Source organism: Lathyrus oleraceus, chromosome 3 (genome assembly GCF_024323335.1).
Source record: "Lathyrus oleraceus cultivar Zhongwan6 chromosome 3, CAAS_Psat_ZW6_1.0, whole genome shotgun sequence".
Lineage (NCBI taxonomy): Eukaryota > Viridiplantae > Streptophyta > Magnoliopsida > Fabales > Fabaceae > Lathyrus > Lathyrus oleraceus.
The window spans coordinates 221,328,669-221,400,757 of NC_066581.1; positions in this window are offsets into that span (position 1 = coordinate 221,328,669).

Here is a 72,089-nt window from a genome sequence, read left to right on the forward strand (position 1 = left end):
AATCCCACTTCATGTACAAAGTGTGCTGAATGCATCGTGTATAGATCTTAGATGTTTTGGAAAGGTTAGATTAAGGAGAATAACTTTCATGTTTAATACTTTTTCATTTGAAGCTTGAATAATGATGAATTATGAGGCGAAATTTTGGGAAATCAAACATATTTGAAAATTTTCTAAGTCGCAAGTCAAATGTTCACTTCTTCCACCTTGAATAACTTTTTCTATGGACTTCAAAAGAGAACTTTCCTTCATCAAAGTTATATCTATTTAAAACCTATTCATTTTGGGCACAAATTTGACCTCATTTGGATTTGTCATGAAGGAGTTATGCATTTTAGAAGTTAAGGAAAATCACTTGTTCAATTGTATTGGCCCAAAATGACCTATAATGTTTCCTTTTGACACATGCATTTTCAAGTTGAATTTGCAATTCCTCCAAACATAAAAGTTTAAGTAGACATATTGAATTTTATCATGCAATTTTAATGGCTTTCATCTTAGGAAAATTGAACAAGTAATGGTCTCGGTAATTTGACCTCCAAACTAGGGTTTAGACAAAACGACATATAATCGTTCACAATAAAAAAATGACTTTCCAAGCAAAACTAGCTCTTGACTTTAACATTAAAATTGCTTGGAATGTCATGTAGACTAACTTTTATCTTAGTATCATTTTCATATGACAAAAATTGTAGGAGATAGGGTCTAGGGAACCCCAGTTTTGACTAGTTGACTTTCTCTGGTCAACCACCATGAACCAACTTGCTAGCTTGACATTATCTTGATTTTTTGGGACTCATGGAGGATCATATATGCATAAGATGATGTAATGTGAAGCATTCCTTTAAATACTTGATCAATTATTGAAGAAACTTGTTGAAGAAGTCACACAAGATACCTAGACGAATTAGGGTTTCCAAGGCAAACAAACTGCAAACTCTTGATGATTTCTTGATCAAAATAACATGTGAAGATCATGAGGATTCATATATGATACTTAGAGCCAATATAAACAAATTATTGATTGAGCTCCTTGCATTGAGGGTCTCAAACCCTGGATATGAGCTTGATAGAGGATGGGTGGGCATGCACACTACCTACAAAAGGGTTAAACTATACAATGACATATTTTTTGTATTTTGGTTAGTAAATAATAAAAAACAAAGTTTGATACAGTCAAATGTGCTTAGTGACCTCTCCCAATGCAAACCAAATGAATGATGGGTAATGAGGATACCAAGTTGTGATCCCTATGCTAATGCGTATGATGAGATAACATGAGGAATCTTAGGGTAAAAATGGGGGTCTTACAATCTCCCTCATTAATTGAGGTGAAATATCAGATTGTCACCATGAAACATAGCAATTAACCTTTTCTCTTCGATTAAGTTCAGCTGGTCATATCTGGTCAGACACCATTCAACTTCTGTCAACTTCGCTTCCATCAACACACGTTGTGATGGGATCTCAACCTCTACCAGGAGCACAACTTCCATGCCATAAACAAGTTAGAAAGGGGTTGCCCTTGTTGAAGTGCGAATGGATGTACGATACTCGTGCAAAAAAAATGGGTTTCTCTTATGCCAATCAGTGTAGGTCACCACCATTTTCTGAATGATCTTCTTGATGTTCTTGTTTGCAGCTTCAACAGCCCCATTCATCTTTGGTTTGTACGAAGAAGAATTATGATGTGCAATCTTGAAGTCTTTGCGAAGAGCTTCCACCATATTATTATTCAAGTTTGATCCGTTATCAATAATGATCTTTCTTGGGACACCATAACGACATATAATCTGATTCTTGATAAACCTTACAGCAACTTGCTTGGTTACATTTGCATACGATGTCGCTTCCACCCACTTTGTGAAGTAGTCAATAGCCATCAGAATGAAACAATGTTCGTTTGAAGCTTTGGGCTCAAACAAGCCAATCATATCAATTACCCATATGGAGGAGGGCCATGGGGAGGAAATGACACTTCTGGAATTTCTTTACAAACTTGCAACAGTCAGATTCCATTGTCAGCCAACAGTGACCTCCTCTCAACATCTTCTTTGCCATAGCATGTCCATTGGAATGAGTACCAAAGGATCTTTCATGGACTTCAGTCATCAATAAGCCTGCTTCGTCTCTATCCATGCATCTAAGCAAAACATATCAAATTTTCTCTTATAAAGCACATCACCATTCAGGTATAAATTGCCAGCTAACCTCCTCTAAGTCTTCTTATCTTTCAAAGATGCCCTAGAAGGGTAAATCTAACTTTGGAGGAAACATTGGATATCAAAATACTACAACTTTTCATCTTTGATCTCTTTAACAACAAACACATGAGTTGGCCTATCAAGACGCATCACCGTTAAAATGGGAACTTCATTCCAAAATTTCGACACAATCATTGAAGCCAACATTGCAAGAGCATTTGCCATCCGATTTTCATCTCGAGGGATATGATGAAACTCAACCTTTGTCAAGAAAGTTGAAATCCTCCTTGTATAATCTCTATATGGTATCAAACAGGGTTGATTTGTTCCCCATTCACCTTTGATATGATTCACAACCAAAGCTGAATCTCCATAGATGTCCAAATACTTGATTTTGAGATCAATGGCCTCTTCGAGCCCCATAATGCAAGCTTCATACTCAGCCATATTGTTTGTACACTTGAAAGTAAAAAATTGTAAACAAAAAATACGTGCCTTGAGGAGTAAAAATTACTGCCTGAAAGCCATTACCATACTAATTAACAACTCCATCAAATACCATGCCCCAACGGGAACCAGGTTTTGGCCCTTCTTCAAGCATTAGTTCATCACAATCTTTCATTTTTAAGTACAAGATCTCTTCTTCAAGAAAATCATATTGCATTGACTAGTATTCTTCACTCGGTTGGTGAGCCAAATGGTCAGCCAAGACAATACCTTTAATCGTCTTTTGAGATTGGTAATCAATATCATACTTGGATAGGAACATCTGCCAATGGGAAATCCTCCCAATTAAGGAAGGCTTCTCAAAAATATAATTGATTTGATCCATTTTGGATATCAACCAAGTGGTATGATTCAACATATACTGGCACACACGCTTAGCAGCCCAAGCTATTGCGCAACAAGTCTTTTCTAGCATAGAATATCGAGTCTCACAGACAATGAATTTCTAACTTAGGTAGTAAATATCATATTCTTTCTTTCCAGTTTCATCTTGCTGACCTAGAACACAATCCATACTTTCATCAAGCACAGTCAAATACATGATCGAAAGTCTTCCCTCAACAGTTGGAGACATAATTGGAGGTTTAATCAGATATTATTTGATATTGTCAAACATTTTTTGGCAATCCTCGGTCCAATCACAAGACTTATCTTTCTGAAGAAGCTTGAATATAGGCGTACATGTGGCAGTCATATGCGAAATGAATCTCGAGATGTAATTCAAGCGGCCGAGAAAACCTTTGACTTGCTTCTCAGTTTTGGGCGCAGGCATCTCTTGTATTGCTTTGACCTTGGCAGGATCAACTTCAATACCCTTCTCGCTGACAATAAAGCCCAACAACTTACCAGAACGAACTCCAAAAGTACATTTATTAGGATTCAAGCGGAGTTTATACTTCCTCAAACGCTAGAATAACTCCAACAAATTCTTGACATGTCATTCTTCATCACCGGATTTAGCAATCATTGCATCAACATAGACTTCGATCTCCTTATGAATCATTTCATGAAAAAGATTGGTCATTACTCTCAGGTATGTTGCATCAGCATTCTTTAAACTGAAAGGCATCACTCTATAACAGAATGTTCCCGAAGGTGTAATGAATATGGTCTTCTCCATATCTTCGGGTGCCATCTTAATCTGATATATCCGGAAAATTCGTCCATAAATGAAAAAACTTTGAATTTAGTTGTATTATCTACCAACATATCAATGTGTGGAAGAGGGAAACCATCTTTCGGACTAGCATTGTTCAAATCTATATAATCGACACACATAAGGACTTTTCCATCCTTCTTCGTAATAGGCACAATATTGGCCACCCACTACGGATATTCAGCAGAAACAAGGAAACCGACATCAATCTGCTTTTGCACTTCTTCTTTGATTTTCAATGCCATATCAGGATGAGTCCTCCTCACCTTCTGCTTGACTGGCGGGCATTCTTGCTTCAACGACAATCTATGCTCCACAATCTCAGAATTCAAACCAGCCATGTCTTGATAGGACCAAGCAAACACATATGAATACTCGCGAAGAAGATTAATTAACCCCTCTTTAACCTCTGGACACAATTGGGACCCAATCTTGACTTCCTTCACATCATCTTCGGAACCCAAGTTGACTAGCTCAATTTGTTCTTCAAATGGCTGAATGGTTTTTTCCTCGTGCTCAAGTAGACGAGACAATTCATCAGATACTTCTTCATCAATCTCTTCCTCATCCTCAAACACAGGGAATTCAAACTTTGGAGAAGGAGTATGATCATTGTATTCAATGGGTTGAGAAACCAACCTCCATAATGATTTGATATTTGGATTTTAGAGAAGTGAATTGTGACCAAATATTATGCAGATGAACAATTTATTATTTATTCAGTCATGTTTTATGTGATTACCATTTTCAGAAAGGGAAAAAGTAAAAATAAAACATCATAGATGTGGATGAATAGAATTGCATTTTATTGTTGGTAATTTGAAAAAAGTCCAACAATTTTCACTTCTCCCTTAGGCATAGGAGAAGGATTTTCTTAAAAATAATGAAATCAAATTACTCAGAGAAATGGATAATAACAGGAACATCAACAACAACCCAATTGTTGCAAGCCTTTCCATGCGTCACAAAATTGGCTCATTCTTCATGGATGAACCCTTTGCTACGGAAACTCGGTTGCATATTTTCAACTTTGACAATTGGAAGCCCTCGCTTGATCAAACTTCAACATGTCAAAATATTTCCTAATTGTTAAGCCATATGTTCAATTGTTCCACCTTGGCTAACTTTTTATGTGAGCCCCAAATGAGAAACGTGTCTTCATCAAAGTTGTAGCCCTTTCAGAAACCTTCAAAATGGTCACTAGGTTGAAATCATTTGGATTTAGGAGGAATGAGATATGAAATTTTGAAGTTGAGGAAAATCATGTGTTCAATGGTATTGGTCCAAAATGACCTATAATGTATCCTCATATCACATGCTCATAAAAGTTGATTTAGCTCTTCCTAAAAATATCAAAGTTGAAGTAGACACCTTGAATTTGATTATGCAACTTGGAAATATTTCATCTCATAAAAAATTAGCAAGTTATGAGCTTGGGAGGTTGACTTTTAAATTAGGGTGTAGACAAAATGACCTATAATGTTTCAACATAAAAAATGACTTTCCAAGCCAAACTAGCTCTAGACGTCAACATGAAAGTTGTTTGGAATGTAATTTAGAGTAACCTTTCTCTTGGAATAATTTTTATAGGATGAAAATGATAGGATATAAGGTCTAGGGGGACCCAATCTTGATCAGATGAATTCATCTGGTCAACAACCACCTCACAACTTGCTAACTTGCAATTCTATTGACCTTTTAGACTCATGGGAGATAATATATGCATAATATGATGAAATTTGAAGTGTCTGTTGAAGTATTTGATCAATTGGTGAATAAGCTTATTGAAGAAGTTACTCAAGATACCTAGATGAACTAGGGTTTCCAAGGCAAACCAACTCCAAACTCTTGAAGAATGCTTGATCAAGATAACATGTAGATATCATTGGGACACATATATGATGCCTATAACCAATGTGGATCATTCCTTGGTTGAGCTCTTATTAATGAGGGTCTTAAACCCTATATGTGAACTTGATAGATCAAAGGTGATCATGTGCCCTATCTACAAAAGAGTTAGACATGCTTTTGGTATTTTTGTTAGTAAATGATAAAATACAAAGTATGATACAATCACAAGGTGCTTAGTAATCTCTCCCAAAACAAACCCAATGAAAGAGGGATAAGGAGGATGCCAAGGTATGATCCCAATGCTAATGCATATTATGAGATGACATGAGGGATCTTAGGGTCAAAATTGGGGTCTTATAGCTGCCCCTAGTTAACGACATTCTAACTGAGGAGGTGAAGGTTAAAATCTTCGTACCGAATAAGTAGAATGGGCTTAAATAACAACATATAGAAACAATTTTTGGTCCCTAAGATACCTCATGATGCATATGATAGGAATGTTAAAATAAATCTTAGTTGGGGAAATGTTGCCACAAAGGAAAAGAATCCGGAGAGACTGAAAGTCCACATGAGTATAATGCATTTCCATAAGGAAAACTCACTGGGAAGACAAAGACTATGGGGGAAAAGGGTTGTGCGTAGGCCAGGCTACGACTTAAAACAACTGGGGGGCCGGAGGAATTCCATGAAAGAAAGTCAATGGAAAGACTCGGCCGGGGAAACAAGGGGAACGTCTAAAAGGGAACGGTTAGATTAGAATAAAACTAAAATGCTTGAAGCATGCAGGAAAAGCGATTTAACTAAGGAAATACACACTCAACTCAATTGGGGAAGAAATAAACTTCAACACAGGAGGAGGAGAAATCTATCATCCATTACCTGTTACTGGGTATAAGGATAATAAAAATCTGACATAGAGGACATCTGTCACCGGTTAGGGTAAACATATCAAGGAATACTCACTGAGGGCCGCCAGGAGACATATTCATTACCCGTTATTGAGTAAGAATGGACTTGTTGGGGAAAAGCTGAAAATAGGATTTACAACTACCGGTTACTGGGAAGAAGACCATAGAGGAGAGAATATTCGTCACTAGTTAAAGTGAACAAATCAAGGATAGACTCAAAGGAAAGAAAATCTGTCACCGATTTGGATGAACATATCAAGGATAGACTTGCCTGGGGATGTTAAGGAGGATACCCGTCATTGGTTAAGATGAACATATTAAGGATAAACCACCTGAACAAAAATTAGGAATAATATCTATCGAATGCTGGATAGAATACCATCAAAGAGAAATACCAGACACCAGTTAAGATGAACATATCAAGGATAGACTCTGAGGGGAAGAATAGGGATTATATCTATTAGTTACTAGATAGAATACCATCAAAGAGAAATATCCGTCACCAGTTAAACTGAACATATCAAGGATAAACTCTGCAAAGGAGGAAAATGCAGGATTTACAACTACCGGATATTGGGCAGAAGACCACAAAGGAAAAGGAAACCTGTCATCGGTTAGGATGAACATATCAAGGATTAACTCTCTGGGAAACAAAATAGGGATTACAATTACCTTTATACTAGGTAGAATACCAAAGGTGAGAATATCTGTAGCGGTAAATTCATGATCGTCAAGCTATGGATAAGCAAGACATCAAATAACAAAAGTCGCCACCGCGCTTTTATTGTTTCCAAGGGAAAAGGGAAAAGTACGAACAAAACCCAAAAATAAGAACTTTTCAAATTAAAACTAATAAAATACCAGAGATTACAGGTAAGGGGGTTGGTTATACAGAGGGAAGGTATTTAGCACCCAAAGTGTCCTAGGTACTCCTAGGGAGCCCTTTCTTGTGTGCATATGTATTTTGTACAAAGTGATTTTTACAAACAAATAAAATGGGAGGATGAGAAAAGAATTCATTAATTATATTTTTGTGTTTGACAAGACCTTCGGACTTGTGCCTACATACCAACATAAAAATGAGGGATCAAAACCTCGTAGTTCGTGATATAAATTTTAAAGTGGATGCATTGCTTTTAATCAGAAAATGGTTTGAATGAGTTGGTTCTTTTTGGATTTTGAATATTTTAAGTCAAGTATAGGTAAGTTTATTTGCAAGTTTGATTTATGAAAAGACGCTTGAAAATTCCATGGCATAAGGCCAAGGTTTCTAATTTGCAAAGGCTTTATGTTTAAAAAAAAGACAAGTAGAAGCTAAGAAGTTTTTGAAAAGGAGGGAGAGATTTTGAAATTAAAGAGATGGGGAGGAGATGAAGAGACTAATCCTAAGCATAAATTAAAAAGTTAAGAGTTGGAAAAATCTGATGAATGGGCTGCAACCCAATAGACAAGAATGTCATATAGAAAACCGAAATTCCCTTGGAAATTAGAATCAAGCAACAAACAATGCACCCAATATTAAATTGAAGAGAAAGGCATCAAATAAAGATAGCCACATCCAAGCTTTAGCCACTCCATGATCTTCTTCAAATTTGCCCATGTAACAGATGAATTCCACAAGTCACAGGTTCAAAATAACAGCTTCACAATGATCATATTGTAGATGAACTCAAAGGGATCTTCAATGATGTATCAGATGATGTTTCAAGCTAATAGCACTTGGTTACATGAAATTTGGCATTGGCCAAGTTCTTTGCATAGGGAGTGTGTAGCGGTATATTCGTCATCATCAAGCTATGGATAAGCTAGACATCAAATAACAAGAGTCACCACCGCGCTTTTATTTTTTCCAAGGGAAAAGGGAAAAAGTACGAAAAAAACCCAAAAGTAAGAAGTTTTCAAATCAAAACTAATAAAATGTCAGAGATTACAGGTAAGGGGGTTGGTTACACAGAGGGAAGGTGTTAGCACCCAAAGTATCGTAGGTACTCCTAGGGAGCCCTTTTTGTGTGCATATGTATTTGGTACAAAATGATGTTTACAAACAAATAGAATGGGGGATGAGAAAATAATTAATTAATTATATTTTTGTGTTTGACAAGACCTTCGGACTTGTGCCTACGTACCAACATAAAAATGAGGGATAAAAACCTCGTAGTTCGTGATACAAATTTCAAAGTGGATGGATTGCTTTTAAGAAAAATTAAGTTTGTAAGGCACAGAGGCCCCAAAATGGTTTAATGAGTTAGTTCTTTTTGACTTTTTGAAGGTTTAAGTCGAGTATAATTAAGTCTATTTTTAAGTTTTATTAAGAAAAGGAGGTTTGAAATTTCGATGGCATAAGGCCAAAGTTTCTATCTTTTTTCAAAGTTGTCAAAGTTTAGAACAAAACTACTTCAAACAAAGAAAATTTTAAAAATGAGGGAGAGATTTTCGAAATTAAAGAAATGGGGGGGAGATGAAGAGACTAATCCTATGCCCAAAATTAAAAGTTAAGGGTTGAAAAGATCTGACCAATGGGTAGCAATCCAATAGACAAGAATGTCAATAAATTCCCTTGGACATTTAGAATCAAGCAACACACAAATGTAGAATTATATCAATCTTGAAGAGAAAGACATCATATAAATATACCCACATCCAAGCTTAGCCACTTCATGATCTTCTTCAAGATAGCCCATGTAACAGATGAGTTCACAAGTCACAGGATTAAAATAACAGCTTCACCATGATCACGTTGCAGATGAACTCAAATGGATCTTCAATGATGTATCAGATGAAGTTTCAAATCACAGGCACTTGGTTACATGAAAGTTGGCATTGGCCAAGTCCTTTAGCATAGGAATGTTTCCTAAATTCTAAGTTCATTTGTCCAAGATCAAGTCAAGATTCCACACAAAAGTTTTTTAGTATTTTTGTTGTTATTATATACATTAATGGTCAAAGACCACACAAACAAACAAAGTATCCACAAAATGGAAAATATTACACAATATGGTCCAAGTGGACAAAGTGAAAATTGCATTAACATAAACAATTAGAATGGTATGAATAATAGCAAATGAATAAAGACTAGAAGTAAATGACATTAAAGTAAATGGCTTGAAATTAAAAGTTAGTTGTTAATGAGTTAGAAGTTGTTATTGTTTTGCTTTTACTTTTTGTTTTTTAGTCATTCTTTGGAGAATACTAAACCCACTTATCACAAGCATGGATCCTTGAACCAAGACATCTTCTAAAAGGACGGAAAAAAGGCCATGTTTCCACACAATACCATGAAAGAGGGGAGAGTTAGAATCTCACTAACTAGAATGCTATGCCTTTTTGTGTCACTAAATTAACGCTATGTTAAGAAATCGTAATTAGATTTATGTAGAAGTCACAACTATTTGAGGTCGGGCAATAGAATTTTGGTGTTAATGCATGTTAAAGACATAGTATAATGGACTATGCTCATGAAACATACCACACACAAAAAGAATATGCAAAAGAGGTGGCCTAATCTCATCCATACTTATGTTGATTTTTCAATCAACTATCCTTAGGACTTTGAGATATCATAGGCCAAATGAGATGAAGAGGGAGGGGAATGGATCAAAACTCAAATTGGTCAAAGGAGGACTTTTACCAAATTAATATCATCCATTCATTTTGGGAGATGGAATGTACATTCCATCAATCCCCTAAATCCAATGATATTAACTTGACAAAGTCAAATCAACCTTGGCCAAGGCCTAATAATAAGAGTCAAACTCAAGTAGGTCATCAGAATTGGTCAACACAATTAATTGACATTTATTCAAATTAAAAAGACTAAAATAGTACATTTAAATTAAATATAGTTTGTCAAATTCCTAAAACCTCATTAAAACACCAAAGAAATGGCCATGAGATTTATCATAGGTCAAACAAGGTCAAAGGATGTTGGAGAAAAAAATTCATAATTTGTAAAGACTTAAAAGTATTTTTAAACAATTAAAAACAAATATAAAATCAATTAAATCATGAAAAATATTAATAATGATCCAAAAAAATAATTTTAATTCAAAATCTGAAAGAGGAAATTATTTAAATTTTTTTGGTGAAACTCTCATATTTTTTGGATCAATATTAAAATTAATATGAATTAATTAAAATAAAAGGAAAAAAAGAAAATCAGAAAATATCAAAAAAATGTGAGCCACTTGATCTCCCTCATCAATTGAGGTGGCAGATCAAATGGCCTGAAACGCGTGTTCCACCAAACACACGAGTCAGCACGCTGCAGGGATGGTTATCCAAATGAGCGCTCAGGATTAAAACAAATTGGATAGATCATATGGCTGGGAGACGTGTGAACGCACCGCCGGAGCTATAACTTAGGTCTTCTTCTTCGGTAGACCTCACCGGCTGGTCCGCCCTCAACCATCACCAAAATAAAAAAGGAGGACATGATCTGAAAGAAAAAATGGCATAGAGCACGAATCTAACCTTAATTTCAACTAACTCCAAATATATAAAAAGATACGAGGAGTTGAATTTTGAGGTGTGTCAATTGAGTTGCTTCAATTTGGCCTCTAAGCAACTCAATCTTCTTGCCTACATTGGTAGGACTTCAGACAACCAAAGATCCAAGAGAATTGAGTAGAATTGAGTGAGAATCGAAGACATAAAGTTTTCAGAAATTTACCTTCAATGCTATGCAAAACTTGATGTTGCTTGCTTCAAACACGATCTGATCACACTTGAGAAGCTGGTAGGAAGTGATTGGAGAGGTTGCAAGACTGTGGATCCTGGAGTTATTGAATCTCCAATAGTTGAGATTCAAACTCTTCTTTCAATATGAAATTTCTCAGGTTTTCCTTTAGAATGAGAGGGTTTGAATTGGGGGGAAAAGCTGGTGTGCAAGGTGTGATTCAAATGAGCTCATAAGCCTTCTATTTATAGCCAAAGGGAATGATATTTGCACACTTTAAAATCTGTCCAAAATAGGAAATGTGAATGGCACGAGCGCAAGGGCATGTACATGCCCATGATGCAATTCATTAAGGTCAAAAATGATTCATGTTGAAGTCTGAATGATGTTTGAATCGCAAGGCAATGTTAACTGAAGTTTGTACATTTGATTCTTTCCAATGATGGAGCCCTGTTAAAGCCATACACAAACCTATTAATCTTCATCCAAAATTCATGAACTTGGGTTCTTTGGAAAGCTTGGATCAAGGGGAACAAGTTTGATGTTAAATACTTTTTCATTTGGAGCTTGGAACATGGAGAATTTTGAGGTGGAAGTTTGGAAATTTCAACATGTTGAATAATTTACTAAGTGTCAAGCTATATACTTCAATATTCCACCTTGCTTAACTTTTTATGTGAGCTTCAAATGAGAAACGTGTCTTCATTAAAGTTGTATCGCTTTCAATGACCTTCGAAATGGTCACAAATTTCATGTCATTTGGATTTAGAATGATAGAGGTATGCATTTTTGAAGTTTAGAAAAATCATTTGTTCAATGGTATAGGTCAAAAATGACCTATAATGTTTCCTCATATCACATGCTCATAAACGTTGAGTTTGCTTTCACTCCAAACATCAAAGATGAAGTAGACATCTTTAACTTAATTGTGCAACTTGGAAATCTTTCATCTCATAAAAATTGAGCAAGTTATGGCCTTGGGAAGTTGACTTTCAAATTAGGGTTTAGACAAAATGACCTATAATGTTTCAACATAGAAAATGATTTTCCAAGAAAAACTAGCTCTAGGTATCAACATAAAAGTTGTTTGGAATGTCATTCAGAGTAACTTTTCTCTTGGAATCATTTTCACATGGTGAAAATCGTAGGACATAGGGTCTAGGGAGACCCATTTTTGATCATATGAATTCGTCTGGCCAACCACCATGAACCTTCAATTCTCTTGACTTTCTTGGCTCATCGTAGATCATATATGCATAAGATGATGAATTTTCAAGTGTCCCTAGAGAAATTTGATCAATTGGTGAGATAGCTTGTTGGAGAAGTAACTTAAGATGCCTAGTAAAACTAGGGTTTCCAAGGCAAATCACTTCCAAACACTTGATCAATATATCATGTAGGAATCAATGGAACTCATATATGATGCTCATAACCATTCTTGGATCAATTCATGGTTGTGCTCTTTATCATGAGGGTCTAAAACCCTAGATATGAACTTGATAAATCAATGGGATCATGCCTTACCTACAAAAGAATTAGGCAAATGCAAAGACATATTTTTGGTATTTTATAAGTAAAATGATAATATACAAGTATAATACAATCACATAGTGTTGTGTGATCTCTCCCAAAACAAACCCAATGAAAGAGGGGTAAGGAGGATGTTAAGGTATGATCCCAATGCTAATGCTTATGATGAAATTGCATGAGGGATCTTAGGGTTAAAATTGGGGTCTTACAACTGCCCCTATTTAAGGACATTCTAACTGAGGAGGCGAAGGTTAAAATCTTCATGTCGACTCAGTAGAATGGGCTTAAATAATAACATAAAAACAAATTTTGGTCCCTAAGAGACCTCATGATGCAAATGATATGAATGCAAAAGTTAATGCCCTGTGGGGAAATATTGCCACAAAGGAAAAGATATCAAAGAGACCGAAAGTCCGCAGGAGTATAATGTATTCCACAAGGAAAACTCACTGAGGAGACAAAGACTCTGGGGATAAAGGAGTTATGCATAGGCCAGGATACGACTTAAAACTGCTAGGGGACTCGAGGAATTCCATACAAAAATGGAAAAGACTCAGTCGGGGAACAATAACATCTGCAGGGGATACGAGTAAGTCAGGACAAAACTGAAGTACTTGAATCATGCAGGAAAAGCGATTTCACTAAGGAAAGACGCACTTAACTCGATTGGGGAAGAAATAAACTTCAACACAGGAGGAGCAGAAATCTATTATCTACTACCTGTTACTAGGTGAGGAGATGATAATGATATGACAGAGAGGACATCCGTCATCGGTTAGGATAAACATATCAAGGATGACTCGCTGAGAATCGCCAGGAGAGACTGTTCATTACTGGTTATTGGGTAAGAATAGCCTTGCTGGGGTAAACTGCAGAAAATAGGATTTACAACTACCAGTTACTGGGCAGAAGACCAAAGGTGAGAATATCTGTCATCGGTTAGGATGAACATATCAAGGATAGACGTGCCTGAGACTTTCAATGAGGATACCCGTCATCGATTAGGATGAACATATCAAGGATATACCAACTAAACAACAAATAGGAATTACATCTACCGAATGCTGGATAGAAGACCATCAAAGAGAAAATCTGTGACTGGTTAAGATTGACATATCAAGGATAGACTCTATGAGGGGAGAAAATAGGAATTACATCTATCAGTTACTCGATACAATACCATCAAAGAGAAAATCCTTCACCGGTTAGGATGAACATATCAAGGATAGACTCTATGGGAGAAAGTAGGGTTTACAACTACCGGTTACTGGGTAGAATACCACAAAGAATCGGAAACCCGTAATCGGTTAGGATGAAGATATCAAGGATTAACTCTCTGGGGAACAAAAAAGGGATTACAATTACCTTTTTACTGGGTAGAATACCAAGGATGAGAATATCCGTCATCGGTTAGGATGAACATATCAAGGATAGACTCAGGCATGGGAAAGAAAGATATCTGTCACCGGTTAGGATGAATATATTAAGGATATACTTCCTGGGGAATCAGAAACAAATGAATCTACTTGGGATTCCACTGCCTGGAAAACTGGGATACTTTTGTCGGGTACTAGGCAAGAAGTAACAAACTTCCAACTAAGCAGAATATTACCAATTACTGGGTAACACACTCTTAGAGGACCAAGGGAATCTATCTAGGTAAGATCTAGAAAGAAATGTTCAATCAAGACTCAGCCCAATGAGGATATAACTCAAGGGGAGTGGTTCCATCCAGATAAATAATTGGGGAGGAAACTAAAGTAACAATCATCCACGAGGAAACAACTCAGTGGGGAAGAGGATAAAAGTTAAAGTATTTCTGTCTACGGGGCTGACACTCTACAATTGTGGGAGGACAGACACCGAGGTTCGTATGGGGATAAAGTACCGCCATAACAGAGAATGAGAATCTCAAACCAACAAGTAAATCAAATATGATGATGCAAATATGCAATTATGAAATTATATGAATGTATATGTATATGTATATATATGATGATTATGCTGACAAAACGATCATAAAGGATACAAAGGTGTCGTAAAGAATTTGAATCATCGATACAATCCTCGATCAATCCACAAAAAGAGTGTGACAACTGCTAGAGAACAGAGAAATCAACATCCCAAAGGCTCAAAACTAGCCGAGGGAGGAGATTTGTTGAGGAGAGGAATCATTATCGAGTTTGCAGGGAATTTTAGGTCAATCACCATATCTAATGGGAGATAACCATGCAGAGGATAAACACACAATAGCTGCTCAAAAACTAGGAGGAAACTCTGATTGGGAGCGAGTCGGGTGATCACTGGTGGAGAAACCAACGCGATCTACTGGGGAAAAACATCTTACTCTGCTGAAGATCAACTCTGCTGAAGAAACACGAACTCCGTTGGGTAACACAGAAACTCTATCGGGGAAATAACATGCCGCAAGGTACTGAATCAACCAACTCAGTTGGGGAAAAGAATCGGAACTCCGCTAAGGAAAAAACACTTCGTAGGGGAACCGAATCAACACAAACAACTAGGGATACCCGAAGGGTTAACTGCTTGGGGAACCTTTGATGCTTAGCACTTAAGGACTTGTAGCTCTTTAAAGTGCTAGTGATACTTCCTTTTAATTGCTTTGAAAAATTTCTTGTTTTTATATTTTTAAGAAAAAATGATTTTGAAAAAATTTTAAATTTCCAAAATGATCATAATAAAATTTAACTATCAACTGAAGTAAATAAGAGTAGAAACAATTGGACAAAAGCTCAACTTTATTTAATGGGATGGTAGTTTATAAATGACAAGACTCCGTAGATTTTTACAAAGTTGAAAATGGTAATTTACATGGAAAAGGGTTACATTAAATACAAATGATCCTTAATCCTTTTACCAATTCTTGATATACACTGTGCTCTTGACCGTTACTGGGATGATGAATCGATGTCAACCTTTATGCTCAACTAAGGTCTTTCTGATACTTGTCGATCAACAGACTGCAGTTACTTGCCATTATCCCTAATTTTTGCATAAGTTGCCCCAAGGAGGGGTACTCAACTTATCGGGAAATTCTTTCTATTTTTATGTCTCTAATTCTTGCCTGGATCGCCCTTTCGGGTTTTCAACCCACCGAGACGCTCTTTTTTGCCTAAGCTGCCCTTTCAGGTTATCACTTTAGTGAGTTGTTCTTTTCATTTTTTAGGCGAAGTATTTCTTGACTGCATCTACGTTCACAGGACGAGTGAACTCTTCACCATCCATAGTTATAAGAATCAAAGCGCTGCCCCGAAAAGGTCATTTCCCCTAAAATCTGGTTTGAATGATATAATCTTCTTGAGCACAAGGTCATCTTCTTTGAACACACGAGGTCTGACCTTCTTATCAAAAGCTTTCTTCATTCTCTGCTGATATAACTGACCATGACACATGGCAGTCAATCTTTTCTCTTCAATTAAGTTCAGCTGATTAAACCTTGTCTGACACCATTCAGCCTCAGTCAACTTGGCTTCCATGAGCACACTCAATGAAGGAATATCAACCTCTACGGGGAGCACTGCTTCCATACCATATACAAGAGAGAAAGGGGTTGCCCCTATTGAAGTGCTGATGGATGTTCGATACCCATGCAAAGCAAACGGGAGCATCTCATGTCAATCCTTATATGTGACAACCATCTTCTAAATGATCTTCTTGATGTTCTTATTTGCAACTTCAACAACCCCATTAATCTTGGGTTTGTACGGAGAAGAATTATGGTGTGCAATCTTGAAGTCTTTGAAAAGAGCTTCCACCATATTATTATTCAAGTTCGATCCATTATCAGTAATGATCTTGCTTGGCACACCATAACAGCATATGATCTGATTCTTGATAAACCTTATAACAACTTGCTTGGTTACATTTCCATACGATGTCACTTCAACCCATTTTGTGAAGTAGTCAATTGCCACTAAAATGAAACGATGTCCATTCTAAGCTTTGGGCTCAATCATCCCAATCATATCAATTCCCCACGTGGAGAAGGGCCATGGGGAAGAAATAACATTCAATAGTGTTAGAGGAACATGAATCTTATCAGCATATATTTGACACTTGTGGCATTTCTTCACAAACTTGCAACAGTTTGATTCCATTGTCAGCCAGTTATAACCTGCTCACAACATCTTCTTTTCCATTGCATGTCCATTGGAATGAGTACCAAAGGAACCTTCATGCACTTCAGTCATCAACAGGTCTGCTTCGTGTCTATCCACGCATCTGAGCAAAACCATGTCCAAGTTTTTGTACAATATATCACCATTCATGTTGAAATTACCGGCTAATCTTCTCAAAGTCTTATTATCTTTCAAGGATGCCCCAGACGGGTAATTTTGACTTTGGAGGAAACATTTGATGTCATAATACAACGGCTTCTCATCTCTGACTTCTTCAACAGCAAACACATGAGTTGGTCTATCAAGACACATCACCGACTAATTGGGAACCTCATTCCAATACTTCACTACAATCATTGACGCCACTGTTGCAAGAGCATCTGCCATCCGGTTCTCATCTCGAGGGATATGATGAAACTCAACTTTTGTAAAGAAAGTCGAAATCCTCCTCTCATAATTTCTATACGGTACCAAACCAGGTTAATTTGTCTCCCAATCACCTTTGATTTGATTCACAACAAAGCAGAATCTCCAAAGACATCTAAATACTTGATTATGAGATTCATGACGTCTTCAAGCCCCATAATACAAGCTTCATATTTTGCCATGTTTTTTGTACACTTGAAAGTCAATCTAGCTGTAAATGGTATATGTGTTCCTTGAGGAGTAATGATCACTGCCCCAACGCCATTTCCATATTGATTAAGAGCTCCATCAAATACCATGCCCCAACGAGAACCAGGTTCTGGCCCTTCTTCAAGCAATGGTTCATCACAATATTTCATTTTCAAGTACAAAATATCTTCATCGGGAAAGTCATATTGCACTGACTGGTAATCTTCAATCGGTTGGTGAGATAAATGGTCGGCCAAGATACTACCTTTGACCGCTTTCTGAGATCGATATTCGATATCATACTTTGATAACAACATCTTCCAACGGGAAATCCTCCCAATTAAAGCAGGCTTCTCAAATATATACTTGAACGGATCCATTTTGGATATCAACCAAGTGGTATGATTCACCATATATTAGCGCAGACGCTTAGCAGCCCAAGCCAATGTGCAACAAGTCTTCTCAAGCATAGAATACCGGGTCTCACAGTCGGTGAACTTCTTACTGAGGTAGTAAATTGCAAATTCTTTCTTCCCTGATTCTTTCTTCCCTTATTCGTCTTGCTAACCAAGAACCCAACCCATACTCTCATCAAGCATAGTCAAATACATGATCAACGGTCTTCCTTCTACAAGTGAAGACAAAATTGGAGGTTCAAGCAAATATCCTTTGATACTGTCAAAAGCTTTCTTGCAGTCTTCGGTCCAATCATAAGACTGATCTTTCCGAATGAGCTTGAATATAGGCGCACATGTGGCAGTCTTGTGTGAAATGAATCTGGAGATATAATTCAAGCGGCCGAGAAAACCTCTGACTTTCTTCTCGGTTTTGGGTGCAGGGATCTGTCGTATTGCTTTGACCTTGGAAGGATCAACTTCAATACCTTTCTCGCTGACAATAAAGCCCAACAACTTACCAGAACGCACACCAAAAGTACACTTATTGGGATTCAAGTGGAGTTTATATTTCCTCAAATGCTGGAATAGCTTCAGCAAATGCTCAACATGTTCCTCTTCATCAATTGATTTAGAAATCATGTCATCGATATATGCTTCAATCTCTTTATGCATCATATCTCGAAAAAGAGTAGTCATTGCTCTTTGGTAAGTTGCACCAGCATTCTTTAGACCGAAAGGCATTACTCTATAACAGAATGTTCCCCAAAGTGTAATGAATGTGGTCTTCTCCATATCTTCAGGTGCCATCTTGATCTGATTATATCCCGAAAATCCATCCATAAACAAAAAGACTTTGAAGTTAACAGTATTGTCTACCAACATATCAATGTGTGGCAAAGGGAAATCATCTTTTGGATTGGCTTTATTCAAATCTCTATAGTCGACACACATGCGGACTTTTCCATCTTTCTTCGGAACGGGCATAATTTTGGACACCCATTGCGGATACTCAGCGGTTACAAGGAAATCGACATCAATTTGCTTCTGCACCTTCTCTTTGATCTTCACAGCCATATCAGGATACGTTCTTCTCAACTTCTGCTTGACTGGCGAGCATTCTGGCTTCAACGACAATCTATACTCCACAATCTCAGAATGAAAACCAGACATGTCTTGATAGGACGAAGAAAACACATTTGAATACTCTTGAAGAAGATCAATCAACCCCTTCTTGACATCTGGACACAGTCAAAACCCAATCTTGACTTCCTTCACATCATCCTCGGAACCCAAGTTGACTAACTAAATATGCTCTTCAAATGGTGAATGGTCTTTTCATCTTTTTAAAGAAGACGAGACAATTCATCACTCACTTCTTCATCACTTTCCTCCTCGACCTCAAACACAGGGAATTCAAAATTTGGAGAAGGATAAGGATCATTGTATTCGATGGGGTTAGAAACCAACCTGCATAATGATTTGATATTTTGATTTTAGAGAAGTGGATTTGTGACCAAATATTATGCATATGGATAATTATATTGTTTATTTATGTTTTTTGTGATTACCATTTTCAGAATAAAGCAAAAAGTAAAAACAAAACATCATAGATATGGATGAATAGAATTAATTTTATTAATGATCAATTTGAAAATGCCCAACAATGTTCGCTTCTCCATTAGGCATAGGAGAAGGATTTTAAAAATATATAAAAGCAATTACTTAGATCGATGCAAAATAACAGGAATATCAACAGCAGTCCAATTGTTGCAAGGCTTTCCATGCGTCAAAAAATCGATGCAATCTTCCTCTTCGTCATCCTCTAGCACAACAACTAAGTGTTGTTCATTGCCATGAATGAACCCTCCTCTAAGAAAGCTAAGTTGTATATCTTCAGACCTTGCGGTTATTGAACCTCGCTGGAACCCCAAACCGGTTTTGCCTTTGTTGTCGGAGACCTCTACCATGCGCCCCCACTGATCAACATTGCCTTCTTCTACAATCTTCCTTGCATTTTTCAATGAGGACATAAGTGCCCCAACTTTCTTTTTAGGAGAAATAGACAAGGCTTGGAACGGAGTTCCAACCTCATTCTCAGCTTCAACATAAGAGAAAGATGATAGGTGGCTAACCAAAAACGCCTTCTCCCCGCCAACGATCACAAGCTTTCCATTCTTCACAAATTTGAGCTTCTGATGCAAAATGGAGGTAACAACTCCTGCCTCATGGATCCATGGCCTTCCCAACAAGCAACTATTGGCCGGGTGGATATCCATTACTTGAAAAGTAATTTGAAAATCACTCAGACCTATCTTAACTAGAAGGTCCACTTCACCAATAACTATTTTGCGCGAATCGTCAAAAGCTTTGACGATTACACCGCTATACCTCATAGGCGCTCCTTGATATGACAAATTTGAAAGAGTTGACTTCGGCAGTACGTTCAGCGAAGACCCGGTGTCAATAAGCACATTTGACAAAGCATCATCTTTGCAATTCATAGAGATATGCAAAGCCAGATTATGATTCATACCCTCCTCAGGGAGTTCCTGATCACAAAAGCTGAGATTGTTGCAAGAAGTGATGTTAGCCATGATATGATCGCATTGATCCACTGTAACATCATGTTCTACAAATGCTTGTTCCAAAACTCTCTGCAGTGCTTCTCTGTGCGGTTCAGAATTCATGAGCAAAGACAACACTAAGAATTTTGAGGGGGTTTGGAGCAGCTGCTCCACCACATTGAACTCACTTCTCTTGATCAAACGAAGTACCTCATCACCATCGTTAGCCTTCAAATCATTGGATTCACCAGACTTACCCTTTGAAGTACCAACCGGATCTACAACAGGCACTTCCACCTTCTTTCCAACAACTGATTCTTCTTTATCCTTTGGGAACACCGACCCAAACACTCAGACACTGTGGGTCACCTTGGTAACATCAACAATGCTAATTACAGAGCTATTCGTAGGAAACGGGACCTCTTGACCACCTTCTATCATTCTAGCATTATACTGATCCAACACAGCTTTATCAGATGAATATAGGATTGGCCCCGCTAACCGTATAACCAACGGCGATACTGATCTATTGCTGACATTGTTACTGCTGCTGCTGTTGTACTGGATTACCAATCTCACTGGTTGCTTGAAAATGGGCACTATGGCATTCAAATCGTCATCTACATGACGGGATTGAACAATTTGAATCATGTCTTCATCCATTATTTGTTGGATGTCCCTTTTCACAACTTCGCGACCCCTTGAGTTAATATTGCAGTCAGCACAACCATCGTGGTCATGCTCACAATTACTCACCATATAAAAGTCCTTATTCATCTGCACAAGGATCTTCGGATAAAGCGCACATCAAAAACCTAAATTCTCCAGGACAACCATCCACCATATTCACAGAAGAGTTTCCATGGGCGGGTAGTGGATTTTCTTTCACGTTCGGCGCACGGTCCTCAAAGGAAACCATTCTATTCTTCATCAGCTTTTGAACCTCATACTTGAGCGGATAACAATTCTCGATATCATGTCCGGGTGCTCCTTGAATAAAAGCATAACGGAGCTCAGGCTTGTACCACAATGGAAGTGGTTCGGGAATTTATGGCGGGTTTCTTGGTTGAAATAGGTTCTTGAGAACTAAAGATGGATATAATTCTGCATAAGACATAGGAATCGGGTCGAAAGAGACCTTCTTCCTCTCAAAGTTTTGTTGATGATGATTGTTATTGGTATTGCTGTTATTGTAGGTGTTTATTCGTTGTTGCGGTTGCTATTGTTAACATTGTTGTTGTAAAACTGGTGTTGATTGATTATTAAAGAAAGCTGGAATGACTGAAGATACTTGATGTTGATGTTGACAGGGTGGTTGAATCCTTCTGATCTGAGGCATCCCTTGCCTCCCACTGCTTGTTGCATTCGCTTCATTGTCCATTTTCTTCCGAAATTTGATGCCATATCTCTTATTCAACGATGCTTCTTCTTTCGATAAACGTCCTCCTCGGACTCCTTCCTCAAGCCTCATCCCCATGTTTACCATTTCGGTAAAGTCACCGGGGGCACTAGCAATCATTCGTTCATAATAAAATGAACTCAAAGTTTTCAAAAAGATCTTTGTCATCTCTTTCTCCTCTAAGGGAGGAGTGATCTGAGCAGCCAATTCCATCCATCTCTACGCATAATCTTTAAATGTCTTCTTATCCTTCTGAGACATAGACCTCAGTTGGTTTCTATCATGCGCCATGTCCACGTTGTACTTATGTTGCTTGACAAAAGCCTCTACCATGTTGTTGAAGGTGCGAATGCTTTCACTGTCCTATAAGACCCCAATTTTTGACCCTAAGATCCCTCATGGCATCATAGCATAGCATTGCATAGCCTCAAGGATCTTTGAGCATCTTGGCTTCCTTTCCCTTTGGGTGGGGATTTCCTATGAATAGTTGAGATCACCAGGCATGCTTGCATTATATATTATTGCTTTTCTTGTGTTAATCACTATCCAAAAGCACAAAAATATGTCATCTAACATTTTGTTTTGCAGTCTAAGCAAGCATAGGTCAAGAAATTCAAAAGCATCATTTGTACAAGAGCTAATGGTATTTTTCTTGAGATGAGGACCACATGATATCATATGGAGCTTATATGAGCTATGGTTCCATTTTTGAGCAAATTCCCCAAGTTGTAAAGGCTCAAGTTCATCAGGCATTGTCAAGGTCATCTGAGGACCAATAGAATCAATTGTGCAGTTAATTGAAGGCTTTGAGGTGTGGGAAATGATTTGAAGCATCTCATTCATGTTCAAACAAGGCCTATTCATCATGTCAAACATCTATCTTGAAGATTTTGAAGTCAAAGCAAAAGTTTCCAAAAATGGAAAGTGACCTGTAATTTCAAGTTTCCAAAAATGGCAAGTTTTTAATTCACATTCAACATGACTTTCCAACATCAAAGAAGCTTCAAATGGATTTTCGGTGAACAAGAAAGTTGAAGATCCTTCTCTCCTCATTTCAAAAAGTCCTATATCATGATCATCTGATGAATGGCTGAGAAGTTATGGCCAAATGATCACAAAGCATACATGGAAGTTCAAAATAGCATAACTTTTGATCCAAAACTCCAAATTGGTCCACTCTTTTTGCAAAATGCTTGTCATGACCAAGAGATTCCAAATAAATCATTGCCTTGCATGAAAAAAGCTCACATGATCAAGTGTCCATACAAGTGCATTTTGGAGGGAAATTTGATAATTTGAATTTGGTGGATCACATGAGCAAAATTCCAATCCAACATTATTTATTGACTGATTTCAAATGATTTTGAACCTTGCCTGGACACTGTTCACGTGCACATTAGCCATGCATGGTCACATTTGCATTTTTGGCATCACACCTCATTTTTTCTTAATCACAATTAACCAATGCCTAATCTCAATTTCAGCATGATTAAGGGACCATATATAAGCCAAATCTTAATCACAATTGAAGGAATAACAGAATTTGGATCAAAATTTCATTTCCCTCTCAATTTTCTCTCTCTTCAATTTTCAAATTCCTTCATGCAATTCCACAAAATTCTTGCATAATCTTGTTTATCATGCATCATTGAGTAGGAATCCACGTTTGGTTTGAAGAATTTGATCAAGAATCAAGAAGATCGATCACAAACTCATGGCTATGGTTTTCTGAAATTGAGCTTCATTCAGGTGGATTCAAGTGTCAATTCTTGCATAAAGCTTCACTAGAGGATTGAGGAAGAAGATCTGGAGTTGGAGGAAGCTTGAACACACAAAATCAACACACTGCATCTCAAGTAAGCTAAAATTCGATCTTCACTATTTGTTGTTTCTTGTACATAAACTTGTAGATCTTTTGATGCTGATGTTTCTGATAGCTTTGGATTTGGATTTGGTTAAGTATTGCTCAAGATATGTTGATTTAAAGTTTGGTTATTCAAAATGTTTTCGCTCGATCCGGTTGATTCATGAAGTTTTAGGCTAAATGATTATGATATCCATGCATCTGGTTGAAAGAGCTTTCGATCCATGTATAGTTTGCAAGTTTCTGGAAAATTTTGTGATCTCCACCGGAATTCCAATCGGAGAAGACGACCGGAAACACTGTTCCGGCCGTCTGGTTCAGCTCCTTAGGGTTTGGCTTGAGCGCGCCTTGAACCTTCATTACCTGTGTTCGATTCCTTCGCCATGCGTTTTTAAATTTCTATTTGATTCCTCATTTGGATTGAAACACTACGTTTCATGTTAAGCGCTTCTTGGACCTTCAGTACGCGAGTTCGATATCTGGCTCGTGTTGTTTCTGAATTTTAATTGAATTTTCTCTTCATCCTGGAGCGCAGGGGTTCGAACCTGGCCTTATGCACGTTCCAATTTAATTCAAACTTTGATTTTCCATATTATTTTCATATTATTTCATTTTGTTCATTCAACTTCAAAAATCACTAAAGACAGTAGATTAATCCAAATTTATCCTAATTTTTTTTCACATTCTTGTTTGGATGTCTAGGTTTTTGTAGCATTTATTTCATGATTTGTTTGTTACTGGATTTTAAATTGTGATTGCTTGATTGAACATGATGCCATATTGATATGTTGCATTCATTTGTTTGTGAAATGCCCATGGTTTATCCAATGAATTTTAAATTTGACATGCTTGATCCTAACCTGTGATGTGATTTTTTGGCTTTGGTTTGAGTATTTTATCATATGCCATCACTGTTTTGGACACATGAACATATGGTGTGACAATTTGTGTCAAATATTTGATGTTGCATTTGTGCATTTTCACTTACATATCATTTGAGCTCTTCTGGACCTAATTTCTTGCATGATGCTTGTTCGTAACATGTTGAGTTCACATAAAAAATTTCATAGCCATTGGATGCTTTTTCTGTTTTGATTCGGATTTTCTATTTTTGATGTCCAATTTTGATCACATTGCTTGCCTTTGCTTTACATTGATCATTTGATGCCTTTGCCTTATGAATTGGTTTTGGTCCTTTTGAGGACTCTTTCTTGTTTGATTGAATGTGCTTCATGTGAAGTATTGACTTCTGTTTTGGTCATTTGACTTGCCTTAGACCCTAGTCTTTGTACTAGTGGTTTGTACTCATCAATTGTGTTTTGTGTTTCAGGTATTTAGCACTAATGGTTGGTGTGGCCTCATTATTTGAGATGCCATTTGCTTTGATCACTAACTCTTGTTGTGTTGTAGGTGCATTGATGTGATGAACTCATTTGAGTGCTTGCACTTGTGACTTGCATTGTGTAGATAGTGGAAAGATCCACTATTGTCTGTTTGGTTTTCTGAATGCACTATTAACTGTTTGGCTTTTGTACAGGTACATTAGTCGCTTTTAGCTCTTGCTTGAGCTTTTCTTTGGAGTGTGGTTGATACACCACTTAGGTAGCCACTCTTTTTCTCCATGTAGTCTGGAAGTCCTGCCACCTTTTTAGCAGGCATTTGGCTGAAGTCCTCCCTAAGAGGCAATGATTGTGATTGTTTACATTTGTGCTAAAGACCTACAAGTGAGGCATGTTACTTGATAAGTTCTCCTAACTGAAGAGGCAATTGACAGATAGAAGGGATTAGCAATCAATCCCCTGTTATTCAGTGAGTCGTTCATTATGCTCGCACTACGTGCTGATACTCTTGAACATAACCCAAGATCTTTGTATCGAGTCAGTCAAGTGGAATAGGGTCCCTCTTTCTGAATCCCCACACTTTCTTTGATTTGAGCTCACCCAGGCCAGGGTTAAGAGCATGAGGTCTAATCCTCCTTACCACATTTCATCAGCTTCACCCTAACTCTCAATGTTAGTGGTTAAGAGCTTCAGGACACCCCTACAATTTTGGCTTGTTTATCGAGGTTGATATGACCCCTTTTGACTAAAGCCCAACCATTTGTCTGAGACTCTTGTTTGTATATAGAGTGTGATGATTGATTGATGTGATTGCTTTTGATGCATTTGCTCATGTGTGTTTGTTTTCATGCATCTTTGTTGCTAGGAGTCAGATATAAGTCCAGCTATTGGCATTCTGTTTCCTATTTGTTTTGAGGAGTTAGATATAAGTCCAGCTATTGGCATTCTGTTTCCGTTTTGTTGTGCAGGAGTTGGATGTAAGCCCATAGATTGGCATTCCGTTTCCTCTTTATTGTTGATTGTTTGCCTTGTGCTTGTTGCCTATTCCAAAGGATGGTACTTACTTGGATCATCTACATATGATCTCAAGAGAGGAACTCCTAATGTATTTTTGTTCCTCACCCCCCACCTTTTTATTTCTTTATACCTCCAGCTTCATGCTAACCCAAACCAAAAACCCAAAAATATTGTGCAAACATTTGACTTGTTTTCAACATTAGAAACCTAGGGCTTATGCCTCTGATTTTCAAACTTTCTTCTCATAATACTCATTTTGAATTGAACTTTAAGTCAACTTTGACCATCTTTTTGAATACTTCTAATTGGTTAATTCAACCCACTCAATTTCTTTTGTGGCCCATGCCCACTTCTTAATCAAAATTTTCATGCATTAGCCATAAATCTGAACTATCTTAGTGGTTGATGTAAATCTCACCTTTTGTCCTTAGTGATTGAATTGTAAGATTTCCCTGCTTATTATAGGGTTAACCCCTCACTAGCATGTTGAAGATGTTCTCACATGGTGGACTTGTGGTTGTTCAGGTCGAGTTTTCTCCCTTTGATAATGAAAGACCTTAAGGCTTTTGTTTAAAATCAATCCACTCACTGTTTTGAAATTTGTTACCCGAACTACGGGGTTTTGATCCTTATCTTTCATGAGAGGGTACGTAGGCAATGGGTTCATCCATCCAAACACAAAAATGTAAATAAACTAGTATATTCTTCTCTCATCTCTTCAATCATGTTTGCACAAAATAATTTCATAAACAATAACCTTTGCAACAAGTTGTGAAAAGGGCTCCCTAGGAGTACCTAGGATGTTGTGGGTTCCTAACACCTTCCCAAGACATAACCAACCCCCTTACCCAGATCTCTGACCCTCTTTTACTAGTTTTGTTTGTAAAACTTTATAGGTTTTTGTTCGCTTTCTAACCATTCCTTTGGATAAATAGAAGTGCGGTGGCGACTCGACTTTGTATGATTTACCTTGGATTTAATTAATATCTCCAATGGTAAGGAATACACCGCTACAGAAAAGTGGCGACTCTGCTGGGGAGAAGATTCCTTGGTGGGTTTTGCCAACTTTTCACAATTGTTGTGTTATATTGTTTATGACATATTTTTGGTGCAATTTGGGTTTACTGTATTGATTGTAATGTTTGAATTGCTTGATATATCAATTGCTTGCATTGCTTGGTGATCTCTGTGAGATGAGTTCTATACCCAAACTCGAGTGCACCTTAGGATAGGAGAATGGCATAGTCTCGTCGACTTGTGTGGAGTAATTCCTTAGCAAGTTGACTTGCGAGTCCATTCACTTGGTGGAGGTCATGTTGGGATAATAATGTCACACAAGTCATTTGTGGTTAGACATTATCTTTCCAATATGTGCCTTAGAAGCCAAGGACCTTAGTTTACCAAGCCCATCTTGGCCTATTTTTAGGACGTAGCGCGGAGGTCGTTCAAATGTAAGATTTGATACGATTGTTACGCGATACTACACTCATAAGAGTCTCTCTTGAGAATATTTTTGGAATACGAGTATTCGTTTCTCCGATAATATTCGAAAGATGGGATGATGACTATGGGAACCTCTGGTAGAACATGTCCGGCAGGTTTAAACCTTAGTACACTCCCTTTGGGTGGTTCTTAACCGAGACTCCATGCTCGTGACTCGCAACAAACCCGTGATTCATGGTTGATCCGTTCATCCATACTTAATATCAATGGAACTTGGGTGTTGATAAGGCGTAAACCATAATCCACCAAAATGGATGATTGATATTAAGGATAATATGAGCCATCCCATGACCTTTGTCTGGTGTGCTTTGCTTGATCCTTGAGTGTGATTGTTGCATCCATGCATTCATGCATTCATATGCATCCATATCATCAGATAAAAAGAAAATTTTCAAGGAACTTAAAGGGTTTATTTGCAAAATTTTCAGACAAATGGAAAGACAAAAAAGGCATACAAAGAAGTACAGCTTCAGACAACCCGATCTGAAAGAGTTAAGGAATCTGATATCCTATGTACTAGATCCCTTGGGTTTCAAAGCTCGTTTTGGGAAACTTCTTCCTCTTCTGACTACTCAGGTTGATGAAGGGTAGATGGGTACTTTGGTGCAGTTTTATGATCCTCTGTATCGCTGCTTCACTTTTCCGGACTTTCACTTGTTGCCTACCCTTGAGGAGTATGCTTATCTGGTGGGTATACCGATTCTGGATCAGTTGCCATTCAATGGCTTGGAGAGTATTCCTACTTCTCAAGAGATAGCTGACTTATTGCATATAGATGAATCACTGATTCGTGCTCATATAACTACCAAAGGTGGAATTCAAGGTCTCCCTTCTGAGTTCCTCATCGCTCAAGCTACTATTTATGGGAAGGCCATGAGTGAGGATGCCTTTGAAGCCATATTTGTACTTCTCATCTATGGATTGGTATTGTTCCCCAACATCGACAAATTTGTGGATGTGAATGCTATTAGGATCTTCTCTGCTCTTAATCCCGTTCCGACTCTGTTGGGTGATACCTATTTTTCTTTGCATCTGAGGAACGCAAAGGGTGGTGGCACTATTGTGTGCTGTTTGCCTCTGTTGTATAAGTGGTTTATTTCTCACTTACCTCAGACACTCGCCTTCAAGGAGAACAAGGGATGTCTACGGTGGTCCACGAGACTTATGTCTCTCACTAATGATGATATCTCTTGGTATAACCGTGTATATGATAGAGTGCAGATTATCGACTCTTGTGGTGAATTCTCCAATGTGCCTCTTCTTGGTACATGTGGTGGGATTAGCTACAACCCTGTGTTAGCACGTCGTCAGCTTGGGTTCCCCCTAAAGGATAAACCTAATAACATTGTGTTAGAAGGTGTGTTCTTTCAGGAGGGTAAAGATCCCCAAGGCTTGAAAGGCAGAATGGCTCGCGCTTGGCGCAAGTCCATAAGAAGGGCAGGAATGAGTTGGGTCCTAAGAACTACATTGCTTTGGAGCCATACACTGCTTGGGTAAGAAAGAGGGCGTCTGAGTATCTCATGGCTTACGATTATCCGAGACCTACACCTTTGGTTGTGGCTGGGCCTTCAACCCTCCCTAACCATGGAGTAGAGGAGTTAAGAGACGAAGACCTTTCACGTTCCTGGATCCGTGAAAGAGAGGAGTTGCTTTAACAGATCAAAGAGAAGGATGCTATGATTGAGTTCCTCGAGCATCAGGTGATTGATGACCCTGATGATGCATGGACTTCTCTACTTCCTCAGTCCTCCAAGTTCTGGAAAAGGAGGTATGACAGACTCGCCAAAGAGAAAGCGGATATGGAAGCAGCCTATGAGAGAGAGGTGAAGAGGCTTCGTGCAGCTTATCTTCCGGTGTCCCGAGCTTCTAGGGATCCATAGGATGCTTATTTTCCTTTTCTCTTGTAATATGATTGACAATGCTATACTTCTTTCTCTTGATAATTGATGAGATATTTTCCATATGCAATAAAATGCTTAATATTTCAAAAATTTGCAAATAACACCCTAAAGTTCCTCTGAAATAAAAACAAATCATATGCACAAGCATTACATGCATCATATGCATAAGCAGGTTTTGTTCCGGTCTCCTGTCCTGTGATCTGACTATGTGCTCTTCATTTATTTTGAAGACAAGCTGACTCACCGGTACTACACCAGAGTCAACTCTTCGAGACTGATGGATCACGTAGAACAAGAGAACCGTGAACTCAAGGAGGAAGTTGCCAGACTGAGTGCTTTGATGGAATCTTTCCTGGCTGCCCAGAGCCAGTCTTCTCCACCACCTACAACTCCTCCCCAGAGGACAGTCATCTCTGAGATTGTTTCCTCTACTGTGCCTACTGCCAGTGCCCATTTTGTGCCAACAGCCATGCCGTCCGGGTTTCCGTGGGGGATGCGTCCCAACTTTATGGCTGATATTCCTGCTCCAACATTTGCTTCGATGCCGGCATCTAGCCCACTCCTCGCTGTTCCTCCTCCTGTTGTGCATACCGTTCCTAGGGTAGACGACACCATCTATCATTCTGAGCCGTCTGAGGGCCCAGATGTTGATGAAAAGATGGATGCTATGAATGATCAATTTCTTGAGCTGCGCAAGGAATTGAAAAATCTTCGAGGAAAGGATCTCTTCGGCAAATCTGCTGCCGAGTTGTGTTTAGTTCCCGATGTTAAAATTCCTGTGAAATTCAAGGTCCTTGACTTTGAAAAATTCAAGGGGAACACCTTCCCTCTCAGCCACCTGGTCATGTATGCCAGGAAGATGTCAACTCAAACAGATAATGATCAGCTACTCATTCATTATTTCCAGGACAGTCTGTCCGGTGCTGCACTGCGTTGGTATATGAGTTTGGACAGTGCGAACATCTGTTCCTTCAATGATCTTGGCGAGGCCTTCGTCAAGCAGTACAAGTACAACATGGATATGGCTCCCGATCGGGATCAGCTCAGGGCCATGTCCCAGAAGGACAAGGAAACATTCAAAGAGTATGCCCAAAGGTGGCGAGAGTTGGCAGCTCAGATTACTCCTCCGCTAGAAGAGAAAGAAATGACCAAGATCTTTCTGAAGACCTTGAGTTCATTCTATTACGAGAGGATGATTGCTAGCGCTCCTTCTGACTTCACCGAGATGGTGAACATGGGGATGCGTCTAGAGGAAGGGGTTAGAGAAGGACGGCTAACCAAAGATGAAGGCTCTTCTACCAAACGATATGGGGCGTTTGCGAAGAAGAAAGACGGAGAGGCACATGTCGTGCAATCCCATGTGAAATCCAGAAGACCCTCTGCAAAGAGGAAGACCGCACGTCCAGCCGATAACCAGCACCAGGTGGCTCATATAGCACCTGTTTTCAGAGATAATGCATAATATCAGCAGCACAATCAGTAATCAACTCAACAATATCAGTAACAACATCGTCCTCAATAGCAGGCCTACCAGCCTCGCAATAGTAATCAAGCAAGTACGAGTTATGAGAGGAAGACGTTCACTTTCGATCCGATTCCGGTGCCATATGCAGAATTGTATCCCTCTTTGATACAGAGGAAACTGATTACTCCGAGAGACCCACCAGCTATACCTGCCAACCCTCAGTGGTGGTATAAGCCTGATCAGCACTGTGTCTATCATTCAGGTGCTCCCGGGCACGATGTGGAAAACTGCTTTCCATTGAAGACTAAGGTTCAATACCTTATGAGATGCGGAATTTTAAGCTTTGAGGACGCAGGTCCTAATGTTAAGAAGAACCCATTGCCCGAGCATGGGAAATCAGTTAACATGGTCCAGGGATGCCCTGGCAAGTACAAGGTCAAATATGTTAGTCATATTCGACAGTCTCTTGTTGAATTGCACCATTTGCTGTGTGATTACAGTCATTTGGAGCACGACCATGATAAATGCCGAATCTGCTCTGTGAATCGTTTGGGTTGTCGCCAAGTGCGTAAAGATCTTCAGGAATTGCTGGATGACGGAGTCATTGAGATCCTTCAGAACAGAAATGTTGATGAAGATGAACCTGAGGTCAATGTGATTTCTCCGGTGTTCAGGATACCCGAGCCTGTTGTCATTAAATATGATGGTAGCAAGCAGAAGGTTTCTCCTTCCCTGATTATCAAGCCTGTCGGTCCTATGCCTTATTCTTCTGAGAAGGCAATTCCCTTTCGATACAATGCTGTTGCTGTCGAAGATGGGAAAGAAGTGTCGTTGCCTTCCTCCTCTGTGGTGAATATTGCTGATGTGAGCGGGTTGACCCGTAGTGGTCGTGTATTTTCTGCACCTCGGAAGCCTCAGGCTATTGTTGACTCTGTCGAGCGTCCGGTTGGGAATGCGTTGAATTCTCCGAACCCGACACCTGTTGCTAAACCCTCCTCTTTACAAAAGACTCCTACTTCTGTTGGCCCTAGTGGCAATTTGAAAGAAGACTATGATGAGATGCTGAAGCTCATCAAGAAGAGTGAGTACAGTGTTGTAGATCAGCTTCTACAAACACCATCCAAGATATCTGTGCTATCTTTACTTCTGAATTCAAAACCGCATAGAGAGGCTCTGCAGAAAGTCTTGGATGTGGCTTATGTTGATCACGACGTCACAATAGAACAGTTTGACAACATCGTTGCAAACATTACTGCTTGTAACACTTTGAGTTTCTGTGACTCTGATCTCCCTGAGGAGGGAAGAGACCACAACTTGGCATTACACATTTCCTTGAATTGCAAAGACGACGCCATGTCCAATGTGCTGGTGGACACTGGATCATCCCTGAATGTATTGCCAAAATCCACTCTCTCCAGATTGTCATTTCAAGGGCCTCCCATGAGGCAGAGTGGAGTTGTTGTGAAAGCTTTTGATGGGTCACGTAAGACTGTGATTGGGGAAGTTGATCTCCCAATCAAGATAGGACCAAGTGATTTCCAGATTACCTTTCAGGTTATGGATATCCACCCATCTTATAGATGTCTCTTAGGCAGACCATGGATTCACGAGGCAGGCGCCGTGACATCCGCCCTACACCAGAAGCTGAAATTTGTTAGGAACAAGAAACTGGTTGTGGTAGGGGGAGAAAAGGCTCTCCTGGTTATCCACTTGTCTTCCTTATCATACATAGATGCTGAGGATGAAGTTGTAACTCCTTTCTAAGCTTTATCTATAGCCGAGCCTATTGAGAAGAGAACTCCTTCATTTGCTTCCTATCGAGATGCGAAACTGGCCATTGAATGTGATGCAGTTGCTGGTCTAGGAAAAATTATCGAGCTTGAAGACAACAAGTCCCGGGCTGGCATTGGATTTTCTTCTGGGGTCTTCAATGATAAAGGGTTGTTCAAGAGTGGAGGTTTCATCCATGCTGCTCAGAGTGAGGAAGCAGCTGCTGTCTTGGAAGAGGATGTAGAGGATTCTGACAATTTTGTCATCCCTAGCGGGATCTGCAACAATTGGGTCGCTGTGGATGTTCCAACAGTCATTCATAAGTCAGAGTAATGAATCACTTTGTTTAAAAACCCTTCTCCCATGCCAAAAGGAGAAGTGATGACATTGTTGGCAACATTTATACAATGATATTTTCATTCAATAAATTCATGTTAAATGTTTGTTTTTCCAATTATTTTCCCTTTTTGCTTTTTGCATGAAATTGGTGATCACAAAAAACCCTAAAAACAAGAATAAAATCAATCTTTTCATCTGCATAATGATTGCCTTGTTTGATTTCTAAAAAGCTTTCATATCCAAAATCATTATGCAGGTTGATATCTAAACCCATTGAACATAATGATCCACCGCCATCTCCCAATTTTAAATTCCCTGTATTCGAGGCAGCGGAAGATAATGTTGAAGGGATTCCTGACGAGGTTACCCGTCTTCTTGAGCATGAAAAGAAAATCATTCAGCCGCATCTTGAGAATCTGGAAACAGTCAACTTGGGGTCTGAGGATTGTGTTCGAAAGGTGAAGATTGGGGCACTCCTTGAAGAGTCTGTTAAGAAGGGGTTGATCGAATTGCTACGAGAGTATTCTGATATCTTCGCTTGGTCGTATGAAGACATGCCCGGTCTAGATACAGACATTGTGCAACATTTCCTGCCTCTGAAACCTGAGTGCGTGCCTGTGAAGCAGAAGCTCAGAAGAACTCATCTTGAAATGGTAGTGAAGATCAAAGAGGAAGTTCAGAAGCAAATTGATGTGGGGTTTCTGGTGACTTCTATGTATCCTCAATGGGTGGCCAATATTGTGCCCGTGCCTAAGAAAGACGGAAAAGTACGGATGTGTGTGGATTACCGTGATTTGAATAAAGCTAGTCCGAATAATGATTTTCCTCTACCACACATTGACATATTGGTAGACAATACAGCTAAATTCAATATATTCTCCTTTATGGACGGATTTTCCGGATATAATCAGATCAAAATGGCACCCGAGGATATGGAGAAGACAAAATTCATCACACCTTGGGGAACATTCTGTTATCGAGTGATGCCCTTCGGTTTGAAGAACGTCGGAGCCACGTATCAACGAGCTATGACTACCTTGTTTCATGATATGATGCACAAGGAGATCGAGGTCTATGTTGACGATATGATTGCTAAGTCACGAACGGAAGTTTAACATGTTGAGCACTTGTTGAAGCTTTTTCAGCGTTTGAGGAAGTTCAAGCTCCGTCTGAATCCCAACAAATGTACATTTGGAGTCCGTTCTGGCAAGTTATTGGGCTTTGTTGTCAACGAAAGAGGTATTGAGGTTGATCCTGCAAAGGTCAAAGCAATACTAGAGATGCCTGCGCCCAAAACTGAGAAGCAACTTCGAGGTTTTCTTGGCCGCTTGAACTATATTTCCAGATTTATATCCCACATGACTGCCACATGTGCGCCGATATTCAAGCTCCTCCGGAAAGATCAGTCTCATGATTGGACCGAGGATTGCCAGAAAGCTTTCGATAGTATCAAAGAGTATCTGTCTAAACCTCCGATCCTGTCTCCGCCTGTGGAAGGAAGACCTTTGACCATGTATCTGACAGTTCTTGAAGACTCAATGGGTTGTGTCCTTGGTCAGCAAGACGAATTCGAAAAGAAAGAGTATGCTATTTACTACCTGAGTAAGAAGTTCACTGATTATGAGTCTCGATACTCAATGCTTGAGAAGACATGTTGTGCTTTGGCTTGGTCCGCTAAGCGTTTGCACCAGTATATGATAAATCATACAACTTGGTTGATATCCAGGATGGATCCGATCAAGTACATCTTTGAGAAGCCTGCTTTAACTGAGAGGATTGCCTGTTGGCAGATGTTGTTATCTGAGTATGATATAGAGTATCGAGCTCAGAAAGCTATTAAAGGTAGTATCTTGGCTGACCACTTGGCACATCAGCCGATTGAAGATCATCAGTCTGTTCAATACGACTTCCTAGACGAGGAGATTCTGTATTTGAAGATGAAAGATTGTGATGAGCTTACACTCGATGAAGGGCCAGAGCTTGGTTCCAGATGGAGTATGGTATTTGATGGCGCTGTAAATCAGTACGGATATGGTATTGGGGAAGTAATCATTACTCCTCAGGGCACACATATTCCTTTTACAACAAGGCTAACTTTCAAATGCACGAATAATATGGCTGAGTATGAGGCCTGTATTATGGTATTGGAAGAATGCGTTGATCTGAGGATCAAGCATCTCGATGTGTATGGTGATTCGGCCCTCGTTGTCAATCAGATCAAGGGTGAATGGGAAACGAATCAGCCTGGTCTTATTCCATACAGAGATTATGCGAGGAGGATTTCAACGTTCTTTACAGAATTTGACTTCCATCATATTCCTCGAGAGGATAATCGGATGGCAGATGCTCTTGCTACGCTTGCTTCAATGATTGTGGTCAAGTATTGGAATGAAGTTCCCAATATCACCGTGATGCGCTTGGATAGACCAGCTCATGTGTTTGCAGTTGAAGAAGTACAAGATGATAAGCCATGGTATTATGACATCAAGTGTTTCCTCTAGAACCAGGTCTACCCGCCTCGGGCATCTGTGAAAGATAGGAAAACTTTGAGAAGATTGTCAGGTAGTTTCTACCTCAGTGGCGAAGTGCTGTATAAGAGAAATTTTGACATGGTTCTGCTCAGATGCGTGGATAGACACGAAGCAGACCTGTTGATGACTGAGGTCCGTGAGGGTTCATTTGGTACTCATTCCAATGGACATGCCATGGCTAGAAAGTTGTTGAGAGCAGGCTACTATTGGCTGACAATGGAGTCTGACTGCTGCAAATATATGAAGAAATGCCACAAGTGTCAGATTTATGCGGATAAGATTCATATTCCTCCGAGACTTCTGAATGTGATTTCATCACCATGGCCTTTCTCTATGTGGGGAATTGACATGATTCGCATGATCGAACCGAAAGCGTCCAACGGACACAGGTTTATTCTCGTAGCAATTGATTACTTCACCAAATGGGTTGAAGCTGCATCGTATGCGAACGTGACCAGGCAGGTGGTCGTGAAGTTTATCAAGAATCAACTCATATGCCGCTATGGTGTGCCTGATAAGATCATTACTGATAATGGATCTAACTTGAACAACAAGATGATGGACGAGCTGTGTAGCGAGATTAAGATTACACACCATAATTCTTCTCCTTATAGACCCAAGATGAATGGGGCTGTTGAAGCTGCTAACAAGAATATCAAGAAGATTATCCAGAAGATGGTTGTTACGTACAAAGATTGGCATGAGATGCTGCCATTTGCTTTGCATGGATATCGTACATCTGTCCGTACTTCAACAGGGGCAACCCCTTTCTCTCTTGTTTATGGCATGGAGGTTGTACTCCTAGTAGAGGTGGAGATCCCATCAATGAGAGTCTTGATGGAGGCCAAGTTGACTGATGCTGAATGGATTCAGAGTCATTACGACTAGCTGAATCTGATCGAAGAGAAGCGATTGACTGCCATGTGCCATGGTCAGTTATATCAGCAAAGAATGAAGAAAGCATTCGATAAGAAGATCAAGCCTCGCATGTTCCGAGAAGGTGACCTTGTGCTCAAGAAAGTCTTGTCTTTCACGCCCGATTCTAGGGGCAAGTGGACTCCAAACTACGAGGGTTCATATGTTGTTAAGAGAGCCTTTTCGGGCGGTGCTTTGATGCTTACAACTATGGATGGGGAGGATTTCACTCGTCCTGTGAATTCAGATGCAGTCAAGAAATACTTTGCCTAAAAATAAAAACCGAATAGCTCGCTAAGTTGAAAACCCGAAAGGGCGGATTAGGCAAAAATGAGCGTCTCGGTGGATTGAAAACCCGAAAGGGCGATCCAGGAAAAAATTAGAGACATGAAAAAAAAACGAATATTTGCATCCCGCTAGATTGAGTACCTCACCCTGGGGAAATCTAGTCAAAAATAGGGATTTGGCAAGTAACTGCATCTTGACAAGACTGTGTTCTACATCTGTCATCCGTCAAAGATTCTTGTTCATTCATCGTCAACTGAAGCTTTGAATACATCAAATCCGGAATTGGTGGAGAAATGGTCATTATGTTCAATGTAGCCCTTTCCAATATATATCACCAATTTCAAATTTGTAAAGATCTATGGAGTCTTGCCATTTGCAGGCTACCATTCCATCAAATAAAGTTGAGCCTTTATCCAATTATTTGCACTCTTATTTGTTTCTATTCAACAAATGTTTTGCATGTTTTAATTGATTAAATATCATTGTTTCCAAAATAAACAAATTTTTCACAAATTGTTATTAAACAAAGTGAACATTCACAATGATCAAAAGATACTTAGGAGACTCCCAGTGCTCTCCCAAGGGTGGTACGATTTCCAACAGGGTAAGACATTTGTTCATATCCCTGGCATTTGATTGTATCATTTTCCTCTGGAACCTTTTGTGGTTTTTCTCTCGAGCAGGTTGCCTTTCTTGGCTTTGTTCCCTCGCCAGAGTGTTGAGACGGTTTATTCACACTCCAAATCTCCAACAGAGTAGTAATTTTCTCCCCTCAGGTGTGTTCTCTCTGGACGATTGGATTTGGAGATTTCTTCCTCAGCGAAGTCGTTGGAGCAGTAGTCTTCCCTTTATCCATCGGATAGACTCTCTGGTAGAGCTGCTCATGTGGTAGAAGTGGTCTCGTATTAACTCATATCTCCGGTTGGAAGGTTCATTGATTCCTCCCTTTGCAGAAGAGCAGTGATATTTCTCTCTTCAGCAGACATGTACCCTTTTTGAAGGTTCAGTAATTGGTGGTTGATCCCCAGATTTCCTTCATTTCCTCAGATAGATGCCCTGCCGAGATATTGTTGTTTCCTGGCATATCTAAATCCCCAGCTAGAGTGGTTGGTCTGTTGGATGTTGTTTGTGATGATGTTATCCCCTTCAAAGATATTGTTATTTCTCTGATCCACAACAGAGTTTTGATGGTGAATTTTATCAGTGATAATTCATCCCCAAGCAGAGTTGTTGGTATGGTGGATCTTACCTGTGTTGACAGTTTCCCCAATCAGAGTGGCTTTTGTGATAGATTCTACTTTCACAATTAAGCACTTCTCCTCAGCTGAGAGTGATGATTCATCCCTGCGGAGATTTTTTGTGATTTCACTGCCTTCCCAATAGAGTTACGGTTGCGGCAGTTTATGCCCGTGCATTGAATCTTTTCTCCAGGAGAGATGGATGGTTCAGCCCGGAGCGGTATGCTTGTTGATGTATTCATCATTTATCCCTGCAGCAGACTGACGATCTTTTCTCCTCAGCAGAGCGTGATCTCCTTGGCGAGTTTGGTGCTTGGTGTTTATTTCACCAGTTTCCTCTTATCTCTTAGTGGAATTCCCCAGTAGAGTTGCAGCTGGATTCCCCAGTAGAGTTGCTAAAGTATCCCCCCAGTAGAGTTGCTTGTGTGGAAAATCCTACTCGTGTATTCTGTTTTCCTCGTCAGGTGTGATTTTCCTTGGTGGATTCGGTATTTGGTGGTTGATCCCCAGATCTCATTCGTTCCCTCGGATGAATCCCAAGCGGAGTTGTTGGTGTGATGAGCTTTATCTATGTTGATCTATCCCCAACAGAGATACTACTGTTTTTTCGGTATCTGGATCTCCCCAGCGTGAGTTGCTATTGTGGCTGTTTTTCCTATGCGATGACTCTTTCTCTAACCGGATTGATTGATGAACCATCACTCAGAGATTTTGTGATTTCCTGATATCTCTGATTCTCTAGCAAGATCTTTGCTTCTTAGTATCTCGGATCTCCAGCAGATTGGATACTCTCCATTGGATTTCCTGGCTTTCTCTCTTGAGATGTAGTACCAGACGTTTGATTCCTGGACCTGTTTGTGTTAGATATGTATGTTTGTCAGCATTCATCATACATAAACCACGTATATACATGCATACTTATAACGTTCAGATATTCATGTTGCATCTTTTGCCATATATCTATTTGTTTGTGTGTCTCCTTCTAGTTGGTGATATACATCTCCCCAAGCAGATGGGTGTGTCTGATCCTTCAATATAGAGTCAGCCCCTTAAGCATAAAGTGTTATCTTTCATGCCATTTCCCCACTGAGTTCTATCCTCGTGGATGACGGTTGTTTCCGTTTCCTCCCAATACGCATATTGGGATGGATTTCCCTATTGAGTTATATCCTCATTAGGATGAGTCTTGATTCAGTTCGCCTTTTTGGTTTGATCCTATATTGGCCCCTCGAGACTGCTTTGGTGTTCCTCAGTAAGGTCGCCAATATTGTTCATCTTATCCTCAATTCTATCTTTATGGCTTCTACCCAGTAACCGGTAGTTGTAAGTCCTATCTTTATGGTTTTCTACCCAATACCCGGTAGTTGTGAATCCTACCTTTTCATCCCCTAGCAGAGGTAACCTTTTTGGTTCGTTCTAGTTGATGGCGGATTTTGTGGTCTTCTACCCAGTATTCGGTAGTCGTAAATCCTATTGTTTCACCCTCCCCATCGGAGTTTGTGCTTTCCCGCGGTATAAATGAATATGTGCTCAGTAAACGACAACCATTCATCTTATCCCCAGCGTAGTCTATGGCCTTCTACCCAGTAACCGGTAGTTGTAAATCCTATTTTCTTGCTCTCCAGCAGAATTTTGGTTTTATACCATGTTGGTGGTTATAAACTCTGAGTAAGCAATTTTATCCTCAGGGGGTCCTCTTTCATTTACCGTTCGCCGGTAATGTTTGTTGCTCCCTTTTGATTGGTCATCATTATATACCGAATTTTGGTATCCCGATGCCTTTCTTTTCGGATGATTTATCCTTTATTAACCCAGTAGCCGGTTGTGGATAATCTTCCATGCGAGTATATTATCTACGTTCTGACAGTAATAGATAATATATCTCATGCACTCTTCGGTCGAAACCTTTTGTGTTTCCCTAGTCGAGTAAGATTCATTGTCCCTTTGCGGAATCGAATATTCATTCTACCCCTTTTGTTTGGATAATTGCCGTATGCTTGCAATTTATCCCCAGTGAGTCATCTTTCGTCTACCCCGTTGTTGTTGGTAACGATTGTTTCTCTTTTCGGTCGATTTATCCTTTATTAACCCAGTAACCAGTTGTGGATAATCTTCCATGCGAGTGTATTATCTACGTTCTGACGGTAATAGATAATATATCTCATGCATTCTTCTGTCGAAACCTTTTGGTCTTTCCCTAGTTGAGTAAGATTCGTATTTCCTATGTTGGAATCGAATATCCTTTTCCGTGGTTTTCTACCCAGTAGTCGGTAGATGTAATCCCCTCTTTGTGGTTATCTTCATCCAATATTCGGTGTCGATATTTCCCCCATTTTTTGTTTAGATAATTGTCGTATGCTTGCAATTTATCTCCTGTGAGTCATCTTTCATTTATCCCTTGTTGATAATGATTGTTTCTCCCTTTGGTTGGTCACCTATTATATACCCAGTAGTCGGTATCCCTGGTGTTCCTTCCTTTCGAGTATACTATCCACGTTCTGACGGTAATGGATAATATATCTCATGCGCTCTTTGGTTGAAGTCTTCTGTCCTTCCCCATTCGAGTAAGATTCATTTTCCCTTTGCGGAGTCGAATGTCCGTCCTGTAAGTCGATTTTCTTTTTCAAGCCCTCCTTTCGGATGATGAGTGTTTTGGAAGTAAACCCCAATTCACGTCTTGGTCGGTCACCTATTATATACCCAGTAACCGGTATTCCTGGTGTTCCTTCCTTTCTGCTCCCTATTATGACCTCGGTCCCCTGTTGAGTCAGATTTCTCTGAGTTGAAATATACCTTTTTAGGTCTTCCTCAGACGATTTGGTTGATTGATATCTCTCACCCTTATACCAGTCTTAGATATTCATTCTTCCTGAGCTTGTTACCCAGTAACCGGTAACACCTCATCCTTTTGCTTCCCCTGGAGAGTTTTTTTTTCAGATTTCCCCAGCGGAATTTCTGTTGTGATCCTCCTTTTGCTGTGTTAGCGTTTTCTCCAATACATGCATTTTTTCCGGCAGAGTTGTCTTGTCAGCTCTTTCCCCAACCTGAGTCCGGATGTTCATCCAAGGTATCCACTGTGGATAGTTTTGCTGTGTTGGCATTTTCCCCAGCACATACAATTTTGACTCAGCTTGTGTCTTTCCATCGGATTTGTCTCCCTTTGGAACTCTTTCCCCGGTTTTAGTTCTTTACTTCCCAGTAAGGTCTCCAGTTTGAAGTCGTGTCCTGCTCACGCATTTTTCTTTTTCTTTTCCCCATAAGAGTCCTGTTAGAGTCTCTCTTCCATCAGTGAGTATATTACTCCTATGGATTTTCAATTTCTCCTGATTTCTTTTCTTCTTTGTGGACACATATCACCACAGAGTTGTTTATATTACATGCATACATCTGAATCATGAGGTCTCTTAGGGACCAAAGTTTGTCTCTTTGTTATTATTTAAGCACATTCTATCTCGTCGAGACGATGATTTTAACCTTCACTTCTCCGGCTAGAATGACCTTAAATAGGGGCATCTGTAAGACCCCAATTTTTGACCCTAAGATCCCTCATGACATCATAGCATAGCATTGCATAGCCTCAAGGATCTTTGAGCATCTTGGCTTCCTTTCCCTTTGGGTGGGGATTTCCTGTGAATAGTTGAGATCACCAGGCATACTTGCATTATATATTATTGCTTTTCTTGTTTTAATCACTAACCAAAAGCATAAAAATATGTCATCTAACATTCTGTTTTGCAGTCTAAGCAAGCATAGGTCAAGCAATTCAAAAGCATAATTTGTACAAGAGCTTATATGAGCTATGGTTCCATTTTTGAGCAAATTCCCTAAGTGGTAAAGGCTCAAGTTCATCAGGCATTGTCAAGGTCATCTGAGGACCAATAGAATCAACTGTGCAGTTAATTGAAGGCTTTGAGGTGTGGGAAATGATTTGAAGCATCTCATTTATGTTCAAACAAGGCCTATTCATCATGTCAAACATCTATCTTGAAGATTTTGAAGTCAAAGCAAAAGTTTCCAAAAATGGAAAGTGACTTGTAATTTCAAGTTTCCAAAAATGGCAAGTTTTTTATTCACGTTCAACTTGACTTTCCAACATCAAAGAAGCTTCAAATGGATTTTTGGTGAACATGAAAGTTGAAGATCTTACTCTCGTATTTTCAAAAAGTCCTATATCATGATCATCTGATGAATGGATGAGAAGTTATGGCCAAATGATCACAAAGCATACATGGAAGTTCAAAATAACATAACTTTTGACCAAAACTCCAAATTGGTCCACTCTTTTTGCAAAATGCTTGTCATGACCAAGAGATTCCAAATCAATCATTGCCTTGCATGAAAAAAGCTCACATGATCAAGTGTCCATACAAGTGCATTTTGGAGGGAAATTTGATAATTTGAATTTGGTGGATCACATGAGCAAATTTCCAATCCAACGTTGTTTATTGACTGATTTCAAATGATTTTGAACCTTGCATGGGCACTGTTCACGTGCACATTAGCCATGCATGGTCATATTTGCATTTTTGGCATCACACCTCATTTTTCCTTAATCACAATTAACCAATGCCTAATCTCAATTTCAGCATGATTAAGGGACCATATATAAGCCAAATCTTAATCACAATTGAAGGAATAACAAAATTTGGATCAAAATTTCATTTCCCTCTCAATTTTCTCTCTCTTCAATTTTCAAATTCCGTCATGCAATTCCACAAAATTCTTGCATAATCTTGTTTATCATGCATCTTTGAGTAGGAATCCACGTTTGGTTTGAAGAATTTGATCAAGAATCAAGCAGATCGAGCATAAACTCATGGCTATGGTTTTCTGAAATTGAGCTTCATTCAGGTGGATTCAAGTGTCAATTCTTGCATAAAGCTTCACTAGAGGATTAAGGAAGAAGATCTGGAGTTGGAGGAAGCTTGAACACACGAAATCAACACACTGCATCTCAAGTAAGCTGAAATTCGATCTTCACTATTTGTTGTTTCTTGTACATAAACCTGTAGATCTTTTGATGCTGATGTTTCTGATAGCTTTAGATTTGGATTTGGTTAAGTATTGCTCAAGATATGTTGATTTAAAGTTTGGTTGTTCAAAATGTTTTCGCTCGATCCGGTTGATTCGGGAAGTTTTAGGCTAAATGATTATGATATTCATGCTCCTGGTTGAAAGAGCTTTCGATCCATGTATAGTTTGCAAGTTTCTGAAAAATTTTGTGGTCTCCACCGGAATTCCAATCGGAGAAGACGACCGAAAACAGTGTTCCGGCCGTCTGGTTCAGCTCCTTAGGGTTTGGCTTGAGCGTGCCTTGAACCTTCATTACCTGTGTTTGATTCCTTCGCCATGCGTTTTTAAATTTCTATTTGATTCCTCATTTGGATTGAAACGTTGTGTTTCATGTTAAGCGTTTCTTGGACCTTCAGTACGCGAGTTCGATACCTGGCTCGTGTTGTTTCTGAATTTTAATTGATTTTTCTCTTCATCCTGGAGCGCAGGGGTTCGAACCTGGCCTTATGCACGTTCTAATTTAATTCAAACTTTGTTTTTCCATATTATTTTCATATTATTTCATTTTGTTCATTCAACTTCAAAAATCACTAAAAATAGTAGATTAATCCAAATTTATCCTAATTTTTTTTCACATTCTTTTTTGGATGTCTAGTTTTTTGTAGCATCTATTTCATGATTTGTTTGTTGCTGGATTTTAAATTGTGATTGCTTGATTGAACATGATGCCATATTGATATGTTGCATTCATTTGTTTGTGAAATGCCCATGGTTTATCCAATGGATTTGAAATTCGACATGCTCGATCCTAACATGTGATGTGATTTTTTGGCTTTGGTTTGAGAATTTTATCATATGCCATCACTGTTTTGGACACATGAACATATGGTGTGACAATTTGTGTCACATATTTGATGTTGCATTTGTGCATTTTCACTTACATATCATTTGAGCTCTTCTGGACCTAATTTTTTGCATGATGCTTGTTCATAACATGTTGAGGTCACATAAAAAATTTCATAGCCATTGGATGCTTTTTCTGTTTTAATTTGGATTTTCTATTTTTGATGTCCAATTTTGATCACATTGCTTTCCTTTGCTTTACATTGATCATTTGATGCCTTTGCCTTATGAATTGGTTTTGGTCCTTTTGAGGACTCTTTCTTGTTTGATTGAATGTGCTTCATGTGAAGTATTGACTTCTGTTTTGGTCATTTGACTTGCCTTAGACACTAGTCTTTGTACTAGTGGTTTGTACTCACCAATTGTGTTTTGTGTTTAAGGTATTTAGCACTAATGGTTGGTGTGGCCTCATTATTTGAGATGCCATTTGCTTTGATCACTAACTCTTGTTGTGTTGTAGGTCCATTGATGTGATGAACTCATTTGAGTGCTTGCACTTGTGACTTGCATTGTGTAGATAGTGGAAAGTTCCACTGTTGTCTATTTGGTTTTCTGAATGCACTATTAACTGTTTGGCTTTTGTACAGGTACATTAGTCGCTTTTAGCTCTTGCTTGAGCTTTGCTTTGGAGTGTGGTTGATACACCAATTAGGTAGCCACTCTTTTTCTCCATGTAGTCTGGAAGTCCTGCCACCTTTTTGGCAGGCATTTGGCCGAAGTCCTCCTTAAGAGGCAATGATAGTGATTGTTTACATTTGTGGTAAAGACCTACAAGTGACGCATGTTACTTGATAAGTCCTCCTAAGTGAAGAGGAAATTGACAGATAGAAGGGATTAGCAATCAATCCCCTGTTATTCAGTGAGTCATTCATTATGCTCGTACTACGTCCTGATGCTCATGAACATAACCCAAGATCTTTGTATCGAGTCAGTCAAGTGGAATAAGGTCCCTCTTTCTGGATCCCCACACTTTCTTTGATTTGAGCTCACCCAGGCCAGGGTTAAGAGCATGAGGTCTAATCCTCATTACCATATTTCATCAGCTTCACCCTAACTCTCAATGTTACTGGTTAAGAGCTTCAAAACACCCCTACAGTTTTGGCTTGTTTGTCGAGGTTGATATGACCCCTCTTGACTAAAGCCCAACCATTTGTCTGAGACTCTTGTTTGTATATAGAGTGTGATGATTGATTGATGTGATTGCTTTTGATGCATTTGCTCATGTGTGTTTGTTTTCATGCATCTTTGTTGCTAGGAGTCAGATATAAGTCCAGCTATTGGCATTCTGTTTCCTATTTGTTTTGAGGAGTCAGATATTAGTCCAGCTATTGGCATTCTGTTTCCTATTTGTTTTGAGTAGTTAGATATAAGTCCAGCTATTGGCATTCTGTTTCCGTTTTGTTGTGCAGGAGTTGGATGTAAGCCCATAGATTGGCATTCTGTTTCCTCTTTATTGTTGATTGTTTGCCTTGTGCTTGTTGCCTATTCCAAAGGATGGTACTTACTTGGATCATTTACATATGATCTCAAGAGAGGAACTCCTAATGTAGTTTTGTTCCTCACCCCCCACCTTTTTACTTCTTTACACCTCCAGCTTCATGCTAACCCAAACCAAAAACCCAAAAATATTGTGCAAACATTTGACTTGTTTTCAACATTAGAAACCTAGGCTTTATGCCTCTGATTTTCAAACTTTCTTTTCATAATACTCATTTTGAATTAAACTTTAAGTCAACTTTAACCATCTTTGTGAATACTTCTAATTGGTTAATTCAACCCACTCAATTGCTTTTGTGGCCCTTGTCCACTTCTTAATCAAAATTTTCATGCATTAGCCATAGATCTGAATTATCTTAGTGGTTGATGTAAATCTCACCTTTTGTCCTTAGTGATTGAATTGTAAGACTTCCCTTCTTATTATAGGGTTAACCCCTCACTAGCATGTTGAAGCTGTTCTCACATGGTGGACTTGTGGTTGTTCAGGTCAAGTTTTCTCCCTTTGATAATGAAAGACCTTAAAGATTTTGTTTAAAATCAATCCACTCACTGTTTTGAAATTTGTTACCCGAACTACGGGGATTTGATCCTTATCTTTCATGAGAGGTTACGTAGGCAATGGGTTCATCCGTCCAAACACAAAAATGTAAATAAACTTATATATTCTTCTCTCATCTCTTCAATCATGTTTGCACAAAATAATTTCATAAACAATAACCTTTGCAACATGTTGTGAAAAGGGCTCCCTAGGAGTACCTAGGATGTTGTGGGTGCCTAACACCTTCCCATGACATAACCAACCCCCTTACCCAGATCTCTGACCCTCTTTTACTAGTTTTGTTTGTAAAACTTTATAGGTTTTTGTTCGCTTTCTAACCATTCCTTTGGATAAATAGAAGTGTGGTGGCGACTCAACTTTGTATGATTTACCTTGGATTTAATTAATATCTCCAATGATAACGAATACACCGCTACATGTCCAACCACATATACCATCTGAGCGCAGCACCGGTCAGACTGTCTTGGAAGTAGTGAATCAACAATTGATCATTGTCAATCTGAGTAGACATCTTACGAGCATAGATCACTAGATGACTGAGTGGACATGTGTTCCCTTTATACTTTTTAAAGTCAGGCACGTTGAACTTCACCAGGATCTTGACGTTGGGCACTAAACACAACTCAGCAACACTCTTTCAAAACAAGTCCTTACACCTTAGCTTCTTCAATTCCTTGCGCAACTCAAGAAACTGATCCTTCATTTCATCCATTTTCTCATAAACATCCAGTCCCTCAAACGGATCAGAGATATAAATGGTGTCATCTACACGAGGTAAGGTGTGCACAACGAGAGGTGGCACAGACATGACCGGGCTAGATGCTCGCATGGAAGCAAAAGTAGGCGCAAAGCCTTCAGGCATGAAGTTTGGCGGCATTCTCCACGGGAATCCGGCAGGCATAGTAGGTGCGAAATGGGCGGTAGCAGCAGGCATGGTAGAGGTAGCCTCCTCTGAAATAACTATCCTCTAAGGAGGAGGAGTTGCAGGCGTTGGAGAAGCTTGCCTTTGAGCATCCAACACTGACTCCATCATGGCAGTCAGGCGGGCGATCTCGTCCTTCAGTTCTCTGTTCGCTTGCTTTAGATGCTCCATAATTTTGAGATGATTGGTGCGGGTGTTGTACCGATGAGTCAGCTTGGCTAAAGCACAAAAGAAATACCAATGAGACATCTGGCGAAAGAGAAGCCTGCTTATGCAAATGGTGCATGAAATGCAATGCTTGTTTATTTATTTTTGTATTCAAGGAACTTATTATATCATTTGCAAATATATATATATCAACAATTGCAATAATTTTTTATATGACCAAAAATCTCTCTTCGTTTATATAATTGGAAGGATTACACTGAGTATAATTTCAGAAACCAAATGAAGATACACGAGAAAAGGAGACTAGTCATCCTAAGGATCCCTAACAACAATGTTAGAAGATCTGGCTGAAGGCGCGTACTTCCTTCGACTACGACGGATCTCGATCTCAAAAGAAGCCTTCATTTGAGTCTTCTCGAGAACAAGTTGATCAACAATCTTCTTCCAAGCAACGGAAGGCTGAGGCAGGCTAGTTAGATGAAACCTCTGCTCTCTCTGTCTCTTTGTCACTCGGTCTTCAAGTAACTCAATAAGTGCATCTTTGTCCTTAGACTCCAACTATAACTCTTCATGCTTCTTGCTCAAAGCACGGAAGCGCTCTTCCCACACATCCTTCTCTTGCTTCATCTTGATGAGTGCGTCTTCCTACTCCTCTACATCTTGATTAGGAAGAGTTAATGGCTCAACCACAACGATAGACATAGGTCTTTCACAAGGATAGGGAATCTTCAACTCCAAAGCTCTCTTCTTCACCCGAAGAGTGTAAGCTTCCAAAGCTACACAATTGCACGGACCAAGCTCAAATCTTCCCTTCCTATGCACATTATGTCAAGCATGCACAATCTTCTGCTTCAAATGTTGGGGGTCTTTACCCTCTTGATAGAAAAGACCTTCTAACAAAGTGTTATTAGGTTTGTCTCTCAAGGAGAACCCAAGTTGACGACGAGCGAAAGCAGGGTTATAGTTAATTCCTCCTTGTGTACCAATGAGAGACACATTAGAGAATTCACCACAACTATCAATAATATCCAAACTGCCCAAAGAAGGATGATACCAAACTATGAGAGGCACATTAGATAATTCACCATTTTTTTAGGATCATACCAATTAGAAATAGCAATGCCTAACCACAAATACTTATGTGACATTTCCAAATCCAAAGGAGTCTCCACTGAGCAGATGGATCTCAAGCTAACTTGTTATGGACTACTCCACACAAGTCGAACATGACTATACCATCCTCCTATCTTAATTGCACTCAAGTTCGGGTTAGAACTTATCTCACCACTCAGAGATCACCAAGCACAACAAGCAGATTATATCACACATACATATATACAAACATCACATATATACAAATATATTCACATAAAAAGTAGGCTAAAACCATTGGATACTACTCCCCAGTAGAGTCGCCTTTAAATTTTTGTAGCGGGAAATTCATGATCATCAAGCTATTGACAAGCTAAAGATCAATTAACAAGAGTTGCCACCACGATTTGATTGTTTCCAAGGGAAAAAGGAAAAAATGCAAACAAAACCCAAATAGTAAGAAGTTTTCAAATAAAAACTAATAAAAGTCAGAGATCACATGTAAGGGGGTTGGTTACACAGTGGGAAGGTGTTAGTATCCAAAGTGTCCTAGCTACTCCTAGGGAGCCCTTTTTGTATGCATATGTATTTTGTATAAAATGATGTTTACAAACAAATAGAGTGGGGGGATGAGAAAAGAATTGATTAATTATATTTTTTGTGTTTGACAAGACCTTCGATCTCGTCCCTACGTACCAACATATAAATGAGGGATCAAAACCTCATAGTTCGTGCTAGAAATTTTAAAGTGAGTGTGTTGGTTTTAACAAAAATTAAGTTTGAAAGGCACAAAGGCCTAAAATGGTTTGAATGAGTTAGTACTTTTTTGTCTTTTTCGAAAGTTTAGGTCAAATAGTGTTAAGTTCATTTACATGTTTGATTTAAGAAAATATGTTTGAAAATGCAATGACATAAGGCCAAAGTTTCTACCTTTTTGAAAGTGGTCAATGTTTAGAACAAAAGTAGTTCACACAAATAAGGTTTTAAAAATGGAGGGAGAGATTTTGAAATTAAAGAAATGGGGAGAAGATGAAGAGACTACCCTATATACAAGAAATTTAAAAGTTTAAAGTTGAAAAGATCTGACCAAATGGGAGCGATCCAATAGACATGTATGTCAATAGAAACCCAGAATTCCCTTGGACTTTTTATAAATTATATCAATCTTGAAGAGAAAAGGCATCAAATAAATATGGACTCATCCAAGCTTATCCACTTCAATGATCTTCTTCAAAATAGCCTATGTAGCAGATGAATTCCATAAGTCACACGTTTAATAAAACAGCTTAACAAGGATCAATGTTACAGATGAATCTGGAGGGATATAGAATGATGTATCAGATGAATTCAAACTTGCAAGTTCTTGGTCTTCAACAAATTGGCATTGGCCAAGTCCATTAGCAAAGGAATGTTGCCTAAGTTCTAAGTCCAATTGGGGAGATCAAAGCAACAGTCCACTCAAATTGTCTTTTAGGGTTTTTGTAATTATTATGTGCATTAATGGTTAAAGACCAATCAAACCAACAAAGCAACAAAGTATATTACACAATATGGTCCAAGTGGACAAAGTGAAAATTGCATAAACATAAAGCAACAAAGTACAATGACAAATGATAATAAAGCAATAAAGATAAATTGCATTCAAAGTAAAAGCTTGAAAGTAAAGGTTAATGGTTAGTAAGTTAATAGTTAGTTTTGTTTTGCTTTAGATTTCAAGACATTCTTTGGAGAACACTCAATCCACTTGCCACAAGCATGGATCCTTGAACCAAAACATCTTCCAAAGAAAGGAAAGAAGGCCAAGTTTCCACACAATACCATGGAAGAGGGGAGACTTACTATATCATTAACTAGAATGCTTATGCCTTTTGTGTCACAAATTTAGCGCTATGTTAAGCAATTGTAATTGGACTAATGTAGAAGTCACACCTATTTGAGGTCGGGCAATAAACTTTTGGTGTTAATTCATGTTGGAGACATAGTATTAAGAATTATGCTCATTAAACATACCACACACAAAAATTATGCAAAGGTGTGGCCTAATCTCATCCATACTCATGTTAATCTTTCAATCAACTAGCATTAGGACTTAGAGATGTCATTGGCGAATTGAAATCAATGGATGAAGAAGGGTAATTAGATGAAGAGGGAAAGGGATGAATGAGATCACAAATTGGTCAAAGGAGGACTTTTACCAAATTAATATTATTCATTCATTTTGGGAGATGGAATGTACATTCCATAAATCCCCTAAATCCAATGATATTAACTTGACAAAGTCAAATCAACCTTGACCAAGGCCCAACAACAAATGAGAAACTCAAATAAGTCAATCCAAATGGTCAACACAATTAAAATGGCATTTATTCAATTAAAAGTATTAAAATAATGCATTAAATTCAAATATGTTTTGTCCAAATCCTAAAATCACATCAAAACACCAAATAAATGGCCAAGTGATTTATCATAGGTCACACAAGGTCAAAGGATCTTGGATAAAAAAATTCATAATTTTTGGACACTTAAATTTTTTTTAAACAATTAAAAACATATGAAAAATCAATTAATTCTGAAAAATATTAATAATAATCCAAAAAATAATTTTAATTCAGAATATGAAAGATAAAAATATTTGAAAATTTTCGGTGAAGGTCCCATATTGTTTGGATCAATATTGAATTATTGAAGAAAATGAAATAAAAAGGAAAATCATAAATTACAAAAATGCATGGACCATCAGATCTACCTCATTAATTGAGGTGGCAGATCTGATGATCCACAATGCGCGTTCCACCAATGCACGAGTCAACCCCGTGGAAAACTTGTTAGTCAAAAAGAACGGCTGAGATTATAACGTGGAGCAAGGATCACACGGTCTAGATCTGAGACAACTCACCACTTGAGCCAGAGCTCTAGTTGTCTTCTCCGACGAGCTTCGCCAGACTGGTCATCATCAACCATCACCAAAATTTCAAATAGGGACATGATTTTAAAGAGAAAACATCACTAAGCACGGATATCAGCTTCATTTCTTCCAATTTCAACTATATTGAGAGATATGTGGAATTGAAAAATGAGGTTCATGATCTGAGTTGCTTCGATTCAGCATCAAAACAACTCAAACACCTTGCCTACATTGGTAGGATTTCAGCCAACACAATAATCAAGAGAATTGAGCCAGAAACAAGGAGAATCTAAGAGATCAATTTTTTTGCAAAATACCTTCAATGGAGGTCTGAGCTTGCTAGATCTTAATCTGAATCGTGCTTTGCTTCACTCCAGTTGCTTGCAGAAGAGGAATGAAATGGCTTAAAATCAAAGGACTCCTGGAGAATTGAATTCCAAAACAGTGGAGATTCAAACTCAAATTCAACAGAATTTCTCAGGTTTATCCTCTTGGTATGAAGGGTTTTCTGTGGGGAATCAAAGCTTGCGCAGTGTGTGTCTTGATTCTGAGTAATAGAGCTCAAATTTATAGAGAATTCAAGTGATAATTGCACCCTCCTTTCAAGTTTCCAAAACTGGCAAAGTGATGTAAGGAGCTGCATGGGCGCGCATATGCCCATCAAATGATTGTTCAAAAGTCCATAATGAAATTCATATGCATTGGAGGTGGATTGGATTGCAAGGCAATTGCACATTGTTGTTTGAAGTTTGATCCATGACACATGATACCAGCCTGTTTAAGCCATGTGTCACCTATGCATTTCTCGTCCAAAATGCACGAATTTTAGCTCTTTGGAAAAGTGAGATCAAGAGGAAAAAGTTTGATGTTGAACAAGTTTTCCTTTTGAGCTTAGAACTTGGAGATATTTGAGGTGGAAGTTTGGAAAATTTTGACATATTGAAAATTTTCTAAGTGTCAAGCCATATGTCTCAATATTCCACCTTGCTTAACTTTTTATGGGAGCTTCAAATCATAAAAGTGTATTCATTAAAGTTGTAGCTATCTCAAATACCTTCAAAATGGTCACCAATTTCATGTCATTTGGATTAGAAATGATAGAGTTATGCATTTTTGAAGTTTGGCAAAATCACTTGATCAATGGTATAAGTCAAAAGTGACCTTTAATGTAGCCTCATATCACATGTGCAAAGAAGTTGAATTTTCTCCCACTCCAAACATAAAAGTTGAATTAGACACATTTAAATTGATTATGAAACTTGGAAATCTTTCATCTCATAAAAATTGAGCAAGTTATGGCCTTGGGAAGTTGACTTTCAAATTAGGGTTTAGACAAAATTACCTATAATGTTTCAACATAGAAAATGATTTTCCAAGCAAAAATAGCTCTAGGTATCAACATGAAAGTTGTTTATAATGTCATTTAGAGTACGTTTTCTCTTGGAATCATTTTCATATGATGAAAATTATAGGAGATAGGGTCTAGGGAGACCCAATTTTGATTAGATAAATTCATCTGGCCAACCACCATCAACCAACTTGCTAATTTCCAATTATCTTGACTTTCTTTGCTCATGGTAGATAATATATGCATAAGATAATGAAATTTTAAGTTTCCCTTGAGAAATTTGATGAATTGGTGAGATAGCTTATTGGAGAAGTTACTCAAGATTCCTAGTCAAACTAGGGTTTCCAAGGCAAATCACCCTCAAACTCTTGAAGCAAACTTGATAAATATAACATGTAGAAACAATTGGGACTCATATATGATGCTCATAATCATTCTTGAATCAATTCTTGGTGGTGCTCTTTGTTCATGAGGGTCTCAAACCCTAGATGTGATCAATGAATCAAGGAAATCATGTCCCTACCTACAAAAAGAGTTAGATAGAAACAAAGACATATTTTTGGTATTTTGGTTAGTGAAAATGATAAAATACAAGTATGATATAATCACAAAATGCTTGGTGATCTCTCCTAGAACAAACCCAATGAAAAGGGGTAAGGAGGATGCCAAGGTATAATCCCAATGCTAATGCTTATGATGAAAATGCATGAGGGATCTTAGGGTCAAAATTGGGGTCTTACACAAAGGACCTTGGAGAAAAAATTTCAGAATTTTTGGAGACTTAAAAGTATTTTTAAACAATTAAGAATATTCACAAAATCAATTAAATCATGAAAAATATTAATAATGATCCAACAAATAATTTTAATCCAAAATATGAAAGAGGATTTAATATAAATTTTTTTGGTCAAACTCTCATATTCTTTGGATCAATATTAAAATTAATATGAATTAATGAAAATAAAACAAATTAAATGAAATTCAAATAATCAAAAAAACGTGGACCACTTGATTTTCCTCATTAATTGAGGTGGCAGATCAAGTGGTCTAAAATAAGCGTTCGACCAAACACACAAGTCAGCGCGCCACACCAATGGTATTCAAAAGCAACACTCAAGATTAAAACGATTTGAACGGATCATGTGGCTCAGAACCTATCCAGCACACCACCGACGCTGAAACTCCGGTCACCTTCTCAGGCGAGGCTCACCGGACTAGTTCAGTCATCACCATTACATAAATGAAAAAGGAGGACAGGATCTGAAAGAAAAAAATGGTTTAGAGCACAAATCTGACCTCAATTTTAACTAACTCCACATATATAGAAAGATACGAGGAGTTGAATTTTGAGGTATGTCAACTGAGTTGCTTCGATTTGACCTCATAGCAACTCAATCTTTTTGCCTACATTGGTAGGACTTCGGACAACCAAAGTTCCAAGAGAATTGATTAGAATTGAGTAAGGATCAAAGAGAAGAAACTTTTTGGAAAATAACTTCAATGCTATGCAGAACTGGATCTACTTGCATCCAACTTTGCTTGATCACCTTCAGGAAGTTTGTAGAAGTGGCTTGACAATGGAACAAATCTTTGGATCTTGGTGTTTTTGAATCTCGAAACAGTGAGATTCAAACTCAATTTTCAGATTGAAAATTCTTAGGTTTTCCTTTGAATTCTGAGGGTTTGAAAAGAGGGGGCAAAGCTGGCGCGCCAAGGATCCTTCAAATGATATTTGCACACTTGAAAATATTTCCAATTTTGGCAATTGCATGATGCGAGCTTGCATGGAAGTGTACAGGCCCATGAGGCAATCCATTTAGGTCCAAATTCAAATGTTCTAAATTCTCAAAGAAGCTTGAATAGAAAGGCAATGTGAAATGGTGTTTTGGATATTTGATCTTTCCACTTGATGCAGACCTGTTAAGGCCATTCACAACCCTAGCAAACCTCATCCAAAATGCATGAAATAGGACTCTTTGGAAAGTTTAGGTAAAGACGATCAACTTTGATGTTGGATACTTTTTCATTTGGAACATGGATCATGGTGAATTTTGAGGTGGAAGTCTGGAAATTTCAACATGTTGAAATTTTTTCTCAGTGTCAACTCATATATTATAATGTTCCACCTTACTTAACTTTTCACTTGAGCTTCAAATGAAAAACGTGTCTTTATCAAAGTTGTAGATATTTCAAATACCTTCAAAATGGTCATCAATTCATGTCATTTGGATTTAGAATAATAGAGTTATGCATTTTTTAAGTTGAGGAAAATCACTTGTTCAATGCTATTGGTCCAAAATGACCTATAATGTATCTTCATATCACATGCTCATAAAAGTTGAATTATCTCTCACTCCAAACATAAAAGTTGAAGTAGGCATCATGAATTTGATTGTGAAACTAGGAAATCTTTCATATCATAAAAATTGAGCAAGTTATGGCCTTGGGAAGTTGACTTTCAAATTAGGGTTTAAACAAAATGACCTATAATGTTTCAACATATGAAATGACTTTCTAAGAAAAATTAGCTCTAGACTTAAACATGAAAGTTGTTTGGAATGTCATTTAGAGTAACATTTATCTTGTAATCATTTTTATATGGTGAAAATTATAGGAGATAGGGTCTAGGGAGACCCAGTTTTGATCAGATGAATTCATCTGGCCAACCACCATCAACCATCTTGCTAACCTCCAATTCTCTTGACTTTTATAGCTCATGGTATCTCATATATGCATAAGATGATGAAATTTGAAGTGTCCATTGAGAAATTTGATCAATTGGTGAGGTAGCTTGTTGAAAAAGTTACTCATGATACCTAGATAAACTAGGGTTTCCAAGGCAAACTACCTCCAAAATCTTGAAGAAATCTTGATCAAAGTAACATATGAAGATCATGGGGACTCATATATGATCCTTTGAGACATTTTGGATCCATCCTTTGTTGTGCTTTTAGCCATGAGAGTCTTAAGCTCTAGATATGAGCTTGCTAGATCAATGGGGATCATGCCCTACCTACAAAAGAGTTAGGCAAATGCAAAGACATATTTTTGGTATTTGGGTTAGTAAAAATGTTAATATTCAAGTATGATACAGTCACATGGTGCTTGGTGATATCTCCCAAAACAAACCCAATGAAAGAGGGGTGAGGAGGATGCCAAGGTATGATCCCAATGCTAATGCATATGAAGATTGCAGGAGGGATCTTAGGGTCAAAATTGGGGTCCTACAACTGGCCCTATTTAAGGGCATTCTAACTGAGGAAGTGAAGGTTAAAATCTTTGTATCGACTCAGTAGAATGGACTTAAATAACAACATATAGAAACAAATTTTGGTCCCTAAGAGACCTCATGATGCTTATGATATGAATGTAAAAGCAAATTCTTTATGGGGAAATATTGCCACAAAGGAGAAGAAATCAGAGAGACTGAAGGTCCGTAGGAGCATAAAGCATTCCATAAGGAAAACTCACTAGGGAAGACAGAGAAACTGAGGGGATAAAAAGGGTTATGCATAGGCCAGGCTACGACTTAAAAACTGCTTGGAGACTAGAGGAATTTCATGAAAATAGAAGGACTCAGTCGGGGAAACAAAACATTTACAGGGGAAACAAATAAATCAGGATAAAACTGACATACTTGAATCATGCGGGAAAAGCGATTTCACTAAGGAAATGCGCACTCAACTTCAACTGGGGAAGATACAATCTTCAATGCAGAAGGAGCAGAAATCTACTATCCACCATTAGTTACTGGGTAACGAGATAATAAAGATCTGACAGAGAGGACACCCGTTATCGGTTAGGATGAACATATCAAGGATGGCTTTCTGGGAATCGCCACCAGGAGGGAGTATTCATTACCGGTCACTGGGTAAGAATAAACTTGCTGGGGAAGACTGCAAAAATAGGATTTACAACTACCAATTACTGGGCAGAAGACCAAATATGAGAATATCCGTCACCGGTTAAAGTGAACATATCAAGGATAGACTCAAAGGAAAGAAAATTCGTCATCGGTTTAGATGAACATATTAAGGATAGACTTCCTTGAGGATGTTTAAGGAGGATATCCATCATCGGTTAGGATGAACATATCAAGGATAAACCCTCTAAACAAAAAGTAGGAATTCCATCTATCGAATGTTGGATAGAAAACCAACAAAGAGGAAATCCGTCATCGGTTAGGATGAACATATCAAGGATAAACTCTGTGAGGAGAGAAATAGGAATTACATCTATCAGTTACTAGATAGAATACCATAGGAGAGAGAATCCGTCATTGCTTAGGATGAACATATCAAGGATAAACTCTGCAAAGGGGGAGAAAAGCAGGATTTACAACTACCGGTTACTGGGTAGAAGACCGCAAAGAGAAGGAAATTCGTCATCGGTTAGGATGAACATATCAAGGATTAACCCTCCGGGGAAAAAAATAGGGATTACAACTACCTTTTCACTTGGCAGAATACCAAAGATCAGAGTATCCGTTATCGGTTAGGATGAACATATTAAGGATAAACTCAAAAAGGGGAAGCAAATATCCTTCATCGGTTAGGATGAACATATCAAGGATAAACTCAAAAAGGGGAAGCAAATATCCTTCATTGGTTAGGATGAACATATCAAGGATATACTTCCTAGGGAATCACAAAAAATGAATCCACTAGGGACTCCGCCGAGGAGAAAACAGGGGTACATTTGCCGGGTATTGGGCAAGAAGTAGCAAACTGCAAACTAAGAAGGATATTACTAGCTACTGGGAAATAAACTCTTAGGGGACCTAAAACATCTATCTAGATAAGAGCTATAAAGAAACGGTCAATCAAGACTCAACCGAATGAGGATATAACTCAAGGGGAATGGTTCAATCTAGATAATCAACTAGGGAGGAAACTGAAGCAATAATCATCCACGAGGAAATAACTCAATCGGGAAAAGAGAAAAGTTAAAGTCTTTCTCCTTAAGGGGATGACACTCTACAATTGAGTGAGGACAAACACCAAACTCACATGGGGATAAAATACCACCATAATAGAAAATAAGAATCACAGGAAGGAATCAACCGCTGGGAACAAGCAATCATGAAATCATATGAGTGTATATATGCATATGTATATGATGATTATGCTGACAAAATGATCGCAAACGATACAAAGGTGTCATAATCTTGATTCATCGTTACAATTCTCAGTCAATCCACAAGAGAGTGAGATAAATGCTGGTAAAAAAGCGAGATCAACATCCCAAAAGCTCAAACCTAGATGGGGAAGGAGGAAATCTGCTGAGAAAAATGTTATCGAGACTGCGAGGAGTTTTAGGTCAACACCATATCAAATGGGAGACAAGTCTGCAGAGGAACAAGCGCGAAAAGCTACTCAGAAACCAGGAGTTGAAACTCTGACTGGGAGCGAATCTAATGGTGATTAGTGAGGAAACCAAAGTTCTACCGCAACCACACGATCCGCTGAGGATACCAACCTTACTCTGCTAGAAATAAAAATAGGGTGGGTATCAAACACCAACTCCGCTGGGGAATTGAATTGACTTGGGGATTATGAAGAATCAAATGCTTAGGGAGAACCATCAGTACTCCGCACTTAGGGCTAATTGTTTTCGAACTGCTCTTGACATTCCTTTTTGTTGATTTTAAAATTCATGCTTTTCTATGTTTAAGAAAAATGATTTTGATTTTTTTTAAATTTTTAGTTTCGAAAACGATCATAATAAAATTTAAAACTATTTGGTTGAAGTAAACAAGAGTGGAAACAATTGGATAAAAGCTCAACTTTATTTAAGGGAATCGTAGTCCGTGAATGACAAGACTCCATAAATTTTTACAAAGCTGAAAATGCTAATTTACATGGAAAGGGTTACATTGAATACAAATGATCACTAATTCTTCTACCAACTCCTGACGTCCACTGTGCTTCTGGCCGCTACCGAGGATGATGAATCATTGTCAACCGTTGTGCTCAACAAAGTTTTTCCAATACTGAATATCAGCAGGATGCACTTACTTGCCATAATCCATATTTTTTGCATAAATTTCCCCAAGGTGGGGTACTCAATTTATCGGGATGATTCCTTATGATTTATGTCTCTAACTTTTTCCTGGACCGCCCTTTCGGGTGTTCAATCCAACGAGATGCTCAATTTTTCCTAAGCCGCCCTTTCGGGTTTTCAACTTAGCAAGTTGTTCTTTTCTTTTTAGGCGAAGTATTTCTTGACTGCATCTGTGTCCACAGGACGAGTGAACTCTTCACCATCCATAGTTGTAAGAATCAAAGAATCGCCTGAAAAGGCTCTTTTAATAAAATATGTGGCTTCCCTAAATACGCGAGGGCTGACTTTCTTGTCAAAAGCATTCTTCATCCTCTGCTGATATAACTGACCATGACACATGGCAGTCAATCTCTTCTCCTCTATTAAATTCAGCTGATCATACCTGGTTTGACACCATTCATCCTCAGTCAACTTATCTTCCATGAGCACACGCAATGAAGGAATCTCAACCTCGATAGGGAGCACTGCTTTCATGCCATATATAAGAGAGAAAGGGGTTGTCCCTGTTGAAGTGCGGATGGATGTACGATACCCGTGCAAGGCAAATGGGAGCATCTCATGCCAATACTTATATGTCACAACCATCTTCTGAATGATCTTCTTGATATTCTTGTTTGTAGCTTCAACTGCCCCATTCATCTTGGGTCTGTTGGGAGAAGAATTATGATGTGTGATCTTGAAGTACTTGCAACTAGCTTCCATCATATTATTATTCATGTTTGATCCATTACCAGTAATGATCTTACTTGGCACACCATATCGGTATATAATCTGATTCTTGATAAACTTCATAACAACTTCCTTGGTTACATTTGCATACGATGTCGCTTCAACCCATTTTGTGAAGTAGTCAATTGACACCAAAATGAAACGATGTTTGTTCGAAGCTTTAGGCTCAATCATGCCAATCATATCAATGCCTCACATGGAAAAGGGCCATGGGAAGGAAATGACGTTCAACAGTGTCGAAGGAACATGAATCATATCCGCATATATTTGACACTTGTGGCATTTCTTCACAACCTTGCAACAGTCAGATTCCATTGTCAGCCAATGTCCATTGGAATGAGTACCAAAGAAACCTTCATGGACTTTAGTCATCAATAGGTCTGCTTCGTGTCTATCCACGCATATGAGCAGAACCATATAGAAGTTTCTCTTATACAGCACATCACCATTCAGGTAGAAGTTGCCAGCTAATCTTCTCAAAGTCTTCTTATCTTTCAATGATTCCCCAGGTAGGTGTAGCACCTCAAATTTGCACCTCCCATTTTGTACATACATTTTCATGTTAGGTCATTAATATTACATTGTCCACTGCATAGCATTGCATTGTCCATTTGCCTAGTGCAAGTCATCAGTCAAGACTGGTCAGGAGATCCAGTCAAGCAAGCAAACAAGTACATTCTCTATTGAAGCAAAGCCCTAAGGTTGGTTCAACATGTTCATATGACCTAGGGACCATTTTGAAGTGGTTTGGCCAAAGGTAGGATGTTTAGAAGTCATCAGTCAATGATCAATTCATCTGAAACCCTAGAAGGTCAACCAAAGTCAACTGTGCATGAAACCATGGATTTGAAGGTGGGAGATGGTTAGAGAGGCCTCATTCATGTCCATACAAGTCTCATTTGACATTTCAAACATCAACATTGAGGAATTTGAGGTCAGAGGAAAAGTTTCCAAAAATAGTAAGTGACCTGTAATTTCAAATTGCCAAAAATGGAAATGTCTTCTCCTCAAGATTACATGTCCAAGGAAGCTTCAAATGAAATTTTGCCCGACATGAAAGTTGAAGATCTTACTCTCCCCTTTCCAAAAAGTCCAAGAACATCAATTTCCCATGTTTGGTTGAGATGTTATTGATCAATCTTTACCAAGAAAATTTGAAGTTCAAAAGGGGATAACTTTCACACCAAAAGGCCAAATGGAGTGGGATTTTTTGTAACATTCCTATTTTAACATGCTCTATCCAAATCATGCATCACATTTCATCAATTCTCACCATAAAAATATTGGATTTTTCACTTGAATTGCATTTGAAATTTGGAGGGAAAAATCTCATTTTAAAAATATGCATTGTTTTCATGTTTTTCCACTTGCACTTGGTCTTAAACAACATTTGGAGTGTATTTGGCTCAAAAACCGTGCACTGTAGCCATCATTCCATGCACATAAGGTGAATTGACCAATTTTGCATAACACTTGCATTTCCACTAATCTTTGGCATTTGGCTAATCAAGATTAACAAACCTCATTAGTGCATCATATATAAGGATAATCAAAACAGAAAATGCATTACCATTTCATTTTTACTCAGATCTAGATCCAATTGCATTTTCTTCACAAACTTTTTCTCTCACTTTTTCTGCAAATTCTTCATAGACTTTGCCAAGTTCTTGATTCATCCTTGATCTACAAGCATTATTGAAGGTTTTGGAAGCAAGCATTCATCCTTTTCGTGCCTCTTTTGGAACTGTTGAAGCAAGCTTTTATTAATGGCAGTTCAGAATTTGACCATCAGCCAGTGTAATTGAGCTATAATCCTTCCTCCATTCATTCATTGAAGAGCATAGGAGCATCTGTTTCCACTTTGCAAGGCCTGAAAACGCTGAATTCACTTCTGCAATCTCTTGAAGGTCAGCTTTCGAATGTCACGATTCATGCAATTATCATATGCTTTTGATAGATCTTTGATTGTAGAGTACACTGAGCTTTGTAGCATTGAATTTCATCAAGAAATGAATGAGTTAGGTCGAATTTAAGTTTGATGTGTGAATCTTATTCTGTTCAATCCAGGCATGTTAGTTAAAATTAGGCTTAATTGATGTTAGCATGTTGTTCTACGTTGAAGGACGAGTGCAATGATGTATCGTTTGTGAATTTCTGTGACAAATGTTCATGATCTGGAAATTTGGTGAATAACACGATGAAGGTTTAGGGTTTCATTGTCCAGAATGTGTTTGATCTGTTTTTGCCTTGCTTGCATGCGGTTTCATGTTATTTGCCATGTATTGGTCCACTTGTACATGACTTGGCAGAACGATTGGTCCAGGCGTGCTCCAATTGCCATGTAGACTTAAGTGAAACGCTGCGTTTCACTTAAGTAGCGCCATTTTTAAATGCTAACACGGATCGATTCCCCACTCCAGCAAATTCACATTAGGCTTTGGCATTTTTTCACTTCATGCTTCCATGTTCATGTATGACTTTGCTCATGTTTTTTTAATTTTTCCAATCATTCAAAAATTCATAACTCATTGATGGATTGTCCAAATGAGATGAGATTTTTTTCATTGTTTTCCTCATGATCTCTACTATTTTATGGTGATTTTTCCAGAAATTGTGCACGCATGGATTTTAAAATGGCCTAGGGTTTATGTTTGCATGTCATATCTTGTACCTTGCTTGCCATTCTCTTTGTGAAATAATGATGGTTGATCCAATGAAGATGAAAATTTATATGCTTAATCTAGACACTTTGATTGATCTTTTGGCTTTGAGTTTGTATTTTTAACATGCTTGGTTGTTGAGATTTGATATGATCAATATAGGTGTGACAATGTGTGTCACACCATTTCTTGTCCAACTTGTTGAATTTATTTGCCATGCCATTTCAATGCCAATTAATCTGATTTTTTGCATGCGGGTGCTTCTGGATGTTAGGATTGCTTGTGAATGTTTATGGAATTTTTGAGTGCATTTCTAATTTGTTTGAGATTTTATTTGTTGATTGGTCACGTGTGGACTTTTGATGAGTGTTGAATTTAGATGATTTGTGAAATGCTGGTTGTATATCCTATGAGCTTGAAATTTTGCACATTGATCCTAGACTCTTTGAAGTTAATTGTGACTTTGGTTTGATACATTTATCATGGGTGGATTCTGTTTTATGCTTGTGTGAAGTTGATGCATGATTTTGTGCCCTAATTAAACTTGTTTTGCCCTGCCTTGCCTTAGGAAATTTATTTGACATCCTTCCATTTGTCCAAATGACTTGAATTTTGTTGTGATGATCATGTGATGAATGCTGTTTAGTCCTGATTTTTCTTGGGATTTATTGAATTGTTTTTGAGTTGATGTGGATTGGATCATTCTGTTTGCTTCAATAAGCTTTGAATTTGCATGCTTTGCCTTCTTTGCCTTATGAAATGATTTTGGTGAATGCTATGGATATGAGACCACTTGGATATTGTTCTTAATTGATTGAGCTTGATTCTTGTCAATTTTCATGTTCTGTTTTAATTTGTTTCTCCCTCTTTGACCCTAGGCCATGTCCTAGTGGTTAGTGCTTATGTTTGAGTTGTGCTTTCAGGACAAGAAGCATATGGCATTGAGGAGTTTGATTCAATTGCTCATTTGGATTGATATTTGATTGATGTTGATTAACATCAAGTTGTTTTGTAGGTGGATTAGCTCCTTTGAGTTGAGCTTGTGCTTTGCTTGATGCATTGCTTGTTGTCTGTTTGTACAGTTAACTGTTGACTTCTAATCTGTCTGTTTGACTTTTGTTTGAGTTGTGTACTGATTATGTTGGATTGTGTTTAGGTACCTTAGTTGCTATAGTTCATTGTGAACTTGCTTTTGCTTTGCTTGATAGCTTTAGCATTGAGGTATAATGTCTCTAACTTCATGTAGTCTGGAAGACCTGGCCTGTTATTTGGTCAGGCACCTGTCTGAAGTCCTCCTTAAGAGGCAATGCTTGTGATTGTTTATCTTTGTCCCTAAGCAGGAAAAGACCTTTGATAAGGCAATTGGCAGATAAAAGAGATGTGTAGTCCATCTCCTGCTAGTCAGTGTGTCATCCCTTTGCTCACATTACATGTTGATGCATTGTGGATATTAACCCAAGATCCATGTTGAGTCAGTCATAAGTGTAGAAGGGTTCCAACTTTCTGAACCCACACTTTCATCTGTCTAAAAGCTCTCCCAGGCCAGGGATAAGAGCTGTGAGGCACACCCCTCACTTTCCATTTCATTTGCTTCACTCTAACTCTCAATGTTAGTGTTAAGAGCTAACATCACCCGATTCCAGATGGCTTGTGTTTCACAGCCTAACCCTTGTGTGAGCCCCTCTATTTGTATATAGTGTGTGCTATTTGTGTGATTGATTGCTTTGCTTGTGCTGCTTAGGTTTAGCTTGCTCCCTGTGCAAGTTAGATAGCAACCTTAACTTAGGGATGATATGCATCATAACATCTAGGCTCGAGTCGTAGTCTCCCTAGTTGTGTCTCCCTTTGTATCTGGTTAGGCTAGTCATTTGTCCCTGCATAGGGGAACTACGTCGCCCTGATCCTCATACCAGATGAGGTACGTAGGCAGGAGATGAGCTGATCTCTCCGGGTGCCCTTTTTGTTTTGTCTTTGTGTGAGTGGGAGATGGATGTAAGACCAGCGATTGGAATTCCGTATCCTCTTGTTGTGTGCTTGGAGTCCGATGTAAGTCCGGCGATTGGCATTTGGTTTCCAGTGTGTGTGCGTTTGGTTCAGAGTCTGATATAAGTCCAGCGATTGGCATTCGGTTTCCATGTTTGCCCGTTTGTGTGGAGTTTGACGTAAGCCCAGCGATTGGCAGTCGATTTCCTGTGTGGTTTTGTTTGGCGTGCGTGAGCCAAGCTACGAGTGCTCTGATTCTTCTTTAGTCCGAGAAGATACGTATGCATAGGATGCAACATCCTAGCGAGCATGTTTTCCCCTAGTCCGAACTACGTCGACTCTGATGTCTATGCCTGATAGACTACGTAGGCCCAGGATGCGATATCCTACCGAGTTAGTTCTGTTTGTTTTCTTGTGTCTCTTTCAGCCAGTGTGTTTGTTTGTGAAAAGCGTTTTAGCAGCCATTTTCCTTCCTTTTGTGCGTGGATCCCGTCGAGTACGACGGATGCGTAGGGGTGCTAATACCTTCCCTTCGCATAACCGACTCCCGATCCCATACCTCTTTGGTCGCGAGACCATGTCTTTTCCAGGTTTACTTCGAGCGTTTCCTTTCCCTCTTTCGGGATAAATAACGCACGGTGGCAGCTATGTTGTTTCGTTTTCCCGCCGCTTTTTCGCGTAATGCGACAGCTGGCGACTCTGCTGGGGATAAAGAAGTTGACCTCTTGCTGGTCCATCTTCCCTAAGCGAGTCTCTCCTAGCGCTCTCTAGGTTAGGGTTTTGGTTGCTGTTTGTTGTTGTATTTATTGCATTCATTTATTCATTGTTTGCATTTATGTGTGCATTAATGTTTGCATTCATTCATATTCATCTGTGCTGGCTGTGCTGTGTTTCTCTGTTTGGGGTGGGAGTTACTCGAGGTAAAAGGCCCAATACCCAGGCTATGAGTGAAATCTAGGAAACCTAGGAATAGAGTGATTCATGGGAAGCGGGTGGTATGCGCCACTTAGCGGAACATTAATATCACGAGCAGTTCAGACCCTGGTGGGATATTATCGTTACATACTTCGGGTGTGTATATGATGATATTCTGCGAAAGGTTATTTATGCTGCGTTTCTCTCAACCTTACCCTGGCCTAGATGACACCCGTGAGTGAGGAGGGAATGATCATTATTACAGGTACAGTTGGTGACTTGTCGGTGACTTGTTGGTGACTTGTGGTCCTGTTGGTGACTTGGTTCCTCAGATTGGGTTCAGATGACAGTTTATCAGATGACTTTGGGTTTCAGATGAATTGTGGTTCCGAGTTCGAGCCGAAGCTTCGATCCTATGTTCCGAGATGCACAGCCTGCTAGTCTTGTCTGCACCATTTGCATCATAGCATGTTTATTTTAAAAAAAAATACGCAATAAAAAAAAAGAAGAATTGAGAAAAAAAGAAAAAAAGAAAAAGCTAATCTCTGCATGCATATCATTTCTCAGGTACATTCCAGAGTTTGTTCCCTGATAGAGATGGCAACAGTCCTAGAGCCGAAGCGGAAGACTTGTTCCTATAGCTTTCACCGTGAGCCTTTGACGTCTCTGATAGAGTTGAGCAACCTTGTGACCAGTGGTAATCTGAAGGGGTTTGTCGATCAGCATGGGGATATTTTGACACTGTTGAAGATGGTAGTTGATCCAGTGCCGTTACAGACTCTTCTTCAGTTCTACGACCCAGAGCTTCGCTGCTTCACTTTTCAGGATTATAAGTTGGCGCCTACTCTCGAGGAGTACTCCATTCTGTTGAATGTTCCTATCTTGCATCAGGTGCCTTTCTTGGACGTGCCTAAGGAAGTTGATTTCAGAGTTGTTGCTAGAGCTCTCCATTTGGGTATCAAGGAAGTCAGTGATAGTTGGAAGTCCAGTGGGGACGTTGTGGGTTTGCCTTTGAAGTTTCTGCTGAGAGTTGCTAGAGGAGAAGCAGAGAAGGGGAATTGAGAAGCTTTTCATGCCCAGCTAGCTGTTATGATCTATGGGATCGTCTTGTTCCCGAGTATGCCCAACTTTGTGGACTATGCTGCAGTCATCATTTTTCTTGGAGGAAACCCGGTTCCTACTCTGTTAGCTGACACTTACTATGCTATCCACAGTAGGCATGGTAGGGGTGGAGCTATCAGATGTTGTCTCCCACTGTTGCTCAGATGGTTCTTGTCTCTCCTGCCAGTCAGTGGACCTTTTGGGGATGCTCAGAGTACGCATAGGTGGACTCAGAGGGTTATGTCTCTTACCTCTTATGATATCAGATGGCAGTCGTACCGGATGGATGTGCGTGATGTTATCATGAGTTGTGGAGAATTCCGGAATGTGCCACTTGTAGGGGCTAAGGGTTGCATCAACTACAACCCAGTTCTTTCTCTTCGCCAATTAGGGTTCGTGATGAGTGGAAGACCACTTGATGCTGAGATAGCTGAGAGTGTGTACTTTGAGAAGCGAAGCGACCCTGCTAGATTGGAGCAGATAGGAAGAGCTTGGAAGTCTATTGGTGTCCAGGATGGATCTGTCTTAGGGAAGAAGTTTGCCATTGCTATGCCTGATTACACTGATTGGGTCAAGAAGAGAGTGGAAACTTTGATGTTGCCCTATGATAGGATGAACCCGTTGCAAGTGCAACCACCTTTGATTCTTGCTGAGAGTGTACCTGCTGAGCAGTACAAGCAAGCCCTGATGGAGAATCGCCGATTGAAGGAGAAAGAGCAAGATGCCCAGATGGAGTTGTATCAAGCCAAAGCTGATAGGTTGAACCTAACTCATCAACTCAGAGATGTCCAGAGTGTAGATGTTGGTGGAGCAAGGAGCAAGAAGAGATCTTATGCAGAGATGGAGAACTTGCTGAATGCAGAGCACAGAGAGTGTTTGAGATTGCAGAGAGCCGAGGCCAGTTATCATAAGAAAATCAGAGACTTGGAGAAGCAACTCAGAGACAAAGATATCCAGTTGAAGAAGGAAGTCGACTTGAGACTTGCATCAGAAGGCCAACTTGGAGCAGAAGTTGTAGAACTTAGAAGACTGTTGAAGGAGAAGATCACTCCCTTGCCAGAATGTTCGGAGTGTGACCTGTTGATAGACCAGTGTCACTACTTGAAGACGCTCATTACTGGAAGTCATTTGTCTTAGCTCGTATTCCTGATGTTTATGTTTGTGAATCACCCCCAGGCTTGTAGGGTGGGATTCATTGTTGTACTTTGATGTACCTGGATCTTAGTTGAATTTGTTGTATGATCATGTTGCTCATTTATAGATGAAGTTGTTGGTTTCACTCTGTACTCATTGCTCTTGTATATGTTGTTCCTATGCTTCCTGTGTTGTTCTTGCTGCAGGTTGCCATCTTTTGAAGATGAATCAGGCTCTTTGAATGCCTGAGAAATGATCATATCATGTGCATCATATGCATTAGCATCATACTCATATCATATTGCATAACAGGTGTTCTTGCTCGTGACTTCTCACTCTGATTTCTGTGTCAGGCAGGATAGCTGATCAGAGACCGCACCGGTATTCAACCAGACTCAATCAACAAAGAAGTATGGATCAGGTTCAGACCGAGTTGGCTGAGATAAGGGCAAACATGGCCCAGTTTATGACAATGATGCAAGGGGTTGCGCAAGGTCAGGAAGAGCTTCGAGCCCTGGTTCAGAGACAAGAGACCGTGATTCCGCAGTCCAATCGCGCGTCGCCGGTGGGTGTGCCTGTTCAGGAGAATATTAATGTTGCTGCTCCCGCCTATGACTATGCCGTCGGGGATGAGTTGATGGGGATAAGAATCAACGGAAAGCCTCTTGATGCAGAGACTGTCAATGCCAGAGCTACCCGGGCTCCTGTTCGTCATCCAGCTCCGATTGTTGATAGACAAGAGGACATGTTCACACTGCTGAGTGAAGATGATGAAGTGGCCAGAAGAGTTGAGGATAGGGATCGGAAAGTTGATGCCCTTGCTGAAAAGATTAGAGCCATGGAATGTCAGAATTCCCTGGGTTTTGATGTTACCAATATGGGGCTGGTAGAGGGGTTGAGGATCCCTTATAAATTCAAACACCTTCTTTTGACAAGTACAACGGCACTTCCTGCCCTCGCACCCACGTGCAGGCTTATCATCGGAAAATCTCTGCTTACACCGATGATGAAAAGATGTGGATGTATTTTTTCCAGGATAGTCTATCTGGGGCTTCCTTGGACTGGTACATGGAACTGAAGAGAGATTCTATCCGTTGCTGAAGGGATCTAGGTGAAGCCTTCTTGAGGCAATATAAACACAATATGGACATGGCGCCTAGCCGGACTCAGCTGCAGAGTCTTTGTCAAAAATCTGGAGAAAGCTTCAAGGAGTACGCCCAGAGGTGGCGTGAATTGGCTGCGAGAGTTCAACCCCCTATGCTGGAAAGGGAGTTAACTGATATGTTTATTGGCACGCTGCAGGGTGTTTTTATGGACCGGATGGGAAGCTGCCCATTCGGTAGTTTTTCGGATGTGGTTATCTGTGGAGAGAGGACAGAGAGCTTGATCAAAGCCGGTAAGATTCAAGATGTTGGGTCCTCGTCTTCAAAGAAACCTTTTGTTGGGGCACCTCGTCGGAGAGAGGGTGAAACTAATGCTATTCAACACCGCAGAAATCAGAACAGAAATCAGTATCGCCAGGTGGCTGTAGTGACCATTCCTGCACCTCAACAACGTCAACAACCGCAACAACCAAGGGTTCAACAACAAATGCCACAACAACAACAACAGCAACAACGTCCGTATCAGCCGAGGCAGAGGGTGCCTGATAGACGTTTTTATCCCTTGCCGATGACCTATGCTGAGTTACTGCCGGAGTTGCTCAGGCTATGATTTGTGGAACTAAGGACCATGGCGCCGTTGACAAAAATACCACCTGGGTATGATGCCAATGTGCGTTGTCACTTTCATTCTGGTGCGCCGGGACACCACATAGAAAACTGCAGGCCTTTCCATCATAAAGTCCAGGACCTGATTGATGCCAAAACTATCAATTTCGCTCCTGTGCCGAATGTTGTTAATAACCCTATGCCGCCGCATGGTGCTCACCGGGTGAACTGCATTGAAGGGGTAGAAGCTGAGGATTTGGTTGTCAGTGTGGACGATGTTCAGACTTCTCTGTCAGTTGTCAAGGGCCGTTTGCTGAATGGGGGTATCTACCCGGGTTGTGATAAAGACTGTGTTGACTGTGCTGAGTCAGATAACGGTTGTGACCAATTGAGGGCTGGTATTCAGGGTTTGATGAACGAGGGTTGTCTGCAATTCAGTCGGGCTGTCAGAGATCATGGGGCAGTGTCAACTGTCACTATATATTTCAAACCGTCTGAAGGACGTGGTCAGAGGGTTAGTGCGCCTACAACTAGTGGTACTCCTGTTACCATCTCTGCACCTGTAACTGCCAGTAATCCAACTACCATTGTTGCTCCGGTCAGAAGGGCTGTTGACAGTCGGGTTGTTCCGTGGAGATATGACAACGCCTACCGTAGCAACAGAAGGGCTAAGAATCGGGTCAAGCTATCGAATCAAGCGCCTGTGACAATCAGTGCACCAATCAAAACTCCTGTGGTTGTGAGTCCCGTTGTGGACAATGTTGGTGGTCCAGGAGGCTTTACTCGCAGTGGACGACTGTTTGCTCCCCAACCGTTGAGGGATGCCAATGCTGAGGTTTCTGCTAGGTCGAAGGGCAAATAGGTTGTGGTTGACGAAGAACCTGCTCATAAGGAAGTTCCTGAGGGTTCATTTGAGAGGGATGTGGAGGAGTTCATGAGAATAATAAAGAAAAGTGACTACAAGATTGTAGATCAGCTTAATCAGACTCCGTCCAAGATTTGGATTCTTTCTTTGCTGCTGTGCTCTGAGGCACATCGTAACGCCTTGCTGAAGATGTTGAATATGGCGTATGTACCTCAAGAGATTCCCGTCAACCAACTGGAGGGTGTGATTCCCAACGTGAGCACCAAGCATAGTTTGGGGTTCACTGACCTAGACTTGACGCCTGAGGGTCGTAATCATAACAAGGCCTTGCATATCACTATGGAGTGCAAGGGTGCTGTGTTATCTCATGTGTTGGTCGACACCGGCTCGTCGCTGAATGTCTTGCCCAAGCAAATTCTGAAGAAGATATCTGTCGAAGGGGTTGTGCTTACTCCTAGTGACCTGATCGTTCGTGCATTCGACGGATCCAAACGTTCTGTGTTTGGTGAAGTTACCTTGCCGGTAAAGATAGGTCCATAGGTCTTCGATATCATGTTCTATGTTATGGACATCCAGCCCACCTACAGTTGCTTGTTAGGACGTCCATGGATCCATGCAGCAGGGGCAGTCTCGTCGACTCTCCACCAAAAGCTCAAATATGTCTGGAACGGTCAGATTGTGACCGTGTGCGGCGAAGAAGATATCTTGGTGAGTCACCTATCCTCGTTCAAATATGTAGAGGTGGATGGCGAGATCCACGAAACTTTATGCCAGGCATTCGAGACCGTTGCTCTCGAGAAGGTGGCGTTTGCTGATCAGAGAAAGCCAGGTGCTTCGATTGCTTCGTACAAGCAGGCCAAGGAGGTTGTTGACTCTGGCAAAGCTGAAGGCTGGGGCAAGATGGTGGATTTGCTGGTCAAAGAGGATAAATTCAGTATTGGCTATCACCCTTTGCAAGCGGAGCAGGGTGTACAAGTACAAGCAGGTCCGAGTACCTTTACCTGCGTTGGGCTGATGAATCACGGTGACGTCTTTGCGGCCAGTAGTGAAGATGGTGACAGTGATTATGATCTCGACAACTGGCTTCGCCCGCGTGCACCAGGGGAAGTGATCAGCAATTGGACGACAGAAGATGTAGTCCAAGTTACTCTTCAAACAGAGTAATTTTCTTTTGTTTTTTCATTCTGCACAAAACCCTACGTTCTGCCCAAGACGTAGTGGTTCATTGTAGGGCCACATCATGTTTTACAAATGGTTATCATTAATAAAGGACGTTTTGCAAACAATTTTGTGATCCCTGTCTTTCTATTTTTGTTTTCACTTTTTCAAAAAATAAAAATGGCAATGTTTTTGTTTTTGTGACTTTATTGAGCTCTTTTTCTAAAACAAAGCATTAAACATGCAGAAGTGATTTCACGACATCTACTATGAACAGTTCTGTTATGGCTTAGTATGATTTCGATAATCCCATCTACCAAGCTGAAGAGGAGAGTGAGGAAGACAGTGAACTCCCTAAAGAATTGGTTATATTGTTGAAGCAGGAGGAAAGGGTCATCCAACCTCATCAGGAAGAGTTGGAGATTGTGAATCTTGGTACTGAGGACGCCAGAAGAGATATCAAGATCGGGGCTGCTGTGAAGACAGAGGTCAAGAGCAGATTGATTGAGATGCTGAGAGAGTATGTGGAGATATTCGCCTAGTCTTATCAAGATATGCCTGGGTTGGATACTGATATTGTGGTGCATAGACTACCTCTTAGAGAAGATTGTCCTTCAGTCAAGCAGAAGCTTCGCAGAACGAGTCCTGATATGGCAGTTAAAATCAAGGAAGAGATTCAGAAGCAATTCGATGCTGGTTTCTTGTCAGTGACGACGTATCCACCGTGGGTGGCCAACATCGTTCATGTGCCGAAGAAGGATGGCAAAGTCAGAATGTGTGTCGATTACCGGGATTTGAATAGAGCGAGTCCGAAAGATGATTTCCCATTACCTCACATTGATGTATTTGTTGATAATACGACTCAATCCTCGGTATTCTCTTCCATGGATGGTTTCTCGGGCTATAATCAGATTAAGATGGCGCCAGAGGACATGGAAAAGACGATATTCATTACACCTTGGGGCATATTCTGCTATAAGGTGATGCGATTTGGGCTGAAGAATGTCGGTGCTACCTATCAGAGGGCTATGACGACTCTCTTTCATGACATGATGCACAAAGAGATTGAAGTGTATGTGGATGACATGATTGCGAAGTCGCAGACAGAAGAGGAGCACCTGGTTAATTTGCAGAAGTTGTTTGATTGGTTGAGAAAGTTCAAACTGAGGCTGAATCCAAACAAGTGTACGTTTGGTGTGAGATCAGGGAAGCTGTTAGGCTTCATTGTCAGTGAGAAAGGGATTGAGG